Genomic DNA, 63105 nt, shown 5'->3' on the forward strand with positions numbered 1-63105 from the left:
TATCTAACTGAGAGTCTCCTCATTGAAAACATCTGAAGTTCTTCAAAGGTAAATGATTTTATTTGAAGGCTTTTATGTTTTTGTTGAAATGTTGCGTGCTGGATGCTAACGCTAAATGCTAACGCTAAATGCTACGCTAGCTAGCTACTTTTACACAAATGATTGTTTTCCTATGGTTGAGAAGCATATTTTGAAAATCTGAGATGACAGTGTTGTTTACAAAAGGCTAAGCTTGAGAGATGGAATATTTATTTCATTTCATTTGCGATTTTCATGAATAGTTAACGTTGTGTTATGCTAATGAGCTTGCTGATAGATTTACACAATCCTGGATACAGGGGTTTTTTCATAGCTAAACGTGACGCAGAAAACGGAGCGATTTGTCCTAAACAAATAATCTTTCAGGAAAAACTGAACATTTGCTATCTGAGAGTCTCCTCATTGAAAACATCTGAAGTTCTTCAAAGGTAAATGATTTTATTTGAATGCTTTTCTGTTTTTTTGTGTAAATGTTGCCAGCTGAATGCTAATGCTACGCTAAATGCTACGTTAGCCATCAATACTGTTACACAAATGCTTGTTTTGCAATGGTTGAGAAGCATATTTTTAAAATCTGAGATGACAGTGTTGTTAACAAAAGGCTAAGCTTGAGAGCTAGCATATTTATTTCATTTCATTTGCGATTTTCATGAATAGTTCACGTTGCGTTATGGTAATGAGCTTGAGTCTGTATTCACGATCCCGGATCCGGGATGGGGAGATCAGAAAGGTTAAACCGTACACTCCACAGAGCTGGGCTTTACGGAAGAATGGCCAGAAAAAATAAGCAAACATGTTTGGTGTTCGCCAAATGTGGGAGACTCCCCAAACATATGGAAGACGGCACTCTGGTCAGATGAGACTAAAATTGAGATTTTTGGCCATCAAGGAAACCGCTTTGTCTGGCGCAAACCCAACACCTCTCATCACCCTGAGAATACCATCCCCACAGTGAAGCATGGTGGTGGCAGCATCATGCTGTGGGGATGTTTTTCATCGTCAGGGACTGGGAAACAGAATTGAAGGAATGATGGATGGCACTAAATACAGGGAAATACTTGAGGGTAACCTGTTCCAGTCTTCCAGAGATTTGAGACTGGGACGGAGGTTCACCTTCCAACAGGACAATGGCCCCAAGCATACTGCTAAAGCAACAGTTGAGTGGTTTAATAAGGGGAAACATTGAAATGCATTGGAATGGCCTAGTCAAAGCCCAGACCTCAATCCAATTGAGAATCTGTGGTATGACTTAAAGATTGATGTCCACCAGCAGAACCCATCCAACTTGAAAGGAGCTAGAGCAGTTATGCCTTGAAGAATGGGCAAAAATCCCAGTGGCTAGATGTGCCAAGCTTATACAGACATACCCCAAGAGACTTGGAGTTGTAAATGCTGCTAAAGGTGGCTCTACAAAGTATTGACGTTGAGGGGATGAATAGTTATGCACACTCAAGTTCAGTTTTTTGTCTTATTTCTTGTTTGTTTCACAATAAAAAGTATTTTGCATCTTCAAAGTGGTAGGCATGTTGTATAAATCAAATGACACAAACCCTCAAAAAAATAAATTTTAAGGCAACGAAATACTTTCGCAAGCCATTGTATTATATTCTTGACCTTAAAGTATTTCTGTATTTAATTGGTAATATATTTGGAAAAACTTCTAAAAACATATTTCCACTTTGTCATAATGGGATATTGTGTGTTGATGGGGGACAAAAAGTATGTGGACACTTGCTTGTCGAGCATCTCAATACAAAATCATGGGCATTAACCTTTTCACGTGTGAGTTCCAAATATCTCTAACCGTTGCCCCTCCATGAGTTTTTTTCATGCGTGTTATGTCAGAATGCTCTCACTGTTCCAAAAAGTGATTGTTACGCAACAGGACAGTTACCCGCACTGCCCTCAAACCAAGGCACACTGCCTGCTAATTAAGTCAATTACAAATTATTTTATAACAAGTTTAGTTTTCTAACAACAGTTTGAGTTGAGGTGTGTTCCACCTCCTTGTTAATTGACATAAGAAGTAGCCCATTTCACTGTTGCGAACAATTTATATTTGAGGCTTTACTGAGAGCCCAAGCACTTCCCTAGTGTTTCCCCAGATCAAGTATGAAGACATTGTGCATTTCGCGTCAGAACAGGCCTTGCACAAACGTTTTCTGACAGCACATTTTCTGGCTGGCGCCCGCATTGCCTTCGTGGTTGTTTTCCTTACAAATTGGACTTTGGACATGTGTGCATTTCTATCAAATTAAGTGGCTTATTTTCTGTATATCGTGTTGTCGTTTCTGCAGTAGCACACCGCATGTATGTATGGATCTTAATGTATTTACTGTTTTATTTACTTTTTCAAGTACTGGTGACAAAATCATGCATTCCAATTCTTGCATAGATACAGTGCCTTGCGAAAGTATTCGGCCCCCTTGAACTTTGCGACCTTTTGCCACATTTCAGGCTTCAAACATAAAGATATAAAACTGTATTTTTTTGTGAAGAATCAACAACAAGTGGGACACAATCATGAAGTGGAACGACATTTATTGGATATTTCAAACTTTTTTAACAAATCACAAACTGAAAAATTGGGCGTGCAAAATTATTCAGCCCCTTTACTTTCAGTGCAGCAAACTCTCTCCAGAAGTTCATTGAGGATCTCTGAACGATCCAATGTTGACCTAAATGACCAATGATGATAAATACAATCCACCTGTGTGTAATCAAGTCTCTGTATAAATGCACCTGCACTGTGATAGTCTCAGAGGTCCGTTAAAAGCGCAGAGAGCATCACGAAGAACAAGGAATACACCAGGCAGGTCTGAGATACTGTTGTGAAGAAGTTTAAAGCCGGATTTGGATACAAAAAGATTTCCCAAGCTTTAAACATCCCAAGGAGCACTGTGCAAGCGATAATATTGAAATGGAAGGAGTATCAGACCACTGCAACTCTACCAAGACCTGGCCATCCCTCTAAACTTTCAGCTCATACAAGGAGAAGACTGATCAGAGATGCAGCCAAGAGCCCCATGATCACTCTGGATGAACTGCAGAGATCTACAGGTGGGAGACTCTGTCCATAGGACAACAATCAGTCGTATATTGCACAAATCTGGCCTTTATGGAAGAGTGGCAAGAAGAAAGCCATTTCTTAAAGATATCCATAAAAAGTGTTGTTTAAAGTTTGCCACAAGCCACCTGGGAGACACACCAAACATGTGGAAGAAGGTGCTCTGGTCAGATGAAACCAAAATTGAACTTTTTGGCAACAATGCAAAACGTTATGTTTGGCGTAAAAGCAGCACAGCTCATCACCCTGAACACACCATCCCCACTGTCAAACATGGTGGTGGTAGCATCATGGTTTGGGCCTGCTTTTCTTCAGCAGGGACAGGGAAGATGGTTGAAATTGATGGGAAGATGGATGGAGCCAAATACAGGACCATTCTGGAAGAAAACCTGATGGAGTCTGCAAAAGACCTGAGACTGGGACGGAGATTTGTCTTCCAACAAGACAATGATCCAAAACATAAAGCAAAATCTACAATGGAATGGTTCAAAAATAAACATATCCAGGTGTTAGAATGGCCAAGTCAAAGTCCAGACCTGAATCCAATCGAGAATCTGTGGAAAAAACTGAAAACTGCTGTTCACAAATGCTCTCCATCCAACCTCACTGAGCTCGAGCTGTTTTGCAAGGAGGAATGGGAAAAAATGTCAGTCTCTCGATGTGCAAAACTGATAGAGACATACCCCAAGCGACTTACAGCTGTAATCGCAGCAAAAGGTGGCGCTACAAAGTATTAACTTAAGGGGGCTGAATAATTTTGCACGCCCAATTGTTCAGTTTTTGATTTGTTAAAAAAGTTTGAAATATCCAATAAATGTTGTTCCACTTCATGATTGTGTCCCACTTGTTGTTGATTCTTCACAAAAAAATACAGTTTTATATCTTTATGTTTGAAGCCTGAAATGTGGCAAAAGGTCGCAAAGTTCAAGGGGGCCGAATACTTTCGCAAGGCACTGTATATTGACAGCAGGGGCTTTCACACAGGTGCGGTTCCTGAGTTAATTACGCAATTAACATCCCATCCCTATTTTGGCCATTTTGGCTACCATGGCTGTGCCCCAATAGGATGACAATGCCCCCAACCACAAGGCACGAGTGAACACTGAATGGTTTGATGAGCATGAAAATGAAAAAATATGAAAAAAAAAAAAATTATGGGAGATTCTGGAGCGGAGCCTGGTACAGCGTTTTCCATCATCGTCAAAAAAAAAAAAATTATGGGAGATTCTGGAGCGGAGCCTGGTACAGCGTTTTCCATCATCGTCAACAAAACACAGATTTATGGAATTTCTCGTGGAAGAAGTGTCACAGCCCTCCAATTGAGTTCCAGACACTTGTAGACTATATGCCATTGTGCATTGAAGCTGTTCTGTCTCGTGGTGGATGGCCCAATGCCCCAAGACACTTTATGTTGGTGTTTCCTTTATTTTGGCAGTTACCTGTATGTGTATACTGTACCAAACTGCATACACGGTTGACTGGAGTCGTCTTTACAGCTTTGAGACAGTAGGTGGCGCCTTATGCCATCTCGACATAGCCTCACCGTACAGCTGTGAAATGTCAAACGGCCGATTGTCAGCAGTGCATCTAACCACAACAGTGGGTGAAACTGTGAGTTTAGATAAGAGAGAGAATGCTCTTTCTCTAAGGTTTAATCACCAAAAGAAATTTGCCCTGTTCCAAGCAGTCCGTATTTCCCCACTGAACTAATAAGTATGTGAAAGTTAACAAGGCTATCGTTATTTAAACAACCACTTCATCTTTCTCTCTCTCGACAATGCAACTGGATTGGCCCATGGTGAGCCACTGTATTCATTCAGAAAAACGGTGAGAACCTGCTTCTTGATTATTCAAATAATAAGTTACCCCTCTCTGTAACTCAAGTTACTTGATATACGCGCCTCTTCACAACCACACCAGCACAGGAAACATCATACAATGGTAGTCTTAGCATTGAAAGTAAAGGTACATTTGCTATTGCACTAAATTATAGTGTAATGAAAGGCTAGTTTGTGCAGGTACCACAGCACTAGAAGTCCCGATCCAGGACTGGTGCCTAAAGATCTTGGGTTTCAACAACTGGCTGTATGACATGAATGAGTTGGATGCACTTCATTGATTCCCAGTGTTAGGCAGTGCTCCAACAGAGATATTTAGCAGCACACAATGAACACTCCAACAGACCAATAGCAGGTTTGGTTGGCTGAGCACAGTATGTTATATTATTCACTTATACTGCCCTTATACTGTATTACAATATAAATATATTGACATGGGGTTGTTTCAGAATAGATACAATTATAAGATTTTTTTTTGTGAAAGAAATAAGTAAATGTATTTTGCAACATTACAAATATACAAATAGAAGCAATCTTAATATACATACAATAATCATATTTTAAAAATAAACACATTATAAGAAAATACTTAGAGGACATTTTTGATAGGGGTTGTTTCAGGAAGGGACCTAAGACACATTCAAACAGCACATATTCAACATTTCCAACTTAGTCGCAGATCTTGCTCTTCCAGACCACTAGGAAAACCAAGACGGGGATGAGACTGACTGGAATGAGGGTAAGGGTAAGCACAACACCGGAGGGGGCATCGGGAAATAACTGCTCCTCCTCCGGACATGCCTGGAAGAAGCTGGAATGGATCTGGATAAAGAAGTCTTGCACCACTTGGTTCGGGAAGTAACATCCTAAGTTGGTGGTCAAGCTCTCGATACATCTGGTCAGCTCATTGTATGGTCTGCCGTGGAGAGATCAAGTCAGGTTTTTACAGTAAATGCAAAGTAACTCTGTTAGCTAATACATTTTACAGTAATGATCGTTTTTTTTACTCAATGAAGACTATTGGAGACTTGAGTTATTCTTCATTTTTTTTTAAGGGCAAGATTAAATTGGTTATGTATTATCAGATATTTATACTATCGTGGTAATTGTCGTAATATTTGAGAGTTGAAGAATGACAGAGTGTGCATGCACACCTGCCTGTGTGCCTGCCTGTGTGCGAGCCCGTGTGTGTTGCAGAGTGTGTACAGCCTCTATACACCCTCCCCTCTACCCTCATGCTCTCTACTGTCAACTAATGATCACTTGCCGACAACGAGTGACTGGATGTGTTTCCTCTGCCCATGCTTTAGAGGTACTTGCTTCAACTATTCTGTTTCAAGTAACTCCCATGTGCTGTTACTGTTTACGTTGAAAGTGGAAGAGGTCTAACGAGAGAGGTCCAAGTATAGAGATAAAACTATTTGTTCTATGAGTCCAAGTATGAAACTAATTCAGTACCAATGGAACCGAAGAGAGCGATGTAAGTAGTAAAGTCTGTGCAGGTTGTTTTAACCAGTTATAACTCATGTAAGGAGATTGAACCAATAGTCTAACAGTTTGATGTGATTCAACCAATACTGGTGATGTAGATTACATCTAAAACAGGAAGTCAAACAATGAATTTGCGATGGAACTATATATGTAATGTAAAAATGAACCAGATCTGATCACATTTGGTGTTAAGATGCATTTGAGTTATTTGGTTCTGTTTTCTGGATGTAGATCACATTTTAATACTAAGTGTAAATAGGGTCAAAGAGTAGTAAGCATATAATGTCTGAAAGCAACATTTAGTCAGAAAGCAACATTTAGGTATACCTGATGACTTGGTCCCATTCACACCAGAGTTCCTTGTTGATGTCTGTCATTTCAGAGTGAAACGGATTCCAGCAGATAGTGTAGCTGAAGTGTTCTAGGAGGTTCTCATTGCAGTGGCGAAAAACAGCGGAATACTCCTGATCCTGAAAACTTTCTAGGGGTACAACCAGAGAGAATATATATCTTACACCATCATGACACATTTTACCCCATTTATAATCCACCCATCCAATGTATTGCCTACGCATAGATGAAATCAGGTATCTTATACAGTATTGTTGCAATGTTGGGCTGGCACTATCTGGCCAGGGTAAAAGGATAGAAGTGTGTCACATTATTACACCTAGTACCTTGTCAAATAATCTATTTAAAAATATATATAAATATATATATATAAATATATATGTATATATATTTGAACTGTTGATTTGGGGAAAAAATCCAACCACAAGGTACAATATAATACAAATTGATTAGGAAGATACATCATGCATTTGAATTAGGTACTATTATTTTGCCAAAGGTAAGTCAAATGCATTAAAGATCATTTGAGCACTTACCGTTATCTTCAAATGTTACATTGGATGAGACGTTGCTTTGTAATTGAATTTGACCTGGAAATTAAGAGGTGTTTAACATTATTGTGTTAAAAGAATGTGGTAGTGCATTGTCACGTGTGGTCAAATATGCCTTCAAATATGTCTTCTTACTCCCACTAACATACAGAGTTTGGCTTAGTTACACCTTTGATTACACCACCGTGACAAGGCAGCTACGCAACAAGAAAAAGCAGCAACAAGGAACCACCAATACTATTGTATCAGAAGTCTTGTCTTATCACTCACACACCGCCCAGACAGCAGACACTTAATAGCAAAAGGATAAAAAACATTATAATACATCAATGATGTATTGTAAGACTTGTCATAAGCATGCTTGACCCCTTTATATTGTCTTATGATCTTCTTATAATGATTTTGACTAAATAACAGCTCCCCATGCAGTATATTAGCCACATAGAAATACATCACACATTATAAGGTTCTTGAACATGCCTGTTAACTTTCAGTAAAGTGTTACCATAGGATACATACCTAAGACGAGGACAGGGAAAAGCAGTAGGAAGATCATGGTGGAGAGAGGACACTGGAGAGCCCCGGAGCCAAATTAAACTCAAGGACCAGTGAGTAGCAGCCAAGAGTGTCAATACGTTGTCCTCCTCCGAAAGTGAACAGGAGTGGGTTAAAGAGCGAGACCTAAGCCCACCCATGTTTTTCCAGCCATTGTTCACAGAAAAGTGCTGACGAAACATCCTACTGTTCTGTTGATGTTGATTTCATGGCTCGATGGACACCGACTTTGGGGTGGCATTTCCCCTAGGTACAGATCCATGATAAGCTTCCCCTTCCTCAATCCCAACCTTAACCATTAGCAGGGGAAATGCAAAGCTGACCCAAGACCAGCGTATAGGGGCCACTTCAACCTACACCAAGAAGTTTGCCCAAAAAGTTTGCCCACCCTTGCTCTAAAGGCACGTAGCAATCTCTGTCTTTAACCCTTCCCACATCCACTCGCCTCTGACTCCTTACTGGCAGCTTCATTAAATAGTACCCTCAAAACCCCAGTCTCAACGTCAACCGTGAAGAGGCAACTCTGGGATGCTGGCCTTCTAGGCAAAATTCCTCTGTCCAGTGTCTGTGTTCTTTTGCCCATTTTAATATTTTCTTTTTATTTCCAATCTGAGATATTGCTTTTTCTTTGCAACTCTGCCTAGAAGGTCAACATCCCGGAGTCGCCTCTTCACTGTTGACGTTGAGACTGTGGTTTTGTGGGTACTATTTAATTAAACTGCAAGTTGAGGACTTGTGAGGCGTCTGTTTCTCAAACTAGACATTCTAATGTACTTGTCCTCTTGCTCAGTTGTGCACAGGGGCCTCCCACTCCTCTTTCTATTCTGGTTAGAGCCAGTTTGCGCTGTTCTGTGACGGGAGTAGTACACAGCATTGTACGAGATCTTCTGTTTCTTGGCAATTTCTCACATGGAAATAGCCTTCATTTCTCAGAACAAGAATAGACTGATGAGTTTCAGAAAAGTTATTTGTTTCTAGCCATTTTGAGCCTGTAATCGAACCCACAAATGGCGATGCTCTAGATACTCAATTAGTCTAAAGAAGGCATGTTTTATTGCTTCTTTAATCAGAACAACAGTTTTCAGCTGTGCTAACATAATTTCAAAAGGGTTTTCTCATGATCAATTAGCCTTTTAAAATGATAAACTTGGATTAGCTAACACAACGTGCCATTGGAACACAGGAGTGATGGTTGCTGATAATGGGCCTCTGTACGCCTATGTAGATATTCCATGAAGAATCTGTCGTTTCCAGCTACAATAGTAATTTACAACATTAACAATGTCACTGTATTTCTGATCAATTTGAGGTTATTTTAATGGACAAAAAATGTGCTTTTCTTTCAGAAACAAGGGCATTGCTAAGTGACTCCAAACTTTTGAACGGTAGTGTATATTATTATAATATTTTTTAATTTAATGTCTCGTGATCCGGATTGATGGCCCGGCGGGCCGGATACTGCCCACGGCCCATACTTTGCTCCCCTTGCTTTAGAGAGACAGGCCTCTCTTGAATCAGATAATCCACAGGGAATTAACGATTTGTATACATTTGTGGGAACAAATATAGCAATTTTGCAAGCTGTTACTCTACGGTGCTCTATACTGGGTCAAAAAAATGTATCGGAGTCACAGTACAAAGTAAGGAAAATAAATAATTGCAGTTTTAGGGATATAATTTCAAAAGGCAAAAATATGTGTGTGTCTGTGTGTGTGTGTCAGCCTTTGCGAGTGCGGGTGTGTGTCCACATGTGCGTGCGTGGGAGTGCGTGTCTGCATCATTCTGCTAGTGCACCAGTATGTGTGTGTCCTCATGTTCCTGCGAGTATACAAGTGAGTGTGTGTGACGAGAGTCAAGGGTCCATTTGGGCGTAGGGTCCATTTGGGCGTAGGAGCCACTCGGGCTAGTTTCCTGCCGTCTGATTGCCAGGGCTCTTGAGAGATTTCCCCTACGCTCAACGGCTCAGAAGACGACTCGCCCAATGGAAACAGGAAGTTGGATGGACATGAAAGATAGCCGTGCTTGTTAAAACAAACACAAATAAAACATACAAGAACCACACAACTGGGGCAAACATGCATGCAATGCTGGGGCGTACACTCACTCACATGCAAATAGTTGCACGTATAGTATGCTTGCACACGCACACACACACACACACACAAAATCAGGAGTAAGAATTTGCTTAACAAGTCACATAATAAGTTGCATTGACTCACTCTGTGTGCAATTTCTCAGTACTACCTCATCTTTGTAACCCACACATACAGTACAATTACCTGTAAGGTTCCCCTCAGGCGAGCAGTGAATTTCAAACACAGTTTTAACCACAAAGACCGGGGAGGTTTTCCAATGCCTCGCAAAGTGGGGCACCTATTGGTAGATGGGTAAAAAAGGAAACATTGAAATATCCCTTTGATCATGATGAAGTTATTAGTTACACTTTAGATGGTGCATCAATACACCCAGTCATTACAATGATACAGGCGTCCTTCCTAACTCAGTTGCCGGAAAAGAAGGGCGCCGCTGTGACTTTAAAACAGCTACAGAGTTTAATGGCTGTGATAGGAGAAAACTGAGGATGGATCAACAACATTGTAGTTACTCCACAATACTAACCTAATTTACAGAGTGAAAAGGAGGAAGTCTGTACAGAATAAAAATATTCCAAAACATGCATCCTGTTTGCAACAAGGCACTAGAGTAATACTGCAAAAGATTTGGACAAGCAATTTACTTTTTGTCCTGAATACAAAGTGTATGTTTCGGCCAAATCCAATACAATACATTACTGACTATTTTCTCTATATTTTCATGCTATGGCTATACTGGTAATCTTGGGCAGAAACTTTGGTTTTAGAAGTGTGGGGGACATTTATATATACAGTATATATATTATATTTTTAAATCCAGTCAAATAAACACTGCAAACAGCCTACCCGGCCACTCGGAGGTGTCCGCATGGTCCTAAAGCACACCGCTGCCTCGTTTTGTATCACATTCCTATGATAAAACTGGGGGGAGACAAAAATGCATGTCACCAGTGAAAGTTGCTCCCCTGCTGGTAATCGTTAAGGACTGGGGAGTTTTTCAGGATTAACAATTAAAGGAATGGAGCTAAGCACAGGCAAAATCCTAGAAGAAAACCTGGTCAGTCTGCTTTCCACCAGACACTGGGAGATTAATTCACCTTTCAGCAGGACAATAACATAAAACATAAGGGCAAATCTACACTGGAGTTGCTTAGCAAGACAGTGAATGTTCCTGAGCGGCCGAGTTACAGTTTTGACTAAAATCTATGGCAAGGCTTGAAAATGATTGTCTAATAATGATTAGCAACCAATTCAACAGAGGTTGAAGAATTTTGAAATGAATAATGGACAAATATTGTACAATCCAGGTGTGAAAAACTGTTAGAGACGTACCCAGAAAGACTCAGGGCTGTAATCACTGCCAAAGATGATTCTACCATGTATTTACTCAGTGGTGTGAATAGTTATGTAAATTAGATATTTTTTGTATTTCATTGTCAATAAATTTGCAAACATTTAAAAAAAAAACATGTTTTCACTTTGTCATTATGGGGTACTGTGTGTAGAATAAGTCAAGGGGTTTGAATACTTTCTGAAGGCACTGTAAGTTACTGTGAATATTCACAGTAACTTACTTTCCACACTATAACAAGTAACTGCCTAAGGCATTAAAGAAATTGAGTAGTGGCTACTCAGACATCTCCAATGGGCGGTTGAACTCAAATCATAAAAGTGGTACTAACTCATATCAATAAGATTTCTTATCACTTAATATTTTTGAGTACTGTTAACAAATATTAAGTTATTGAGGAAATATAACTTTGTGGTGTGCTAATCTAAAGGGATTGAGTTTTTACAGTTTATGATAATTATATATTTTAAAGTCAATATAACTATTATTAAATAAGTTGTTCTTACTTACTTCTTACTTGTTTTAAGTATTTACTTAAAATAATAAAGTAGTAGTCAGACACATTGATATTGGAGTAAAAAACACTTTATTTATCTGTATTGTGCTGATAATTATTACATTTGTGCAAGTTATAAATTCCTAATAGTGCCACCTGGCTCTGTTTTTAGAGGATTGTGTGTAATTCAACATTTTCAGATTTGTATTATACTTTTGCACAATGTTGTAAGCTGGTTTGAAGAGAGAAAAGTATGTTTCTAAAATAGTACTAAGCAGTTTGATGTGCTATGAGGTGCAATTGATCATGATGAATGGATATCAAAATAATGAGACAAGCTATTCCCACCATCAACAAGGTCATGTGCACCACTCTGAATGACAGAGGCTAATGCAGCGTCATGTAATAATTACAGCTCGACCTCCAGTTACTGCAAGAGAATGAGCACTGTGCTCAACAATGCCTGCTAAGGTGGGCCAAAATGACAAATTGTTTAATACATAAAACAATCTTAAACATTAATACACAACCACTGAAAATTAATAAGCAGAACGACTTCGTAGTTACACCTGAAAAACGTGGAAGGAAGGTAAATACTTTAAGCAGAAGGGACCCTACATTTTTTGTTCGAAACTAACATATGGACTTTTTTTTAAGCTAGTCATACCAAAGATTATTTTGCAATTTGATTATGAATTTTAAGACCCCTTAAGTTATCATTTATCTTTTTTTTAATTTTTTTTATGTATTGGATGAAACATGGAATTTGCCATTACTGCTATTAGCCAATAGAAACACATTAAATAAAAGATTCACTACATGGACAACAGATAGACCCACAAAGAATCTAAAGGAAGTTTGTTCTGAAGTGTCTGTCCTATAGCTGAGCGATATTAGACAGGAAACTGTTTGTTTTTTAAAATTCTACATGTATATATTCCCTTATTTTAGGCACTAAACTATCTCCATATATACATCCATTAAATGTTTAACTGGTACCGGGGACCTAAGACGAGTCTTGTGAGGCTTGTTGGCATCCTAGAGCAAAACGGAGAACATTGTGTTTGTGAGTCTCATCTTTCAGTAGGATGGTCATGATAGTTTGTAGGCCAAACCGTTCGGACGCTACATACGTTTATGTGAGAAGACATCTCATGGTCTGACAAACACTACTCTATCTCTGCCACCTTTCACCGCAGATGAGGAAGGGCGAATGTTGGCGCATGAGGTGGATTGAGACGCAGCCCTTGCAAAAAAAACAGATATCTCTAGCTTAAACAGACAAATTATTATGTTAACTAGATTTCCGCGAGGCGCAGAAATTGTAGGCCAATGGACCTTAACTTGCAAGATGTCAGGAGAACAGCACTCTGGCACTCAGGAGCAGGTTGTGGCAGCCAACGTTGAAAGACATTGTTTAGGAACCCCTCTCGAAAAGGAGGGCCTGGAATGTTAAGGGTGTATAGCAAGTGGCTTCATTGTGTCTACTTCCTGCATAGGAGAACTCATAAGGGTGTGACGACTGATGTGGTATGTTGCTCTACATTGAGGTAGTTAACATCGAACATAGTGTATTGGGGTGGAATAAATTCTAGGTCTGAGTGCGACCAATGGGTAAGTTTGACCATCTCCCCATCAAGAGTTTAAGAATGCAGGTGCAATACTCCTGAGACCCTAAATAAATAGTAAATTCATAGCAGTAAAGTTTCCAAAACAGAGCACTTTCAGTACAAACCAAAAAGTGTGATGATGATGCAAAACGCATCACAAATTTAGATTTTGAATGGAAGTGCTCTATCTTGAAACCTTACTGCTGACGTGCACCATGTTTTGGTACCATAACAACATTGCACTGATTAACAAAATACTCAACAATGTTTTTAATGTCTTTAAGTCATTCAGAGACATTGACATTTGGAGTAAACAATAGATGTAGGTAAGATTGGCATTCAAAACAGCTTGTAGACCAAATGAAGGTCGTTCGTTGGTTCCCATCAACTAGACAACCACAGAGTACAGAAAAAAAACAAGGGAGGTAGAGAAAACAAATCAGTGGGGCCAGAGCCTAACGAGAAACCACATCTCACACTTCGGTGAACTTGAAAAACATTTCCCATTTGCAAAAAAAAAAAAAAAAGAGACAGAAACACAACACTTTGGTGTCTAACCCTATCAGCAAATGGCAAGCTGCAGTAGTGAAACATTAGCTTGCTGTTCTATGCCTCCGCAGTAAAGTAGCGGGCATGGTAATTATGTATTTCAGTGCAGTGGTGAATTTGATGCACAGCTCCCGTGGGAAATTTGGAGGTACACAAATCATCTTCTATCCATTTTATAGGGCAAAAACATCAGATAACATTTTCTGCTGTTGACATTTGACTAAGCTGTCAAAAAAAACTTTAATTCATCTTGAAATAAAACAAGCTTTGAAACCCTGTTGTTGATTTGTGGTTAAAACAGGGTTAAAATGTGACAAAAACAGTACAAACTGATTAACTAAGTTCTGCATGTTTTTTTCAACAGGGAATTGACCATTGGGGACAGATCAAAGTTATAAAATGAAAGTTCAGATAAAGGTAATTAAGGTAAAGCATAAATCAAGACAGTTTATTTGTGGGTTTAATACCTTACTAAAAAAATGGCTGCAAACCAGGCAAATATTTAGTCAATCTGGCCCGATGTTGACTCAACCAATTTCTGTCCATAGAGTTGCTTACTGTATATTTTATCACTTGCATAGTTCAGTGTAAGATTTGCCCTTAGGGTGCTCCCTTAGTGGAACACTGTTTATAGGGGTCAGGCAGATTAGTGAAAGGTTGTGAACTGTCATGATCACAACTACCAGGTAACACCCATGTCCTAAACCTCCCATGCACTCTAAACCCTCAGCCACAGTGCACCAAGTTAAACCAGTATGACCTAAACATGACCTTAAACACCATACAACAAACAATAAAAACACATGTTGTTGTGAGCCACTTACCTTACCTTATAACACATATTTCTACAGGCACTTATAAGGAACCAATTAGCTTTAATGAATTTTTTCTTCATGCTTATCTTTGACATTTCTGCTGGATATAAAAATGATAAACATGATAGAGTTTCTGAATTGAGTTCACAATAGTACTATTTTGTGAAATGATGTCTAAAATAGATAGTAAAATCATAAAGATTAATCTCCGTATTACATTATGTGACTGTATGAAACGTTTACATAGGTTGCTACTGTAGGAAATAACCTTTGCCAAGCAACTTTTGACCCGCCCAAAAAACAAATTTGAATGACAAACATCCTTTTTGTTGACACTATGGTGCATGTCTTCAGTGTCATGAAAAGTTTGAGGGGCATGGGGTCAACAACAACTTCTTTGATAGGCTATAGACAAACATATGGTAAAGGTGTGTGTCCCAGAGATTGACATCTCCCAAACAAGTCACTGCTACAGAGGAGGGCTTCAGGACATGTCTGTCACTGTTGACAGCAGAAGTAAGTTTTTGAAATGAATGGAAACTAAGAAATGGGTATTACATTGTTCAAATATAGTTGATTATCTTTATGGGTAATTAAATCTTTAAATACATGTATCATTCTGCAGAAATGAGTAAGTATATTAGGAAAAAGTTACGTGATGTAATAAGATAAATGTGCCAAGTGTTCCATGGGATATTTGTGTGACAAAATAATATCACATTACTCTTACTTTGAAAAGCACTTGTTATTAGTATTATCATTAATATCGTAAATATATTTGTTGATGAATCTTGCTGCTATTCGAGTGCATGCAAAAGTAGTGATGATTATGGTCACACCTTCACAACTATGAAAGAAGGTAGTGTGGTTGACTCTCCAGTGCGCTTCATTGTCTGACTAATCCATAGACTTTTCGGAGGGTTTATTGTTTTAGTACCAAATTCACTCAGCTGCCAACGTAATAGCTATGAATTGTTAAAGTTAGAATGAATTTGATTTGATTTGATTTGATAATTGAATTAGTTAAATTCTTCTTTTTAAGTCTGACTTTTCACAACAATTTTAATCTGTACTATCTAAATTGATATTATAACAGTTAGTAGAGTAGTATAAGGTTGCATCTGTTGCAAAATAGGTGGACATAATATCGACGCATTGCGTAATACATAGGCTAAATTGAAGTAGGCTATTTCTTAATTGAAGTTCAATCATGCACACTTGGGGGAGATTCTGAAAAATCTTCCACTTAAATCGAGTTTTCCCTTAGCCATGCATTGACGTGAATGTGGGACTGCCGTACATGAGAGTTTCACCAAAGAGGAAGTTAGGATTTGCCCCTTAGGCCCTTGACTCAGAGTTTATTTGACAGCAGTGAACATCTAGCATAATGTTCAAGGGTGCAATAATAAATCTTCTTCGTCTGTTTAATAACACACTTTGTAAGCATCCTAATTGTAAGTTTAAAAAAGTAAAGTATCTATCAGGTGGAGCGAATGCATGCTTATTGATTTAATGTTAGGATATAGATAATCTTATCCTCTTGAGTCCATCTCAATGTCTCATAAAATAATTCACAAACAAAACAATTCTACAACAACAAACCAGCCCTTAGTTTTTCAACAAAAAAAGTTGATTATTCTTAATTCATAATTTGCTCTCTCAGTTTCCTCTTACCTTTCTTTGAAGTCGACTATACCTGTTTCCACCAGAAGCTAAAGTCACGAATGCAATAAATAAGAAATATTATCTACAACTAAAACACAGCTAATTATCAGTTATCAGGTACATGTGGCAGAGGTGTCATGGAACATGGAGGTGGCAGAAAGCTAATTTAAAGGCTTGTAGCACGCGACAGTGACTGATTTCTATACATTTAGTCAACCCACGGTTTCCCTTTCACCAACGAACTGCAGCTGGTGGCACGCAACCTATTCTCTTATGACTGAAATATAAGGCTGCTTACTCAAACCACACAAAATTATCAGGGTGTTCGTGACAATGTTTCAGCTCTAGGTTATTGAAATAGGAATATTTACACTATATTTGTGGGGCTGTGTACACAATACAGTGTCCCTATGGAGTTGTGTCGCTGCGGCCTATGGACAAGTGTGTGAGAATGGCAACTTACCTAAGTTGTCAACGGTATGGATAGAAAACAGCACTCAACCCTTTGGGACAAATTTGTATTGGTATATGTGCATAATGACTAATTTGTTTATTTGCTTCATTTGATTATGTAAACACACATTTGTAAGATGTAGAATAAATATGTACTCGAAAGGACTTGTAGTTGGAATAAGTTGTCACATCTTTAAATGGGTTACACGGCATAACCCATTTGAAGATGAATCCTAACTTTTTTTTTTTTAATTTGTTGAAAGTTAGACCTGAATACCAAGGTGTAAATCCTATCTCTCACAAGCCTCAACTTGACATTATCTTACAAAAATCAATAGCCTACGAAGCTTGTGGATAGGCTAACTCTCTGTGCTGCTGTGACTGATTTGTCATTATGTTACCCAGATATGGATCTCACAAGCTTTTTTGGCATGGATTACGATCACAGCCTGGTGACAGGGGACTACTTTGACTACAACGACACTTCCACCAGAGGCTACGAGCTGATTGAGCGTTGCGAAGCCATCGAGCAACAGCGGACCATCAAGGTCTTCCAGACCTGTGTCTTCCTCCTGGTTTTTCTCCTGGGCCTGCTCGGCAACTCCCTGGTCATCGCCACCTTTGTTCTCTACCGCCGCCTGCGTCTCCGCTCCATGACTGACATCTTCCTCTTCCAGCTGGCCCTAGCCGACCTCCTCCTACTCCTTACCCTGCCCATCCAGGCTGGGGACACCCTCCTGGGCCACTGGGCCTTCGGCAATGCCCTGTGCAAGGCAACGCATGCTAGCTACGCTGTCAACACCTACAGCGGGCTGCTGCTGTTGGCCTGCATTAGTGTAGACCGCTACATGGTGGTGGCTCGGACCCAGGAGGTGCTGAGGCTACGTAGCCGCATGCTGACGGGTGGCAAGCTGGCCTCGTTGGGCGTCTGGCTAACTGCCCTGCTCCTTAGCCTGCCCGAGATCCTCTTCTCCGGGGTGGAAAGAGAACAGGAGGGGGAGGCACACTGTGGCATGAACGTGTGGGTGGAAGAGAGCTGGCGGGTCAAGACGGCCACCCGCTGCGCCCAGATTGCCGGCTTCTGCCTGCCCTTCCTTGTCATGGTAGCCTGCTACTCGCTGATTGGCCGAGTGCTGTGTGAGGGGCGGGGGCGGGGGGGCTGGCGGCGCCAGCGAACCCTGAGGCTGATGGTGGTGCTGGTGGCCGTCTTCCTGCTCTTCCAGCTGCCCTACACCGTGGTGCTCTCCCTCAAGGTGGCAGGGCCAGGGGCTGCCAAGCAGACTTGCGATCAGTGGGCTGCCACACTGCTGAGGGAGTATGTGACTTGCACCCTGGCATATACCCGCTGCTGTCTCAACCCCCTCCTCTATGCCCTGGTGGGTGTCCGCTTCAGGGGCGACGTTCTGAAGCTGCTCCACGGCGTTGGCTGCCTGTGCTGGGCCGTGTCTGGGCCTCACCTGGAGAGCTGTACCTCGGGGTCACCCTCCTCCCTGGGCTTAACCACGCTCTCCCCCCTGCCGCCCAACTCACCTCTGCTCCTACCCCCCGACACCCTGGCACACAGCGTCAAATATCAGCCTCCAACAGCAAGCCATCCCTCTGGCCCGACCAAGGTGTTTCTCTTCCCTAGTAGGCCTACCCTGCCCTCAGATGGCCTGCTTCAGTTCACTGTCTCCAAAACCAAACCAGTCTAAACCAATCTTTGTATAGCTTGTGCGATCCTTATCAGGACTCACTTTTATATTAATCGTTAATTGATTCTATTCAATTGTATTTCACTATAGTGTCCACTTTTATAATATATCTTATGTGCATTAATTGTGTATTACTGTAATCAAGCAGTGCTTGTGGGACTGTGACTGTATGTTTCCACTTGTGACAGCTCTACCTGAATTTATGCTATAAAAAAAATAAAAATATGAATATGCTTCATGTGATATTTTGCCCCGAATTTCTATTTAATATTAATATATTAGATAGAAATATATAAATATAATATTTGCCTCACTTATCTTTGTAACAGAAACATATATTTTTGAAAATAGTACATACACTAATACTAAAAATACTAAATATAGTATGCATGTATGTACTACAATTTTACAACATAAGGTTGTAAATTATTATTATTAATGCCAATTTAATATTCAATGGTTGATGGAACATGTCTGAAATAAGTATTATGTGAAGATATGTTCAAACAAGTGCAATATAGACAGATATGTAATGTACGTCTGTCCTCATATATTATAGAATCATGTAGTTATGGTGTGTCTTTAAGGCCAAATGTTTAAACAAAATGTGTAGCATGGCATTGTTGAATACTGGTTTCTGATTGGCTTCAAGGGCATTCTATTTCGCTATAACACAGCACGGTAGAATTCAATGGCTATAGTTGATTCTTACATGTTCTATGTTTGAGCTGCTTTTGAAAGCAAAATTAGAGTTGAAAACATTATTGGCATTGTTGAATTACATTTTCATAACAGCAATCTAGGACTGATTGGTTTTGTTTGATGAACCAGCAAGTCTGTTTGTTTAGTTACCAAGGCAACTACTGTAAACGTGCCGGCTGCTTCATTACGGAACACCGTTTAGGTCTTTGCGTGTCAAAAAATATACCCGTAAAATAACACTATTTGACACGTTAAATAAGTTTTTAATTTGACACGTCAAATAACACAGTTTAATTGTAGAATGTTGTGTTGGACCGCAACTTCTGAGGTAGCTAGCTAGCACCAATACAACCTGCCTGTCATCATCTAAAATAACCCTAATTTATAAGACAGTTCTTATTTGATTAATGTTCGGACCCATCGATGTGAAGCTAGCCACAATAAGGATTAGCCACAATAGTGGACTTTGCCTTCAAAATAAAAGTATGTAATTGACAGCGATGCAAATGAATACAAATAGTAGAATTATGCCATAATTGAATAGATCATGCTAAACGAGGATGGAATGTTATATAAAATCAACAAAAGACAATAATTTGTTAATTCGACAAAAATCTGTTGAAATCACACTGTATGTATTAGACTTTAGAATTGCATTGGTGGCCTGCTACGATTTATCTGCCAGGTCAGGTCGCAGTTGCAAATGAGAACTTGTTCTCAACTAGCCTACCTGGTTAAATAAAGGTGAAATAAAAAATAAAATAAATAAATGCTTATTTCACTGTACAGCCTTACCTATGGATTGTGGATCAATGACATGGGTTATTAGACTACTCAGTGACACCCAGAGAACATTAGCGTCATAACTCTTATTGTGGGACTCTGAAACAACTGTGAATTGAGCCAAATGTATTGTCAACGTATGTGTATTGAACACTATTCCAGAGGAAAAACAATACAACCTGGATGTTTTGGAGTCTGATAACTCTGAGAAGGACGTTGAGAAAAAAATATATTGGGTACTGACTAGACTGATACTCCATGTCATTGAGCCCGAATCCTTAGGTAAAGCATGTACAGTGCAATATGAATGTCAATGCACACAATAGGCTGACTGGGAAGGTGATTTCACACAGTCACAGTCCGGCGATGAGCTACAACGCTAATGTTTGCGTAAACTCTTCACAGTTGTGTTTTGTGGGTTTCACCTAGTAGACTGATACCCCATTTCATTGCTTCACATTATCTAGTCAAAATATGGCATGATTCCACCAATTGTAACCTTCTGCATTACTTTCAAAGAGGTGCTTTTATTTGGAAGGCAAACCGCAAATTCAAAAAAATATTGTGCCTAATCTTTATTGTGGCTAGCTTCACAACACATAACCTGGTCCGGTCTAGCCTCATGAAGGTAGCTGACTGCTTATAACGTTAGCTTTGGGTAACACGTTTTAGTAGCTGGCTAGCTATTTAATTTCATGAACTGAAGTTCAATTTCAATAGGCGAACAACAAGTGGCTACCTAGCTAATACTTACTGACAAGGATTCCTAAAACACTGCTAAGAATTATGAACATGACTGCAGCTTCTACAGTTCATTGTTTTCAGGCTGGTTGTATTGGTGCTAGCTAGCTACCCCAGATGTTTCGGTCCAACACATTCTACAATTAAACTGTGTTATTTGACATGTCAAATTAAAAGCTTATTTGACAAAGTATTAGTATGGAAGTCCAAGATTTTCAAATCGTTTTACCCGGAACAAGTCTTAACACTTGCAATTATTTTTCACTTGCTTGTTTCAAGTGTCACTTGATTTTGTACACGTGATTTATTAACCTGTCCAGTGTGTGTTGACAGGTGATTTGTTATGGGCATTTTTACACGCGTTCATTACACCTGTTCAGCCTATTGGGCAAGGACTGGCGTTTTTGTAGTTGTTTTTGGATAATTTGCCAGAAACAACTTATTTGGTAGCTAACGTCACATTTTGAGATTTTTTCAAGCATTTATGTATTGAAAAAAAGCCCCAAAAGGCTTCATAATTCAGAAAGGTATTTTTTATTTTCAATTAGCTATCCATAATTTTCCTTTGAAGTATCAAGCTAAGTATCAAGTATATATATATTTAAAAAATGACTCTTTCCATCCACCAAATCTAATTTTATTAGTCACACGCGCAGAATACAACAGGTGGACCTTACAGAGAAATGCTTACTTACGAGCCCCTAACTAACAATGCAGTTTCAAAGAAATACAGATAAGAATAAGAGAAAAGTAACAAGAAATTAAAGAACAGCAGTAAAATAACAATAGCGAGACTATATACAGGGGGGAACCAATACAGAGTCAATGTGCGGGGGCACCGGTTAGTTGAGGTAGTATGTACATGTAGGTAGAGTTATTAAAGTGACTATGCATAGATGACAACAGAGAGTAGCAGTGGTGTAAAGAGGGTGTGAGGGGCACTGCAAATAGTCTGGGTAGCCATTTGACTAGATGTTCAGGAGTCTTATGGCTTGGGGGTAGAAGCTGTCTTGGACCTAGACTTGGCGCTCCGGTACCGCTTGCCGTGTGGGTAGCAGAGAGAACAGTCTATGACTAGGGTGGCTGGAGTCTTTGAAAATTTTTAGGGCTTTCCTCTGACACCGCCTGGTATAGAGGTCCTAGATGGCAGGAAGCTTGGCCCCAGTGATATACTGGGCTGTTCGCACTGCCCTTTGTAGTGCGTTGCGGTCAGAGGCCGAGCAGTTGCCATACCAGGTAGTGATGCAACCAGTCAGCATGCTCTCGATGGTGCAGCTGTAGAACCTTTTGAGGATCCATACCAAATCTTTTCAATCTCATGAGGGGGAATAGGTTTTGTCGTGCCTTCTTCACGACTGTCTTGGTGTGCTTGGACCATGTTAGTTTGTTGGTGATGTGGACACCAAGGTACTTGAAGCCGTCATCCTGCTCCACTTCACCCCCCGTCGATGAGAATGGGGGCGTGCTCGGTTCTCTTTTTCCTGTAGTCCACAATCATCTTTGTCTTAAAAAAAAAAAAGTTGCTACTTTTCCAAAACACCATTTGTTTGATGAATAAATTAAAGCAATAGTAGTCACTATACTTACCAAACCACAAAGGCTGAATTAAAATGTTTTCTAAAGAGGAATTTATAAACTGTTACAGAGGCAGCGGGGGAAGGACAAGGTTGCACAACATTTTAGATAAATAAGCTTCTTGTGCATATGGAAAATGTCTGGGATCTTTTATTTCAGCTCACGAAACATGAGACCAGCACTTTACATGTTGCATTTTTATTTTTGTTCAGTGTATATACGTCCATCTGAAAATGTGCAAACTGAGACATCACCGCTTAAGTTGGTAATCCAATGTTTTGAAAATAGCTGGCTAGCAGTCTGTCTAGTACTGTTATGGTGAGTGAATGAGGACCCAAAAGCGAACTAACTTAAACAGAGCTTCTTTAATTACCAAACATAGGTAGGCTCAGATAGACCGGCAGATTCCGACAGGACAGGACAAGGTTACAGCAAACATGACGATAGTCTGGCTCAGGCATGAAACACAACAAACAAGAATCCGACAAGGACAGGAACAGAAACAGAGAGAGATATAGGGACCTAATCAGAGGCAAAAAGGGAACAGGTGGGAAACGGGGTGAATGGGTAGTTAGAGGAGACAAGGAACAGCTGGGGGAAAGCGGGGGAGAAAAGGTAACCTAACAACGACCAGCAGAGGGAGACAGGGTGAAGGGAAAGGACAGAGACAAGACACAACATGACAGTACCCCCCCACTCACCGAGCGCCTCCTGGCGCACTCGAGGAGGAAACCTGGCGGCAACGGAGGAAATCCTCGATCAGCGCACGGTCCAGCACGTCCCGAGAGGGAACCCAACTCCTCTCCTCAGGACCGTACCCCTCCCAATCTACGAGGTACTGGTGACCACGGCCCCGAGGACGCATGTCCAAAATTCTACAGACCCTGTAGATGGGTGCGCCCTCGACAAGGATGGGGGGGGGGGGGGGGGGAGACGAGCGGGGGCGCGAAGGACGGGCTTGATGCAGGAGACATGGAAGACCGGGTGGACGCGACGAAGGTATCGCGGAAGAAGAAGTCGAACTGCGACAGGATTAATGACCCGAGAAATACGGAACGGACCAATGAACCGCGGGGTCAACTTGCGAGAAGCCGTCTTAAGGGGAAGGTTCTGAGTGGAGAGCCAAACTCTCTGACCGCGACAATATCTAGGACTCTGAGTTCTACGCTTATTAGCAGCCCTCACAGTCTGCATCCTATAACGGCAAAGTGCAGACCTGACCCTCTTCCAGGTGCGCTCGCAACGTTGGACAAAAGCCTGAGCGGAGGGGACGCTGGACTCGGCGAACTGAGATGAGAACAGCGGAGGCTGGTACCCGAGGCTACTCTGAAAAGGAGATAGCCCGGTCGCAGACGAAGGAAGCGAGTTGTGGGCGTATTCTGCCCAGGGGAGCTGTTCTGACCAAGACGCAGGGTTACGAAAAGAAAGACTGCGTAAGATGCGACCAATAGTCTGATTGGCCCGTTCTGCTTGACCGTTAGACTGGGGGTGAAAGCCGGAAGAGAGACTGACGGAAGCCCCAATCAAACGGCAAAACTCCCTCCAAAATTGAGACGTGAATTGCGGACCTCTGTCCGAAACGACGTCTGACGGAAGGCCATGAATTCTGAAAACATTCTCGATGATGATTTGTGCCGTCTCTTTAGCAGAAGGAAGCTTAGCAAGGGGAATGAAATGAGCCGCCTTAGAGAACCTATCGACAACCGTAAGAATAACAGTCTTCCCCGCTGACGAAGGCAGTCCGGTGACAAAATCTAAGGCGATGTGAGACCACGGTCGAGAGGGAATAGGAAGCGGCCTGAGACGGCCGGCAGGAGGAGAGTTACCGGACTTAGTCTGCGCGCAGACCGAACAAGCAGCCACGAAACGACGCGTGTCATGCTCCCGGGTGGGCCACCAAAAACGCTGGCGAATGGAAGCAAGCGTACCCCGAACGCCAGGGTGGCCGGCTAACTTGGCAGAGTGAGCCCACTGAAGAACGGCCAGACGAGTAGGAACGGGAACGAAAAGAAGGTTCCTAGGACAAGCGCGCGGCGACGGAGTGTGAGTGAGCGCTTGTTTTACCTGCCTCTCAATTCCCCAGACAGTCAACCCGACAACACGCCCCTCAGGGAGAATCCCCTCGGGGTCAGTGGAGGCTACTGAAGAACTGAAGAGACGAGACAAAGCATCAGGCTTGGTGTTCTTAGAGCCCGGACGATAAGAAATCACGAACTCGAAACGAGCGAAAAACAGCGCCCAACGCGCCTGACGCGCATTAAGTCGTTTGGCAGAACGGATGTACTCAAGGTTCCTATGGTCAGTCCAAACGACAAAAGGAACGGTCGCCCCCTCCAACCACTGTCGCCATTCGCCTAGGGCTAACCGGATGGCGAGCAGTTCGCGGTTACCCACATCATAGTTACGTTCCGACGGCGACAGGCGATGAGAAAAATACGCGCATGGGTGGACCTTGTCGTCAGAGAGGGAGCGCTGAGAAAGGATGGCTCCCACGCCCACCTCTGACGCGTCAACCTCGACAACGAACTGTCTAGAGACGTCAGGTGTAACAAGGATAGGAGCGGATGTAAAACGATTCTTGAGGAGATCAAAAGCTCCCTGGGCGGAAACGGACCACTTAAAGCACGTCTTGACAGAAGTAAGGGCTGTGAGAGGAGCTGCCACCTGACCGAAATTACGGATGAAACGACGATAGAAGTTTGCGAAGCCGAGAAAGCGCTGCAGCTCGACGCGTGACTTAGGGACGGGCCAATCAATGACAGCTTGGACCTTAGCGGGATCCATCTTAATGCCTTCAGCGGAAATAACAGAACCGAGAAATGTGACGGAGGAGGCATGAAAAGTGCACTTCTCAGCCTTCACAAAAAGACAATTCTCTAAAAGGCGCTGGAGGACACGTCGAACGTGCTGGACATGAATCTGGAGTGACGGTGAAAAAATCAGGATATCGTCAAGGTAAACGAAAACAAAGATGTTCAGCATGTCTCTCAGGACATCATTGACTAATGCCTGAAAGACAGCTGGAGCGTTAGCGAGGCCGAAAGGAAGAACCCGGTATTCAAAGTGCCCTAACGGAGTGTTAAACGCCGTCTTCCACTCGTCCCCCTCCCTGATGCGCACGAGATGGTAAGCGTTACGAAGGTCCAACTTAGTGAAAAACCTGGCTCCCTGCAGGATCTCGAAGGCTGAAGACATAAGAGGAAGCGGATAACGATTCTTCACTGTTATGTCATTCAGCCCTCGATAATCTATGCAGGGGCGCAGAGACCCGTCCTTCTTCTTGACAAAAAAAAACCCCGCTCCGGCGGGAGAGGAGGAGGGGACTATGGTACCGGCGTCAAGAGCTACAGACAAATAATCTTCGAGAGCCTTACGTTCGGGAGCCGACAGAGAGTATAGTCTACCCCGGGGGGGGGGTGGTTCCCGGAAGGAGATCAATACTACAATCATACGACCGGTGTGGAGGAAGAGAGGTGGCCCTGGACCGACTGAACACCGTGCGCAGATCGTGATATTCCTCCGGCACCCCTGTCAAATCACCAGGCTCCTCCTGTGAAGAAGAGACAGAGGAAACAGGAGGGATAGCAGACATTAAACATTTCACATGACAAGAGACGTTCCAGGAGAGGATAGAATTACTAGACCAATTAATGGAAGGATTATGACAAACTAGCCAGGGATGGCCCAAAACAACAGGTGTAAAAGGTGAACGAAAAATTAAAAAAGAAATGGTTTCACTATGATTACCAGAAACAGTGAGGGTTAAAGGTAGCGTCTCACGCTGAATCCTGGGGAGAGGACTACCATCCAGGGCGAACAAGGCCGTGGGCTCCTTTAACTGTCTGAGAGGAATGTCATGTTCCCGAGCCCAGGTCTCGTCCATAAAACAGCCCTCCGCCCCAGAGTCTATTAAGGCACTGCAGGAAGCTGACGAACCGGTCCAGCGTAGATGGACCGACAAGGTAGTGCAGGATCTTGAAGGAGAGACAGGAGTAGTAGCGCTCACCAGTAGCCCTCCGCTTACTGACGAGCTCTGGCCTTTTACTGGACATGAAGTGACAAAATGACCAGCGGAACCGCAATAGAGACAGAGGCGGTTGGTGATTCTCCGTTCCCTCTCCTTAGTCGAGATGCGGATACCTCCCAGCTGCATGGGCTCAGCACCCGAGCCGGCAGAGGAAGATGGTAGTGATGCGGAGAGGGAGGCGACGGAGAGCGCGAGCTCCTTTCCACGAGCTCGGTGACGAAGATCAACCCGTCGCTCAATGCGAATAGCGAGTTCAATCAAGGAATCCACGCTGGAAGGAACCTCCCGGGAGAGAATCTCATCCTTTACCTCTGCGCGGAAACCCTCCAGAAGACGAGCGAGCAAGGCCGGCTCGTTCCAGCCACTGGAGACAGCAAGAGTGCGAAACTCAATAGAGTAGTCTGTTATGGATCGATTGCCTTGACATAGGGAAGACAGGGCCCTGGAAGCCTCCTCCCCAAAAACAGATCGATCAAAAACCCGTATCATCTCCTCCTTAAAGTCCTGATACTGGTTAGTACACTCAGCCCTTGCCTCCCAGATTGCCGTGCCCCACTCACGAGCCCGTCCAATAAGGAGAGATATGACGTAGGCGACACGAGCAGTGCTCCTGGAGTAAGTGTTGGGCTGGAGAGAAAACACAATATCACACTGGGTGAGGAACGAGCGGCATTCAGTGGGCTCCCCAGAGTAACACGGCGGGTTATTGATTCTGGGCTCCGGAGATTCGAAAGCCCTGGAAGTGGCCGGTGGATCGAGGCGGAGATGGTGAACCTGTTCTGTGAGGTTGGAGACTTGGGTGGCCAGGGTCTCAACGGCATGTCGAGCAGCAGACACTTCCTGCTCGTGTCTGCCTAGCATCGCTCCCTGGATCCCGACGGCTGAGTGGAGAGGATCCGAAGTCGCTGGGTCCATTCTTGGTCGGATTCTTCTGTTATGGTGAGTGAATGAGGACCCAAAAGCGAACTAACTTAAACAGAGCTTCTTTAATTACCAAACATAGGTAGGCTCAGATAGACCGGCAGATTCCGACAGGACAGGACAAGGTTACAGCAAACATGACGATAGTCTGGCTCAGGCATGAAACACAACAAACAAGAATCCGACAAGGACAGGAACAGAAACAGAGAGAGATATAGGGACCTAATCAGAGGGAAAAAGGGAACAGGTGGGAAACGGGGTGAATGGGTAGTTAGAGGAGACAAGGAACAGCTGGGGGAAAGCGGGGGAGAAAAGGTAACCTAACAACGACCAGCAGAGGGAGACAGGGTGAAGGGAAAGGACAGAGACAAGACACAACATGACAAGTACATAACATGCGCATACCTAATGTTATCTTAAGGCTACCTCTGCACTGTTTCTTTTGTCATTGATAGGTTGTACATTTATCTACTTATTCCCTGACATTGTCCATAGTTCTGATTTCTCATTAATTCTCCGTTCCTCCTCCAATGTATTCCATATTGCCCACTTCCTCAACAGACAGTAGCAAGAAACTATTAAAAACGGTGCTAATTTCATTCATCAACAACATTTACCCTATCATATTCTAGCTCAAAACTAATGAGACTGTTTCAGCATGTAAAAAGTAACAGTACAAAATAAGTGAGTTTTGACTGAATGGATATTTAATAAACATTTCAAAACAATCCATTATACTATAAACCTGCTAAATTACTCACATCCAGCATAAAAAACATTAGAAACAGAATAAACTAAAAATAATTCTGTATTTATTTCAGATGTAACAATTGTTCATGAAGCAAACAATGTATGACTTTGTGAAGGTGTGGTAGAAAGAAGCTGTTTTCCTCTCCCATCCGTGATACTCATTCAACATATGTGAACATCAACAGTCATAAACATGTCATTCTGAACAGCAACATCTTCCTAACAAGAATTTAGACCCGTTGACAATTCAACGAAATTCAGTATTGTTCATATTGATGATCGGTACAACAGACAGATTGCAAGCCATGGTATATATCAGACCGTATATCACGGGTATGAGTCAATATTACTGGTTTACTGTTGTAATTACATTGGCAACCCGTTTTTAATAGCAAGAAGGCACCTCGGGGGTTTGTGGTATATTGTCAATATACCACGGCTATTCTACGTTGCGTCGTGCAGAAGAACAGCCCTAAGCCGTGGTATATTGTCCATATACCACAAACCCCTGAGGTGCCTTATTGCTTAATTATAACACCGATAGACGCGCATGTGAGGATTCAAATAATAATGTTACTACTACCAGTTTCCTCTCTCACTGCTTTTCCTGAACATGTTTATCTGATAAAGCTAGTTGTTATTGTTCTTCCTTGTTTATCCAAAGCAGGCATTTCTCCTCCTCGCTCGTCTTCATATGCTTGACTACATGATCATCATGTTGTGGCTGTAACATGGACATTGCATTAGAACAACTAGATACACTCTTAGAAAAAAGGGTTCTTCAGCTGTCCCTGTAGTATAACCCTTTTTGGTTCCATGTAGAACCCCCTTTCCACAGAGGGTTCTTTATGGAACCCAAAATGGTTCTATTTGGAAATAAAAGGGTTCTACCTGGAACCAACAAGGGTTCTTCAAAAAGTTATCCTATGGGGACAGCTGAATAACTTTTCAAGTTCTAGATAGAAAAAAAGGTGCTAAGAGTGTAGCTTTATCAGATAGACATTTTCAGGAAAAGCAGCTTATTTAGCAAGCAAAAAAGCAGCTCATTTAGCAAGCCAATAAAATGTCTATCTGATATAACTAGCTAGTAATTCTTGTTCCATAGGCTTTCCTCCTCCTCCTCCTCCTCCTCCTCCTCCTCCTCGCTGGTCTGCAGATGCTTTACTTGACATTTCCTGGACATTGCATAAGAAGAACAATAACTAGAACTAACAACTTTATCAGGTAACCGAGGTAACGACAGTTTCAGGTTGGATATTCAACGGATATTCGGCTTTCAAACCTCAATAGCTTTCAAACCACTTGAGCCAGACTCCAAATACGATTTGGACATTAGTTCGCTTTGCAAAACGAATAAACATGGAAATGTGAATAGCATTTTGTATTAGTTAGGGAGTGTAAACAAAGCACAAACTTTTTTTTACATTCAATAGCTCCTTAGTCATGTGACCTACTGACTTCAAACAAGGTTCAGAATGTACACTCTGTGGGCCTACACATTGCACACCCTTTAGTTTGTCCATTTTCATCTCACACGATTTTACATGCCTTCCTGAGCTCCAGGCAGGCCCCCATTGACCTGGTGACCTCTGACTCCTGGCCTCTAGGACTCCCTGCCCTCTCCCTGGGTCTGAGAGTGTATAGTTTACTCCCTGGAACTACAGACCTCCACACCTACTCTCCCTACCCGGTCAACACCCCTCTCCCTTGGCCTTAGAGTATAGCTCACACCCCTCTCCCTGGAATTACTAAAACGTCTATAGTCCCGCTGTCAGCAACCACATGCACCTAAACCTGGTAACCCGAAACAGGCTCTGTGCACCTTTCTGCTTACAGACTAAGTCCCCAACCCAACTTCCACAGCCTGAGTGCTGCCCCCAGTCCGAGTCCGGCCGCCCCTGCTCGAACTGAGTGCCCCCTGTCTTGGGGGAGGTCTCCTCGTGAACCTGGTGACCTTCTGACTTCCACAGCGAGTCCCAACCTGACTCACAGTCCCACCAGAGGACGGGCCCAGACAGATGTGCGACCACCACCTAGACCCCTACCTATCCAGAGCCCAATGTCAATGTCTTATGCCTTCTACCCGCCTGCCTGGGCTCTCTCACACTCTGTGTCTGGCCTCTGGCCCTTCTGCGTGCACCTGGTAACCCATAAGTAAAGAAGGAGGATGGAGGAAGACGCCTTCGTCCCCGACTAAAGCTTGGATCAGGTGCTGACTTTCAATAGATCACAGCGAGTGAGCTGCTCTGCTACGTACGAAACCCTGACCCAGAATCAGGTTGTCTACGTTCCCCACAAACATGCGGTGCGCATCAGGAGAGGGGTGGCAACTCATCCGGCCGCACCCCAACTCTGTCATGAATGGCTCTACTCACCTGCCAAAAGAAGCAGGCTATCCTGGGCAAAACGAAGATCCGCGACGCTACGGTAACGTTACGTTTAGGGGGGATTCTGACTTATATGCGTTCAGTCATAATCCCACATATGGTAGCTTCGCACCATTGACTCCTCAGCCAATCAAATACATCAAATGTCTGAACCTGCGGTTCCTCTCGAACTGAGCAGGATTACTATTGCAACAACACATAATCAGTAGGGTAAAACTAACCTGTCTCACGATGGTCTAAACCCAGCTCACGTTCCCTATTAGTAGGTGAACAATCCAACGCTTGGTGAATTTTGCTTCACAATGATAGGAAGAGCTGACATCGAAGGATCAAAAAGCGACGTCGCTATGAACGCTTGGCCGCCACAAGCCAGTTATCCCTGTGGTAACTTTTCTGACACCTGCTTAAAAGCCCAAAATTCTGAAGGATCGTGATGCCCCGCTTTCACGGTCTGCATTCCCGCCAGCTTCTCCGGGGTCGGTTGCAAAACCGCACTGGATGCCTCGCTGCGCCCATCTCCGCCAGTCCGTGGACATTCTGAAAGTAGTTTGAGGTCAGTAGGTAACATAACCAAAGGGATATTGAAATTATAAAGTTAGAAAAATGTATGTTCAGCCGTGTGAGATGAAAAATGACAAACTAAAGGGTGTGCAATATACAAGGGTAGTCAGTGGACATTTTGAACCTTGTTTGAGTCCAGTAGTTCACATGACCAAAGAGCTATTGAAATTAGAAACATTGAAAATTCATGTCAAATCATGTGAGATGAAAATGGACAAACTAAAGGGTGTGCAATATACAAGAGAAGTCAGTGGACATTCTGAACCTTGTTTGAGTCCAGTAGGTCATATGACCAAGGAGCTATTGAAATTAGAAACATTGAAAATTCATGTCAAATTGTGTGAGATGAAAATGGACAAACTAAAGGGTGTGCAATGTGTAGGCTCACTGAATGTACATTCTGAACATTGTTTGAAGTCAGTAGGTCACATGACCAAGGAGCTATTGAAATTCAAAAATTCAAATAAAGAATTTAAAATAATGAGATGTAAAGCAAAAAAAAAAATGTGTGTGCGATGTGTGTCTATGCCATCGGGTTAGCTAGAACCAGTTTTGAATGTTTTAGGAGTAATTGTTAAAGAGCTATTGAAATGTAAAAATGGCCACATCATATCTGTCACCGAGCCTACAGACTGGATAAGTAATATGGTTGTCGACAAGAAACCAGACAAGCTACGGATATGCATTGATCCTAAACACCTCAACCGGGCTCTGCGACGTTCACATTACATTATGCCCACGTTGGAGGATGTTCTTTACAAGCTCCCAAAGGCCAGAGTCTTCACGCTCGTGGATGCCAGAGATGCCTTCCTGCAGTGCAAGCTCGACGAGCCCAGCAGCTACATGACCACCTTTTGGACACCCTGGGGCAGGAAGAGGTGGTTGAAGCTTCCGTTCGGTGTCTCCGTGGCTCCGGAGGTGTATCAGCGGAAACAGCATGAGCTGTTGATGGGACTCAGTGGCGTGGAACCCATAGCAGATGACATCCTCATAGTGGGCTGTGGGGACAGTGATGAGGAGGCAGAATGACACCAAGCTGCTGGCCCTGATGGTCAGATGCAGACAGGTCAAGCTATGGCTAAGCATAAAAAAGCTTCAGTTTAAAGTGCCAGAGGTCCGCTTTCATGGGCACATCTTGTCCTCCACCGGATTGAAGGCGGATCCTGAAAAAGTGAAGGCTGTCTTGGAAATGCCCCACCCATCTGACGTGAAGGGAGTGCAGTGCTTCGTTGGATTCGTCACCTACCTGGCCAAATTCCTACCGCGGCTCTCTGAACTGTGTGAGCCACTGAGGAGGCTCATGGACAAGGACACCATCTGACATTGGCTCCCAAAACATGACGCAGCGGTGAGGGAAATAAAACAACTGGTCACCCAGACACCTATATTGCGATACTACAATGTGTCAAAACCTGTCACGGTTCAGAGTGACTCAAGCCAGTATGGACTTGGCTGTTGCCTCATGCAGGAGGGCCAGCCTGTGGCATTCGCCTCTAGGGCACTCACCCCAACAGAGCAGAACTATGCCCAGATAGAGAAGGAGTGCCTCAGCATTGTGTTTGCATGCCAACGCTTCCACCACTACCTGTACGGGCGTGACAATATTACCGCAGAGACAGATCACAAGCCCCTTATTGCTATATTCAGCAAGCCTCTCCTGAATGCACCAAAACGACTGCAGAGCATGCTACTGGCCCTACAAAACTACAACCTCAAGGTGGTGTATAAGCCAGGGCCAGAGATGTATGTGAGTGACACGCTCAGCAGGGCTACTGCATCAGGCACTCACACACGCTCCATGCATGAACAGAGCAGCTTACAAACAGAGCAAGTGGATGTTGAACACATCAACCAGGCTGACTACCTCAATGTTACGGACCAGCGCCTTATACAAATCAGACAGCACATAGACAGGGACGGGCAACTCCAGGCATTGAGGTCTGTGATTCTGATGGGCTGGCCCGACTGCAGGGAAGAAACTGCTTTAGCCGTCAGAGAATATTGGCCAGTCAAAGAGGAGCTCAGTGTTCAAAACGGAGTAATAGTCAAGAGTCAGAGAGTCGTTATTCCCCGGTCTCTGCGCCCTGAGATGTTGGGACGCATGCACTCAAGTCACATAGGAGGTGAGGCCTGTTACAGACAAGCACGTGACACACTGTATTGGCCAGGAATGCAGAGTGAAATCAAAGACTATGTCAGTAAATGCACAATCTGCAATGAACATGCCATTGAGCAACAGAGAGAGACGATGATGTCCCACGAGCTACCGATACGCCCCTGGCAGATAGTAAGTCTAGATCTCTTCCAGCACAGTGGCAGAGACTTTCTGCTGGTAGTCGATCATTACTCAGACTTTTGGGAGATCGACCTCCTCCCCGACCTCTCAGCAGTGACAACGATCAAATGCTGCAAGGCTCAGTTTGCCCGCTATGGCCAGCCAGATAGGGTAATTTCAGACAATGGACCCCAATTCTCCGAAGTTGAGTTCCGAAAATTTGCTGCAGGATGGGAATTCCAGCACGTCACTTCATCACCAGGACACCCAAAAGCTAATGGGAAGGCGGAGTCCGCAGTAAAAATCGCACAGTGCCTCATGGCACGGCGCTGAAAAGCAGCTCTGCCAGTAGCCAGCACTCTCCTGGAGCCATGCTCTGTTTGTAAGCTGCACACTGCGTGTTGTTCATGCATGGAGCGTGTGTGAGTGCCTGATGCAGTAGCCCTGCTGAGCGTGTCACTCACATACATCTCTGACAGACGTGCTGGTGAAGCTACGACCTGTCGTTCATCTACGACAAATCAGCAAAAGACTTACCTGAGCTCGGGGTGGGTGAAACGGTGCGAATGAAGCCACTACCAGGGGACCGGACAGGCCTCTGGAGACTCAGATCCTGTGTACAGAAGGTGGCACCACGCTCCTACTTGGTCGAAGTGAATGGATCACTGTACCGTTGTAACAGGGTTGACCTTCGGATTGCTGATTGCTGAGCACCTACTCAGAACCCTGATGGCCAAAGGAGTCGCATGACAAAAGACAGAACCCCAGCAAGTCACATGGGGCCTGAGGCACTGGGCGAAGAGCCAGGGGATCACAGGTCGGCCGCTGCCTCGCCCATCAATTCTCCCCTTAGACATTCAGGTGACACGCCTGTGCGGGAACCCGCAGTCCTCGCAGACAAGCCCCCTGTCTTTTCACGCTGCGGGCATCTGTCCCAGCCACCAAAAATAATTAATCTGTAGGTTTCCCATCAGGGATTGTTGACAGAGAGATAAAAGTGAAGAGAATATCAAAATGTGTTGTTGTTACCTGAGAAAAAAAAGGGACAAAAATAAACTGTTCATGTTGGAAATTGTTACTAGGTTTGTTTTGTTAGTGAATTGACACCTCCTGTCCTATTTTATTAAATGGAAGATGTTATGGGTGTAAGATGGCACAGTGATGCCATCTGTTGGTAAATGTTCATTACTGCAACTCTTGTGTTTTACCGGGGTGCTTGAGATACCCGGATGGGTTTTGATGTACTGAACAAGACTGGTTACTCGCATCAATGCCTCTGTCTCGTCATTTAACATTCAAACACACAGCGTGTGGGTCCCGGAATGGTCTTCAAGAAAACTGCAGGAATAAAATGGAGAAAACCGCGAAGCACACGGCATCTCCCTCTCCCGCAGCTGCCAAACTGAGCAGAGAGCGCACTTGCACAAATCAATTCCAGTAATGAAATAATTATACATTTACGTCGCGACCCATACTTTAAGAAACGCTGCTCTATTGTCTAGATTCTGCCGGGATCTAGCCCGTTCTCCTAAAACATTAGCTAATGGCCAACATGAGCAAATAGATCTCAGCTTGCTAACTAGCATAGCCAACCAATTACACAACAAATATTTTTATTTATTTCACCTTTATTTAACCAGGTAGGCAAGTTGAGAATAAGTTCTCATTTACAATTGCGACCTGGCCAAGATAAAGCAAAGCAGTTCGACACATACAACGACACAGAGTTACACATGGAGTAAAACAAACATACAGTCAATAATACAGTATAAACAAGTCTAAATACGATGTGAGCAAATGAGGTGAGATAAGGGAGGTATATATATATATATATATATATATATATATATATATATATAAATATACACAAAGTAAACAATTATTTTCTAAACTAATGTTAGTCTCAACCAAATGACAAGTACAAATAACTATTGCTCTGTTCCACAACGTAACAGCCATTAATTACAGGCTAGACATAAGACTATTGCTAGCTATCTAACTAGCCATGCTATTTCAATGAAAATAAGATAGCTGGCCAGCGTCAGCTTTGTAGTTGTAACGCTATGTGGGAAAAGTCGTTTTTAATTTCTTCCTCACCAACGCCTGGCTGTGGCGTTTACATTCTGTAAATGTAACTGACTAATCTTAACAATTTTATCCATTTTTAGAAACTTACTCCCTCCCTGAGTAAGCGATTAATCGCAACAGGCGGACATTGAGATGGGAGGGGCTACAATGTGGTACTTTCAGACGCATGAAAAGTACCTGTTTCTGTGCAGTGGCACCAATTCATGCGTCTGAAAGTACAATATTCTAATCACCTGTAAATGTAATGAACGCGTGTAAAAATGCCCATAACAAGCGTTCAAACCAAGACGACTTCAAACTCGTGGACTTCTGCTAGCGCGTCATGGAACACACCATATACCCTTGTTGATTATCCCTTACGTAATATGAAGCAAAACATGGAGATTGCTGTGCATGCGGGTCACTGCCGCTTGTACACAAAACAGTTATAACAAACAATTTATGTGGCTGTTGTAACAGTAGGCTATTGCAAACATAAACTCGACAAAAACAGCTTATTTTGCAATTTCATGTTCTTTTTTCAGGAGGGGAGTTACAGTACTTTTTCCACATTTTGTTGCGTTGTAGCCTGAATTTAAAATGTATTAAATATATTTTTGAATGGTATTGGCCTACACACAATACCCCCATAATGTCAAAGTGGAATTATGTTCTTTGTAATTTTTACAATTTAAATAAAAAAGGAAAAGTTGAAATGTCTTGAGTTAATAAGTATTCAACCACTTTGTTATGGCAAGCCTAAATAAGTTCAAGAGTAAAAATTCGTATGGTACTCACTTTGTGCAATAATAGTGTACACCATGATTTTTTAATGACTACCTTATCTCTCTGTACCCCACATATACAATTATCTGTAAGGTCCCTCAGTTGAGCAGTGAATTTCAAACACCCACAAAGACCAGGGACGTTTTCCAAGCCTGAAAAAGAAAAGCACCTATTGGTAGATGGGTAAAAAAAAAAAAAGCAGACATTGACTATCCCTTTGAGCATGGTGAAATTATGAATTCAACTTTGGATGGTGTATCAATACACCTTGTCATGGGGTTGTGCCGAATAGTCAGACAAAACGAGTACGGTAAACCAGCCAACATCTGAGCCCCACCTGAGTTTGTCCCTGAATATTTTTTTTAATGGGCTGTAAGTGTGAAATCTGGTGTTATTTTTTTCAAGAATTATGATTGGGACCCAATCAGGTTAGTCACACACAAGCGAACCCATGTTGGCTACAATGGGCCCTGAATACATGTGTTGTAAGTGGGCTATCTGGTGTGAATCTGGTCAGGGACTGTCTATGTGAACCAGTACTATACTGAAATTGATTACTGCATTGTTGGGGAAAGAGCTGGCAAGAAAGGTATTTCACTGTACTTGTGCAAGTTACATAAAAATGTGAAACTTGAAACTTGAGTTGGTCATACCAACTGGGTAACAAACGGGAAAACCCATGTGTGCTATAACATGGATCCCAAATAGGTTCTGACATGTTTTTTCATGGGCTGTAAGTGGGCAATGTGTATTTTTTCAGTGATTCGACCGGTAAGTGGAACTGCCTAAATGTAATGTTTTTCATGTTGTTAGCTAGTTAGCTAATCCCTTTTGGTATTTTCTGCTGTAGCCTGGCTGCGGACTCGGTATAGCTAACGTTAGCTAGCTAGCTAATGTTTGGCATCATTGCTAGTAAGCAAGAATATGCATATTTATTTATTATTATTAATTTTTTAAACCTTTATTTAACTAGGCAAGTCAGTTAACACCTCTCTAGGGTACGTGGGACGCTACCGTACCACCTGACCAACATCCAGTGAAAGTGCAGGGCGCCAAATTCAAACAACAGAAATCTCATAATTAAAATTCCTCAAACATACAAGTATTATACACCATTTTAAAGATAAACGTTTTGTTAATCCAGCCACCGTGTCTGATTTCAAAAAGGCTTTACGGCAAAAGCACACCATGCAATTATGTTAGGTCAGCGCCTAGCCACCGAAAACCATACAGCCATTTTCCAAAGAAGGAGAGGTGTCACAAAAGACAGAAATAGTGTTAAAATTAATCACTAACCTTTAATTATCTTCACCAGATGGCAATCCCAGGTCTCCATGTTAGACAATAAATGTTTGTTTTGTTCGATAAAGTTCATCTTTATGTCCAAATACCTACTTTTTGTTCACGCGTTTAGTCCAGTAATCCAAATGCACAAGGCGCGGGCACTAAGTCCAGACGAAAAGTCAAAAAAGTTATATTACAGTTTGTAGAAACATGTAAAACGATGTATGGAATCAATCTTTAGCATGTTTTTACCATAAATCTTCAATAATATTCCAACCGGACAATTCCTTTGTCATTAGAAATGAAATGGAACTCGCGCTCACGGCCGCACGCGATGAACAACTCAAGGCTTTCAGCCAGACCCCTGGTTGAAACAGCTCTTATTCGCTCCCCTTTCACAATAGAAGCCTAAAACAACGTTCTAAAGACGGTTGACATCTAGTGGAAGCCTTAGGAAGTCCATTTACACTGTATATTGGATAGGCAATCACTTGAAAAACTACAAACCTCAGATCTCCCACTTCCTGGTTGGATTTTTCTCAGGTTTTCGCCTGCCATATGAGTTCTGTTATACTCACAGACATCATTCAAACAGTTTTAGGAACTTCCGAGTGTTTTCTATCCAATAATAATAATATGCATATATTAGCAACTGGGACTGAGGAGCAGGCCGTTTACTTTGTTTTGTTTTTTCCTTGGTTTGTGTGACCAACTTGCACCAAATTTCCTGAAGATGTTCATTGTTACTTGGTCCTGTCCGGACCAACCAAATGTGGGGCTGTAGCTCAAGAAGAGTCACATTGTAGTTTTATCATTGTCAAATAAAATTGTATTAGTCACATGTGCCGAATAAAACAGCTGTAGACCTTACTGCAGGGGTGGGCAACTCCAGTCCTCGAGGGCCTGATTGGTGTCACACTTTTTCTCAATCCCTAGCAAACAGATGATTAATCAAATTGCATTCTAAACTGAAGATCATGATTAGGTGATTATTGAAGTCTGGTGTGTTAGCTGGTGCAAAACTGTGACACCAATCAAGCCCTCGAGGACTGGAATTGCCCACCCCTGCCTTACAGTGAAATGCTTACTTATGAGCCCCTAACCAACAGTGCAGTTTAAAAAAAAAAATAACACTGTTTATTTGCCTCGAAGCGAGCATAGAAGTAGTTTAGCTCGTCTGGTAGGCTCGTCACTGGGCAGCTCTTGGCTGTACATCCCTTTGTAGTCTGTAATGGTTTGCAAGTCCTGCCACATCCGACAAGCGTCAGAGCAGGTGTAGTACGACTCTATTTTAGTCCTGTATTGACGCTTTGCCTGTTTGATGGTTTGTCGGAGGGCATAGCGTGGTTTCTTATAAGCTTCCGGGTTAGAGTCCCACTCCTTGAAAGCGGCAGCTCTAGCCTTTAGCTCAGTGCGGATGTTGCCTGTAATCCATGGCTTCTGGTTGGGGTATATATGCACGGTCACTGTAGGGACGATGTCATCGATGCACTTATTGATGAAGCCAATGACAGATGTGGTGTACTCCTCAATGCCCTTGGAGGAATCCCGGAACATATTCCAGTCTCTGCTAGCAAAACAGTCCTGTAGATTAGCAACTTTTTTATTGATCTAGTCACTGGTGCTTCCTGCTTTAATGTAAGGAGGAATCAGGAGGATAGAACTATGGTCAGATTTGCCAAATGGAGGGTGAGGGAGAGCTTTGTTTGTGTCTGTGTGTTGAGTAAAGGTGGTCCAGAGTTTTTTTCCCCCCTCTAGTTACACATTTAACATGCCATTAGAAATTTGGTAAAACCGATTTAAGTTTCCCTGCATTAAAGTCCCCGGCTACTAGGAGCGGTGTTTTCTTGTTTGCTTATCACGGAATACAGCTCATTCCATGCTGTCAATAGTTCCAGCCTCTGACTATGGTGGTATGTAAACCGCTACGAAGAATACAGATGAAAATTCTCAAGGTAGTGTTGCGGATGAATCAGAATTAGTTAGGTAACATAGATAAATAAGATGTTTTATTTATTTACGTAATATGCTTATGTGAGATACTTGTCATTAGACTGTCTCCTTTTGGACTATATTGTTGGCAGTTGCACTTTTCCCTTCTCAGCTATGGAAAAGTCCCTTGGGGCTCAGAGAGGGGAGAGGTCAGGTTTGAACATTGTCTTCATATGTGAATGTATCTGTTAAACCATGTGAAGGGCTCCACAATGTCTGTACGCCAGTCACCCCCTCCTTTTCCCATTGGGGGGAGGTGTCTGGAACCATTGTATTACCCATCTGATGTTGCACTTATCTTTCATAGTATATTACCTAGAGGCTCACTCCCCTCAGTGAGCTTGCCCAGGATGGATTGTACTTGAGATGGGAGTATCTAGAGTTGACAATTGATATATGCCATTGGATGAGGTAATGTTTTGGTACTATGAAGTACCAAAACGAGATTAGAACCTCGTCTTAGAGACCAAACTGAACGAAAATGTATAGCTAATGCTATCTGGCTATGGGATACTCCTCTCTCAAGTAAATGGCTATAAAAGATCTTGTTATTCTCTTATAGGCGCACTCAGAATTAATTTATAGACACTGAATTCATCTGAGAGTCAAAGGGCTATGGTGAAGCTCATATAATTAAAGATGAAGTTTAAGTATAACTCTGACTGGTGTGTGGTTTGTAAACTCTCCTCATTTAGTAATACAGGAAATTACCACGACAGTAGGTAGTGTGGTCTAAAGTTTATCATGAAATACAGTGGCTTGCGAAAGTATTCACCCTTTTGGCATTTTTCCTATTTTGTTGCCTCACAACCTGGAATGAAAATTGATTTTTGGGGGGTTTGTTTAATTTGATTTACATAACATGCCTATCACTTTCAAGATGCAAAATATTTTTTGGTGTGAAACAAATTAGAAATAAGACACACAAATTGAAAACTTGAGACTGCATAACTATTCAACCCCCCAAAATCAATAATTTGGGGGGTTATAATAATAATAACTTTCTCAGCAATTGTAGCTGCAAGTCTCTTGGGGTATGTCTCTATAAGCTTGGCACATCTAGCTACTGGGATTTTTGCCCATTCTTCAAGGCAAAACTGCACCAGCTCCTTCAAGTTTGGTTCTTCTGGTGTACCAAACTCTTTAGGTCATACCACAGATTCTCAATTGGATTGACATCTGGACTTTGACTAGGTCAATCCAAGACATTTAAATGTTTCCCCTTAAACCACTCAACTGTTGCTTTCAGCAGTATGCTTAGGGTCATTGTCCTGCTGGAAGGTGAACCTCCATCCCAGTCGCAAATCTCTGGAAGACTGAAACGGGTTTCCCTCAAGGATTTCCCTGTATATAGCACCATCCATAATTTCTTCAATTTTGACCGGTTTCCCAGTCCCTGCCGATGAAAACATCCCCTCAGAATGATGCTGCCACCACCATGCTTCACTGTGGGGATGGTGTTCTCGGGGTGATAAGAGGTGTTGGGTTTGTGCCAGACATAGCATTTTCCTTGATGGCCAGAAAGCTCAATTTTAGTCTCATCTGACCAGAGTACCACCTTCCATGTGTTTGGGGAGTCTCCCACATGCCTTTTGGCGAACACCAAACATGTTTGCTTATTTTTTTTCTATAAGCAATAGCTTTTTTTCTGGCCACTCTTCCATAAAACCCAACTCTGTGGAGTGTACGGCTTAAAGTGGTCCTATGGACAGATATTCCAATTTCCACTGTGGAGCTTTGCAGCTCCTTCAGGGTTATGTTTGGTCTCTTTGTTGCCTCTGGTGAATGGCCTCCTTTCCTGGTCTGTGAGTTTTGGTGCCATATTCTTTCAATTTTTTAAATAATTGATTTAATGGTGCTCCGTGGGATGTTCAAAGTTGTGGATCTTTTTTTATAACCCAACCCTGATCTGTACTTCTCCACAACTTTGTTCTTGGCCTGTTTGGAGAGCTCCTTGTTCTTCATGGTGCCGCTTGCTTAATGGTGTTGCAGACTCTGGGGCCTTTCAGAACATGTATATATGTATACTGAGATCATGTGACACTTAGATTGCACACAGGTGGACTTTGTTTAACTAATTATGTGACTTCTGAAGGTAATTGGTTGCACCAGATCTTATTTAGGGGCTTCATAGCAAAGGGGGTGAATACATATACACGCACCACTTTTCCGTTTTAATTTTATATAATTTTTTGAAACAAGTTTTTTCTTTTATTTAATTTCACCAATTTGGACTATTCTGTGTATGTCCATTACATGAAATCCAAATGAAAATCAATTTAAATTACAGGTTGCAATGCAACAAAATAGGAAAAATGCCAGGGGGTGAATACTTTTGCAATGCACTGTACTCTACCTCAGAGTACAGTGCATTGCAATAGCTAGAGACTTCCTTAGATATCGTGCACGAGCTGTTATTTACAAAAATACATAGTCCGCCGCCCCTTTTCTTACCAGAGGCCACTGTTCTATCCTGCCGGTGCAGCATTTCACCAGTCAGCTGTATGTTGATAGTGTCATCGTTCAGCCACGTCTCCGTGAAGCATAAGATATTACAGTTTAGAATGTCCTGTTGGTAAATGTAATCTTCCGCGTAGGTCATCTATTTTATTGTCCAAAGATTGCACGTTTGCTAGCAGAATGGAAGTAAGTGGGGGTTTATTTGATCACCTACCAATTCTCAAAAGGCAGCCCGCCCTCCGGCCCCTTTTTCTCCACCTCCTCTTCACTCAAACCACGGGGATCTGGGCCTGTTCCCGAGAAAGCAGTATATTGTTCGCGTTGGCCTCCTCAGACTCATTAAAGGGGAAAAAACGATTCTGCCAGTCCGTGGAGAGTAATCGCAGTCCTGATGTCCAGAAGTTATTTTGGGCCATAAGAGATGGTAGCAGCAGCAGCAACATTATGTACAAAATAAGTTTAAAAAATAAGATATGAACAAAAAAAAACACAATCAGGTACATCTTGCCAAGTGTATGTTCTCTACAGAAGGTGTAAACGGTACAGCCAAATTGTTACTTGCATAGTAGCAATATAATAAATAGTGTCAATATAAATAAAATAATACACAGTATGTACAAGAACAATATCATTGATAGATGAGGTAATATGCATACAATCAGGGGTAAAGTGACTGAACAGCAGGATAAAAGAAAATTGCACATTAGCAGCAACGTATTGGTGTGTGTGTGTTAGGAGAGAGTCATTTGAATAGAGGCGGTGCAGGTGACTGGTCCAGACCACGCATGAACAAGGGAATCTATATTCGGAGAGCATGTTTCTGTCCTGCCCTTGACTTTGGTGCAGGGCATGTGATGTCCATAGCCTCTTCGTCGCAAAACTCCCTGATCTTCTCAAAAACATAAGTTTGTCTAGCTGTGTCCAGTCCAGGTGGTGCTTGTACAGGCAGACCATCTATGGGAGGAAGGATGTCAGCGTTGTGCAGCAGCTGAAACCTGGTCCCGACTGAGTCCAAACGTTCCTATGCGACAACAACACCAGGCTCCAGAGGATCGAAGCTGTAAAACAGGAAAATACCCCCAAAATTGACAAGACATTATAACCTTGCACAACATCAATTCACCTCCCAAGTTTATAATAATAAACTCATACAATAAAGTCCTGGAACTGCCTGAACTGTGGCAGCAGCCTGAAATAAGTTAGGTGTTGTTGCCAGCCATAGCTTTCCACCAGCACAGTACCATCCTCCAGTCCAACCAGCTGTGGGATGTTGACCCTTGTTGTCCTGCACAACACCAGCAATCTCAGACAAGGTGTTTACTCTGGTCTTTCTGAAGCGCTGCTTGATGAGGCCGAAGCACCAGTCGGGGGCAAACTTGGTTTGGCCTGTGATCAAAAAGTGAAGGTCCAGACTCTGGTGGAGCTTGTGCATAGTCCGCCAGGCACAATACCAGAGAACAAACTTGTTCTTCTTTTGGCCACTGCAGTTATCACAATTCAGGTCCACACGTGTTTCCCAAACTCCGTAGTTGAAGAAATGATGCATGTAGCTGGTGACTGTGCTCCTGCCTTTGCTGGATGACATGCCTTCATCAATCAAGTAGTTGACTTGTTGTGATATTCCTTCACAGCAGACACCAAACAAGGCACACTTGCGAGGAGTTTAAAAGTAGATGGGACCTGGCTGCATGGGGTCAGAAGGATAGTGCACCTGCAAACAACAAAAGAACAGTAAGATAAGTTAATGAAACTAAAATGTAACGCAAATTGTGATATTTTTAATGCATCATTATCAGGTAAGTTTCACTTACCTACAAATGTGCAGAGTAGCAGCACTGCATACAGAAACATCATCTTGGAAACTGGAAGTTAAAACGATAACACACAGCCCGATGACACGTACCTCTGGAAAATATAGAAATAATGTGTGCTCAAGAAAAGTAGTGCCAATCATGTTTGAGGTCAATTAAATAATCAAAATGTGTTGTTTATGGTTCAAATACCAAGTGCTGTCATCGATTCCTTGTAGAGAGGCCACACTGCTGCTTTTGTCACATGGGATGGCAGCAGCTTTCCCCCAAAGTGTTTGTGTCCTGGGTGGCGTCCTGGTATACTATTGCATTATCCTCTGCGTAGTTGTTGAAGTTCACCACCCACTGCAAGTTCTCATGCTTCAGGTGTAACATGTGCTTACTTGGGACAGCTCTCTTTTTGATGGGAGGCATTAGACCATTCTCCTTGTATAACTGTTACAGGAGAGTCAGGCGTGTTCTACTGACGCTGAAAGACAAATTCCAGATAAAAAATATTTTGCCATTATTATACAATACCGTCAGACACACCTGACTAACTTGATGGGTTATGTAATCATCTGGCAAAGTTTAGTCTTTTGTTTAGACATGCTAGCTAAACAATTAACCATAATCCTAATCCATAGAGTACTAGCAATACAAACTGATTGTCATAGCTAGCTGAAGTTAACCAAAAAGGTTCAATGTTAGCTAGTTATCTATCTAACATTAGGCTATAACTCACAATGCGAAATCGCATTCTGAGAACATACTACACTCAGATCATATGTAATGTTAGCTAGCGAGCCAGCCATCTAATGTCAGCTAGCTAGCTAACAGTAAACTTGCAATGAAAACAACTTTCTGACAAAATTAGAAACATATAATATCTGAAACTAGCTAGATTCTTATCCATATACATGGATGAATGCTTCATGGCAGACTGCAGCCCCTTTCATTAAATAAGACGTCCTGCGTTTCCGTTTAGTTTGAACAGCTTGCTTGGCCCGTTGTTGTGTCAAGTCACTCTGGTTCACACTGACCGTGTGCAATGCCAATAGGATCATCTTAAACTTTAGCCCCCACTCAAACTCTGACTATTTTACTCACCCTATTAGAGCTGTTTAGGCTGTTTTCATGTTATCCAGAGTGTTGGTAGTGTCAACTGTGCTCCTATAACAATTGAATTATGCTTTTTTTGCTGACGTTTACTGACACCAGCCATATTCAACCGGTGTTAGTAAATTCATCCGTTATTCTGCGCTCTGGCACACTCAGACGAGACTGCTCTGAAACTGCTGTTGCAGTGACGTTCTATTGCAATGGATACTTGCATAGTGGAGTCTTTTGTTAAGTTTTACTACGCAATACACAAAAAAACTGCGTTAGACAGGATTGCCTACACAAACTGACCAGCTCAAATAGACAGAAGCGTGCTATATGGCAGACCAATCCAAACTCATCTCTCAAACACATTATGAAGGAAAGAAATTCCACAACAGGCACACCTGTTCATTGAAATGCATTCCAGGTGACTGACTACCTCATGAAGCTGGTTGACAGAATGCTTGAGTATGCAAAGCTGTCATCAAGGCAAAGGGTGGCTACTTTGAAGAATAAAAAATATATTTATTATTTGTTTAACACTTTTTTGGTTACTACATGATTCCATATGTGTTATTTCATCGTTTTGATGTCTTCACTAAAATTCTACAATGTAGAAAATAGTAAAAATAAAGACAAACCCTTGAATGAGTAGGTGTGTCCAAACTTTTGACTGGTACTATATTTATAGATATTTTTTAATTGCCTGTTTTTGGCATTAGTCCATGTCACATATCAATTTGCCAACAATGTAAATCAGGTTTAGTGAGTTAATAAAGCCACATACAAACATTTCTCGATTAAGGCAGCTCCAAAATGTTTCAGTCTAACTCAGTGTTTTCTGTGGTGGAAGGGCAGCTGCGGAATACAGAGAGTGTAGGTGTTGGTAATCTTCTTTAGTTGCGCCGTGATTGGCTCAGTGTTCGGTCACTCATGGGGACACTACGTCACCGCAGAATCTACAGGGAGAGTTAGGCAGTTTAAGCCCCATTGGGTGTTGACATAGATTTACATTAGAAGTCCCCATCCAAGAAAGCACAAGGTCATTGGCCACAGGTAAAATGATGTAAAATCATGTTATGTCTACCGTAGCTTTGATTGGACTGATGAATGCACTAACTGTAAGTCGCTCTGGATAAGAGCATCTGCTAAATGACTCAAATGAAAATGTAAATGTAGGACAGAGTTCCTGCCTTGTGGTCCAGATACACCCCTATTCTGGAGGACTAATGGCCAGACACTACAGTCTTTATATTGCTGTGTCTGAACCAGTAACTCTGCTTATTGCACTCTAAACTCGAGGACTTGTCATTGTTTCCCAATCCAGAGTCTTTACTTGACCTGCTGATGTCTTGAGACTGATGGAAGAACATCTTTCCCACTCCACTCAACCTCCCAGTAAAGTCCAGACAGAGTCTCTCACACAGCACCTGCCGGGCCAAAACAAATCTCTCTGGTTGATTAGCTGTTCTTGCTGTTCAGCAGTCACTTTGTTCAGCCCTCACTGAGAGGTTTTTGAATACTGTGTTTGAGTCCAAAGTGAGCTGGCAGAAATCAGGAAGAAGAGAAGGTCAAAGTTCTAAAGTTGTAAAGGGCAAAGTTGCAGATACCCTGTCTTTGAATCAGTGGAGAGAAATTGCAGTCAGCTGGAAACTGTCTTTCCAAATAAAACCACATTTGCAAATAAAACCACATTTGCAACCAAAAAATGGTTTTGTATGACCTGAAAGGGTTCTGGGACATTTCAGTGGGCCTTATAGATGATTCCAAAGAAACACATTCCAGCCCTCTTTCATTAACCAAAGGCATTTCCAGTTCAATAATAGGGTAGTAGTCTGTCACCTTGATATAATATTCAGACAACAATGAAAAAATATGACGTATTTCTTCTGAATCCCGCGGTGAAGCACTGGGGTTTCGTTTCGATTTAGGCCACTCCCACTCATCACATGTGTCGAAAGTCAGCAGGCTACACAGTATTTCATAATCAGGGCTCTCTCTTATCATGTTATTACAACGTCAGCAAACATATTTTCGATGCAAAGTCCACGTGTAGCCTACAGTAAGACTACAATAACATTTCATCATCGGTTATGTTGTCATGCATTTTCGATCTGCTTCAAATGATATTCATGATGTCACACAGCCTGAGGCTCAAATCAACGTATATTTGTCATGTGCGCCGAATTCAACAGGTAAAAAAGGTATTAGGTGAACAATAGGTAAGTAAAGAAATAAAACAACAGTAAAAAGACAGTGAAAAATAAACACACAATGCAAATAGTCTGGGTAGCCATTTGATTGCCTGTTTGGTTACCTGTTCAGGAGTCTTATGGCTTGGGGGTAAACACTATCGAGAAGCCTTTTTGCCCTAGACTTGGCACTCCGGTACTGCTTGCCTTGCGGTAGTAGAGAGAACAGTCTGACTGGTGTAGCTGGTTCTATTAAGTCAAAAAGAAAAATAGGCCTACGTTTTTTTAAATTATGGGCTTAATATAAATAAGATATTTTTGTTCAATGGCAAACATTAAATTAGACCCATTTCGATTGCTACTAAATTAAATAAAACAAATAGGCTAGTTAAAATCATATTGAATAGCCTACATTAATATTTACAGAAAATGACTGAAAAATACATGGAGACGAAGCCTACAGAAAATGCAAACAATTGCAATTTATAGCCTCAGCTCAAGCCATGCAAATCGGAAAAAGTGTCTCAAACATGTTTAGATGCGTCCTATTCAACGCTGGCTTGGTATGACATTTACAGTAGCCTATTCGATGTGTGTGAATATTGCTAAAAACAATACATTGACTTTCCAAACACCTGTAAAACATAAACGAATATAAATGTCGTGGTAAATATGTGATCTTAATTGTTTTCCAACCGTCGCAGGTACGGAAAGTGAAACAGGTATTGGCTTCACCCTATTCGTTTTGAGAAACTATAAAGGTCGCATTCCTACAGGTAAGCTGGTATACCTAAACATTAGTAACAAGACAGTGACATTTGACATAGCTAAGCCTGTTTTGTATTACAAATATATACTTTTTTTGCTCCACGTCTCGTTTTCATTACCAACATGCATAGGCCTACGAAGTCTTTGCTTATTTGTTTGTTTCTAACCCTGTGCAATGGTTTATCGGTGGGCTGCAGATGGATGGACGATCACAAATTCCTACAACACAGTGAGACCTTAATGAACGTACTCAATATTATGGTGAGTAGATTCTTATATTTTTGTTATTCTAAACCATTGCTGTAATTGTATCGTGCCAACAGAAATTGAAGCTGAATTCTATGATTTTGAATATTGTACATTAATTATTGAATGTATACATTGAATTTGTATTTATCATGTTTTTTTTTCTCTCTTAAACATAGGGTGGGGAGTTTACTACAGACAGTGTGGACGTACCTTTCCCAGAGGACCTGTACGAGCAAGCTGAATATTTACCAGTAAGTTAGGCAGTCTTGTGAGATAGTCGACCTTAAGCATGGGATGTAGTGGTGCACAGAGGATGTATGCATTAGCATTGTACTGACATTCCAGAAAAATGAACACCCCGACGTTATTGTATGTCCATCATGAACTATTTTGATTGGCAAATATGAATTAATTTAGTACGGATCAGGTTAAAGTCATTTCCTCATGTCTTTCATTTTACAGACTGATGACACAATTTGGTTCATCCTCCAAACCCTTGACAAGATCGCTGAGCTGTTTGATGGAGAACTAAACTCTGTCTGGGATGAGAAGAAAGTGGAGATCTTCCTCAATGTTCTCACCAGTCAGTCTGATGGCCTTCAGTCATGTGTAAGTATAACATCTTCATATTCTACAGCTGGAATAGGACTTCTCTAGCCTGGTCCAAGATATGTTTGTGCTCTCTTACCAACTCAGTTGGACATTGACAACGATCAAGTTGTCAAAACAGATCTAGGACCATGCATGCTAGACATTTTAATATGAGCACATGTTAATTTGAATGAATGGACTGGAGTCTCAGAGAGTTGGAGGAATGCAATATCTATATTAAGAACGTTACTTTTATTCCACAAACAGACTGTAACTATAGTGCAATTCTTTCTCCTCAAATTATTTAAACTACTCACAATTGTGTTATACTTTAATGGGCCTTTTGTTTAAATTGGTAATGTATTTGTAGGGAAACACAATGCATTGAAAATAACTTATAGGAGATACAAACATTCAGTCATGCTTTTATCATCTATCCAGGTTAGGGCCCAGAAAAAAAATAGCAAGAATCTGCAAATGTACTTCAAGAGGCTGAACAACCACGTCCTTAAAAGAATGGTGAGTTTTTATTGAAATAATGTTTCATATGTGGCCATAATGAGATGAATCATCATGGTCACAGTGAGCCATTGGATCCTGTTTTACAATAATCTTTGACATACAGTACCAGTAAAACGTTTGGACACACCTACTCATTCAAGGGTTTTATTTTATTTTTTAGAATAATAGTGAAGACATCAAAGCTATGGAATAACACATATGGAATCATGTAGTAACCAAAAAAGTGTTAAACAAATCTAAATATATGCCAAGAGTGCAAAGCTGTCATCAAGGCAAAGGTTGGCTATTTTGAAGAATCTCAAATCTCAAATATATGTTGATATGTTTAACACTTTTTTGGTTACTGCATGATTCCATATGTGTTGCTTTAATGTCTTCACTATTATTATACAATGTAGAAAATAGTAAAAAAAATAAAGAAAAACCTTTGAATGAGTAGGGGTGTCTAAACTTTTGACTGGTACTGCATGTGTCCATAACAATATACTGTACATACATTGAAAATGGTAGTTACACTGGAAAGTACAGTGTAAGTACATTGTATTTGTAAATACAAAAATAAATACATGATTCAATTTGGCTAAACCTTCCATCATCCAATAATTGTTGTTTATTTGACAAATACTTGAAACTGTTCATGGTGTAAACAGATTTAACAATGTGTACCTATCAACACTGCAGTAACATGTACTTGTTTAATTTAGGGCTCAATTTAATCCTTAATGCTAAAGAGCTGCGCTACAGTGCGCTAGAAATTTAAAGGCAATGTTCCCTTCTGTATGATGAGGGTAATCTGATTTTCAACTGCTAATATGTTTGTGGCTTTGTCATCAATCTGCAGGCATACAGTGCTCATGCATGGGAGCTGGTCAGGAAAGAGGTTAGGACACATCTGAGGAGGCTGGTTCTTCTGGGTTCAGCTACAGAAAACAGAATCTAAACTCAGCAACGCAATAATTATCGTCACGTATGAGTGACGTCATGTATTTCGCCTGTTTCTTTGTATTTTTTTATGATATGTTTATTGATTCCACATGGAAATGTTTTTTAATTTTTTTTGTCTGGTTTTAAATCTATTTATTTATTGGGTTATTTATTAACTTTTATTTATTATGTTGATGATTGCTGGATACATTTTTATACACAAAATTACTGTAGATGTATGCTTTTACCTGCTACTTCATTAAATGCATTTTTGACTACATATGGATTTGGCAATCACTGTTTAACAGTATATGGTATAGTAATAGTTTTCATAACAACAATAGAGCTTAGGCATTGTGATGTTTTTGAAAGAAATGACAGCTCTAGACAAAAACAACTTTCTCTCGGGACAAATTGTTTTTTTTTGTCTTTGGACATTTAAGGCAAAGTCCACTTTACAATGCTGCCATATCATAGTACAGGCAAGAGTATAACATTATTAGAAATCAGCAATGGATGGCCTACATATTTATCCAGGCCACATGTCCACTTAACAAAACACCCACATTGATACAATTTGAAGGGGCGCGATCAGGTTGAGTATTTACAATTGAAACAGGAGAAGCTGAAAAGAGAAAGCCTTTCTATGGACAAGCCTCGTTAAACAAGCATTGCAATAACTAACTGTGTCGCATTCACCCTATTATATAACAATCAAAATAATAGCACCAACTCAAAACTCCTTTTATAGAGACACCAAATCAAGCACAACTGAAAAGAATACATGAACACATTTGAGAGAGGTGAAAAGAGAAAAACATGCGATTAGAAAAACCTGAATCAACAATCTGTTCCTCTACGTGCATCTTATATAGGAGGTATCGAAAAGAACACGCGCACATGTATTCTAAAAAAACATTACCCATATGGATGGATCTATAACATGAAGAAATAGTGGTCATCTGAACAAATCACTAAACATAAGATACATCCTGTAACACCATGGATGAGACATTGGCCTTTGAGTCCAGGGCCGTATTCATATTGGATCTCAGAGTAGGGGTGCAGATCTTTGATCAGATCCCCCTTGTCTATTCATTTTCATCGGAGGCAAAAACTGATCATAGATCAGCAGTCCTACTCTGAACGCTTAACGAATACGGGGCGGATAGGCATTGAGATGCAGCGGATGACAGGAGAGCTCAATCCCCATCTCCGCGCCGATGCAGCTCACTCCTGCTTCCAAGCTGCAGCAGCCTCTGCTGGCCCAGGCTGAGCATACACTGAGATGTCCTCATACAGATCACCACAATGCTCGATCTCCAAGCCCTGCATGCGTCAAATACAGAAAAATGGCGTGGGGATGGGGGGGGGGGGAGGTGGTAAAATGTACTATTTACTACATTACAACTAAACGTATTGTGCAATGAATACACTCGTACAAATAAATACAAAAGTAGGCTACAGTTTATGTACAATGTGCTGCTTTTGCATGAATTCCATTTGTTAATGACAATTGGATGGTTATGCTATTGGTATGTCTTTACTGGTATATCAACAAGTTGATTGTGTAAAGCAAGTTAGAGCAAAAGTAGTACCTAAATATTTCCGTACTATTTTAATTAGAAGCAGTGCTTAAGGAAGATGAAGCCCCACCATTAATAGAAAAAAATGGGGGGGGGGGGGGGGGGGGCTGTGGTTAAAGAGTCACTGAAGCAGAGAGAGAGAGAGAGAGAGAGAGAGAAAGAAGCATGCAGCTGTGAGGGAAAACACAATTTCCTGTTTGTCACTGATAGCCGATCACGTCTAAAGTTAGGCTGATTCCACTATTGTTGCTAACGTTAACAAAAATATTAGTGTCACAGCTTTTAATGTGGGACTTTGACTGTGGAAAATCACCTCCACTTAGTCTATTGCGCATATTGAACATTCATGATACTCTGTACAGCCTAACCTATGGATTGTACACCCATGAAATGCTGTGCACAAATCAACCTACTCAGTGACACCCACAGAAGACAACTTTGTAGAGTTTACACAAATATTAGCATCATAGCTCTTATAGCAGGACATTGACTGGGGGAAATCACCTCCTCATGAATATTCAACATACATACTAGACTAAGTGGGGAGGGGACTTGTCAAAATCCCGCAATAAGAGCTACAGAATGACAACAACAACAAACAAAAAACTCTACAGAGTTCTCTTCTGTGGGTGTCACTGAGTAGGTTGATTACGCCATTTCATGGGTGCACAATCCATAGATAAGTCTGTACAGTGTACACGTATACCCACAATGCAATTTTGAAGTTTAATACATTTAGATTGCGATTTCAACTGGTTTCATTTTATTTAGAACTAACAGGGCTGGAATTAATCTACCGGTAGCCTATGTGCCGTGTATCTTATGTTGAATCTATTTTAAGACATAACATACGGAAATCTTTGTTGGTTATATGCTGACTGTAATTACCTACCAATTGATGTAACCTACAGGTGTCGGATCTTAATTTGATCACCCTGTTGATGCAGGAAACTTGTAGTGTATTGAAGGCTTCTAAAGTTTTTTTTTAAATGTCAAACTTGATTTTCCCTAACATAAAATGTATCAACCCCTCCAAAAAAAATGTACATTAATAACAATCCACACAGTAACTAACACTTCCCTGCGGAAATGAAATTAGCATAATAAAAAACATCCCCATAAAAAATCTGTCTGTTAAAACTCGAGATATCAGTTGTTTTGCATGGGCTGCATTTCAATCCCTATTTTTTCCCCCGTAAAGTAACATGCGCAGAACGTAAGGTTGTTTGGTGCGCACGAATAGGTGTCCTGAACACAGGTTGCACAGCCACTCCAGAATGAGAAATTGTGCGGTAACAGTGGATACTTTCTGGTATTATACGGTAGTTAATAATGGTAATGATACCAAATGGCTCTGAGTGGTACACGTTTTAATGGTTCCCAAAGGAACTCAAATAATTTGCAGTGTTACCTTCGCATCGTAAAATAGGTGCAACCTGATTTTCAATAGGCCTACATTCCCTAAACAGACATGAATTCAAACGGAATTGACCCAAACTCTGACGTCTTGTCCTTTTAATATGAACCAAATTGTTACACTGCAGCCTATTGCAGCATACAAGATAGTAGGGAGAACAAATAGAGAATTGAGGTGGTTTTAGCTCCATTTTCATCAAAAACCACAGAAGACCCTGTCATCATCATTAGCATACTGTACCTCATAGATGTGATCATGTTCAGGTTCCTCATAAATGGCATCTTCCTTCTTCAACTGAAAGAAAATTAGAGACAACTGACAACAATTCTGCATAATAAAAACCAAGTATAAAATTGTACATATTACACCATATATTTTACACATACTGTATCATACATACACTGTACCCTCTCACCTTTGTGTCAAAATAATGAAACTTTTGAAAATCTCGAAGATCAGAATGTAAGTAGTCAATGTGAATAAATTATTTCATCTGTTTTGTTGTGTCAGGTACATTCAAACATATTGAAATCACACCAGATAATGCATAAAAATGCATCATTTTGTTTTGCTGAGGTTTTCAGGGAGGTATATTTATTGTGTCAAGCGACTCACCAGGGATTGGTGGCGTAGCAGTGGGGCAAGAGCAAACAGCGTTAAGAGTAACGCCTGGAGAAATATCAAAGCATCCTTCAGCTTGCTTCTCCTTTCTGCATTTTCACTGTTAGAGGGTCCTTCATACACACACACGCACACACGCACGCACGCACACACACACACACACACACACACACACACACACACACACACGCACACACACACAGACAGAGAGAGAGATAATTACAAGTTTGTACATTTTGACAATCTATGACCATCTTTAAATCCGAGGATGACAATGATGCGGATTATATATATATATATTTTAAAATCATAGTAGTTAATAAAGCAATACATATCCTTAAACAGATGCCATCCCATTGACAAAAACGATTCCAAATAGTTTTCAACTAATCATTCTTAACATTTTATGTCACCATCCGAGATTGCATTGGGCTATACTGTAGTCTACTTACTGAGCACTTGTAGCTCTGTCCCTGGCCCCCAGGTGATGTTGTTAATCAGACAAAAGTAAAATCCGGTGTCCTCCGTCTCTACATGTCTGAGTTCGATCGAGGAATTTCGTAACACGCTCTTCTGCCTCACAGTGACCCGGTCCCCAACTATCTTCTTCCTAGTGGTGTTGTATTCTGAGGCCTTGTACCATTCCACCGTGGCAGGCTGGTTTCGGTCCGACACCACACAGAATATGGCCACAGTGCGATTGGTCTTCACCCCATAGAAACGAGGCTTCTGGGTGACCTGTAGGGGGCTGTTTAAAGCCACTGGAGAGACGTATGGGATGAGAGACACAAGGTTTGGTCAGTGAGACAGGTGATGGAAGCGTTGAACTATTTTATAAAACCTACTACTGTTAAATTAACATGATTCATCAGCAAATGTTGTCAGATATTTGTTATGAGGAAATGGCAATTATCACATAGATAATCAAACACTAATCTTTCATATAATTCCTGTAATCTTTCGTATCTGATGAATTATATAATATATAAATGTGTAAGCGTGTTAGACATCAGTATATGAAATAATGTATAAAGCCTACCCAAGCTATTTCAAATGACCGTATGCCTGTTTTACAGTAACAGCCTAATAAATATTCTGCTTATTTTACAATGACACAAAACGACGAAGTAAATGTAAAAAAAAAATAAACATAAATTAATGGCTAATACCAATAATACAATGGATTAAACAATCTTGGATGTAACAAATTGTACATGGATCATAACTAAATGTTTATTACAGATATATTGTGAGGTTAGTTTGACTTCCTCTTTTACACAGATGGGCAGGAAACAATGCTGGAGACGTGGTCCAATGCAACAACAACACAAAATACTTGCAAAACAAACGTTTATAAATATCCAACATGTAAAATATTTGTAAATATCGATACAAAGATAACTTCAAGAGCAGCTTAAATGTAATGCTTGGGGTAAAGTGATGACTAGTGTTTTATGTCTCATTTTGTCAGCACACATGCTAGGACTCACTCTTAAAACAAGTCAGTGTACCTATCTCTTACCTGAGAGGTTCACAAAGGCGAGCCCACAACATCCAACCAGTAGCCAGCACATGGCGGTCAACATTACTACTGTAGATTGCAAAAGCACAAGTTGTACTAGCCCCAAAATAATCTATGCAGAATAGCACCTTGACTGTAGCGTGGAGAGAGACACCAGCATCAGTGGGTGTGACCACTGTTTGGTTGCGCATGCCCCATTCAAGATATCAAACAAATAAGAGACAGGATATGATTAAAGGGATAGTTCACCCACATTTCAAAATTGCAATCTTGCTTGACTTACATGTTAGTTTTGAAAATGCCAAAGATAGCGGATGGTAGCAGTGGCGACATAAACAACCCCAAAGAGTGAATTGTATTCATGAAGTGAATTGCACTGAATTGTCTTTGTCTCCAGACTGCTTACAAGGTAAGGAAACAAAATGTGAATTTGTCATTTGGTTGAGCTATCCCTTTAAGTTGCAAACTACCAAACACAAACTGAAGTCACACACTAACAGGTATGACCCAAGTTCATTAAACTGCCTTTAGAAAACAATTAGTCGACAAACAGTTAACATTTTCCAACAAACATCTTTCCTCTGCAACTTGTGTCCACATAGGGTCTATTCAAATAAAGTGTACTCGTGTGATATTTGACATAATCCGCTCAAACATGCTTATCAGAGCCCCCTATTTTAAAATGGATACCCCTCCCTTCCATACCTCATGTGACATACCTTATGATAAAGCAATGTGGTGCTGTGTGTTTAGAATGATCTGCTGCAACATGTTGGGCTGGTAACATGTAGGCCAGTGGTTCTCAAACTGGAGGACCTGACCCCCTGAGCCAGTGGTCACAAAAAGGTTATGGGGGATCGAGAGCGTGAAACATCTGCCTCTGATTCCAAAGGGCCAAAGGTAGCAAGTTTTTGACAATTGTTTTTGTTTGTTTGTGCCTCTGATTCCAAAGGTTGCAAGTTTGAATCCAGCAATAGAAAGTGTTTTTTATTTATTTTTGTTTTAAGCCTATCCCAAACCTTAATCCTTACCTTAACCCAGGTAACCACCCCATTTTGAAATCTGCTTCTTGTGACCCTCAACTGTGAGTATGTCATTATAAGCCAATGTTTAAAAAAATCATTTGGGGCTATAGCAGTCAATTGCATAACATTCTGTCAGTATTTCTGATTGTCCTCTCAACTTCGATAACATACAGTACTTTTAATGTAGGGCTATGACAGTCAACTGCAAAATAGTCTGACATAATGTCTCTAATGCGTGTACAAAACAGTTGGGAACTCGGAAATCTCTGACTTCCGACTTCAGTGGTTCAAGACAACTGGAAACTCAGAAGGAAAATTGCACCGACTGGGAAAAATAGTTTTGAACGGTCATCCAACTCACCCTGATGTCTGCAGAGTCTGCATCTCAGTAAATGCTGTATGGCCACTTCAGAGGTTGGATTGACCATGCAGAGCCTTTACGGCTGAGCCGACAGGTAGGCAGTATGATCCTGCTTGCTCTGGTCTCCAGAGAAGTGACATGATATCCCTAGTTGATATTGGCTGCTAATACGAATGACTTCCAGCCCAAAATGCAGGTGTACAACTCAATGTATTTTTGTATCTTTCGTTTTGAAATACGTCACCCTTTATGGCTGTAATGACAGGCTACACTTGTGCAGCGATTGTGCGCACATGCATGAACCACTGATGTAGACCAAGCTGAGTGATGCTGGAGATAGATTGCTGTAAAATGTGTTGTAAATTAATGAGTAATTATCCATACCGTGATTTATATTTGAAAGTTGCATTTAAATATTTTCACAGCACATCATTTGTTTGTGAATCATTACTCATTTATCTACAATACAATATCTCCATAATGATTCCTTTGCTCGTGTTAGTCACTACCACAATTCTCAGGCGAAATTCAGGATCATTTTTGCTTTTTTGGGGAGAAAGTGTATTGAGGCTTTTATGAAATCCACTTTAAAAAAAGTGCTTTGATGCACCAATAGTCCTTTGGGGCGGGGGTGATGCAGTCGCTGAAGTGTCTTACATGGTTCCCTGTTTTTTACTTTAAAAAATGTATGTCAGCACTCAGATAAGAACCAGGCTGATGCCTGCAAAATGCTACATCAATGAATCATGCTCCATGGTATGTACCAGATTTATGCACAGTAAGAATGCACAAAGCACCAGAAACAGTGACGAAACATAACCATGTGTCTCAGACGCAGATTTATTTTTTTAAAGTACGTAAATGTGTCGTGGCCTAGGTCTATGCCTCCAAAACACAAATACTGCTGCATCATGGGTTTGAATACGGCCCACTTCTATTTCAGCACACTTTTTCTATCTACAAAAGTATGTGGATTGGCTATTTCAGCCACACCCGTTGCTAACGGGTGTATAAAATCGAGCACGCAGCCATGAAATCTTCATAGACACACATTACCAGAAGAATGGCCTTACTGAAGAGATCAGTGACTTTCAATGTGGCACGGTCATAGGATGCTACCTTTCAAACAAGTCAGTTTGTAAAATGTCTGCCCTGCTTGAGCTTCCCCGGTTAACTGTCAGTGCTGTTAATGTGAAGTGGAAACTTTTAGGAGCAACAACGGCTCAGCTGGGAAGTGGTATGCCACACAAGCGTACAGAATTGGACCGCCGAGGGCTGAATCGAGTAGTGAGTAAAAATCGCCTGTCCTCGGTTGCAACACTCACTACCTAGTTCCAAACAGCCTCTGGAAGCAACATCAACACAAAAACTGCCAGCCAGGCCTAATCACCCAACATCAGTGCCCAACCTCACTAATACTCTTCTATCTGAATGGAAGCAAGTCCCCGCAGGAATGTTCCAGCATCTGGTTGAAATCCTTCCAAGGAGAGTGGAGGATGTTATAGCAGCAAAGGGGGGGACCAACTCCATATTAATGTCCATGATTTTCGCATGAAATGTTCGACGAGCAGGTGTCCACACACTTTTGGTCATGTAGTGTGTATATCGTGCATTTAGAAAGTATTCAGACCCCTTCACTTTTTCCAAATAGTTTACATTACAGAGGTAAAAAACAAGTTAATCAATTTTAGGATAAGGCTGTAACAAAATGTGGAAAAAGTCAAGGGGTCTGAATACTTTCTGAATGCACTGTGTATATACAGTGCCTTGCGAAAGTATTCGGCCCCCTTGAACTTTGCGACCTTTTGCCACATTTCAGGCTTCAAACATAAAGATATAAAACTGTATTTTTTTGTGAAGAATCAACAACAAGTGGGACACAATCATAAAGTGGAACGACATTTATTGGATATTTCAAACTTTTTTAACAATTCAAAAACTGAAAAATTGGGCGTGCAAAATTATTCAGCCCCCTTAAGTTAATACTTTGTAGCGCCACCTTTTGCTGCGATTACAGCTGTAAGTTGCTTGGGGTATGTCTCTATCAGTTTTGCACATAGAGAGACTGAATTTTTTTCCCATTCTTCCTTGCAAAACAGCTCGAGCTCAGTGAGGTTGGATGGAGAGCATTTGTGAACAGCAGTTTTCAGTTCTTTCCACAGATTCTCGATTGGATTCAGGTCTGGACTTTGACTTGGCCATTCTAACACCTGGATATGTTTATTTTTTAACCATTCCATTGTAGATTTTGCTTTATGTTTTGGATCATTGTCTTGTTGGAAAACAAATCTCCGTCCCAGTCTCAGGTCTTTTGCAGACTCCATCAGGTTTTCTTCCAGAATGGTTCTGTATTTGGCTCCTTCCATCTTCCCATCAATTTTAACCATCTTCCCTGTCCCTGCTGAAGAAAAGCAGGCCCAAACCATGATGCTGCCACCACCATGTTTGACAGTGGGGATGGTGTGTTCAGCTGTGTTGCTTTTACGCCAAACATAACGTTTTGCATTGTTGCCAAAAAGTTAAATTTTGGTTTCATCTGACCAGAGCACCTTCTTCCACATGTTTGGTGTGTCTCCCAGGTGGCTTGTGGCAAACTTTAAACAACACTTTTTATGGATATCTTTAAGAAATGGCTTTCTTCTTGCCACTCTTCCATAAAGGCCAGATTTGTGCAATATACGACTGATTGTTGTCCTATGGACAGAGTCTCCCACCTCAGCTGTAGATCTCCGCAGTTCATCCAGAGTGATCATGGGCCTCTTGGCTGCATCTCTGATCAGTCTTCTCCTTGTATGAGCTGAAAGTTTAGAGGGACGGCCAGGTCTTGGTAGATTTGCAGTGGTCTGATACTCCTTCCATTTCAATATTATCGCTTGCACAGTGCTCCTTGGGATGTTTAAAGCTTGGGAAATCTTTTTGTATCCAAATCCAGCTTTAAACTTCTTCACAACAGTATCTCGGACCTGCCTGGTGTGTTCCTTGTTCTTCATGATGCTCTCTGCGCTTTTAACAGACCTCTGAGACTATCACAGTGCAGGTGCATTTATACAGAGACTTGATTACACACAGGTGGATTGTATTTATCATCATTAGTCATTTAGGTCAACATTGGATCATTCAGAGATCCTCACTGAACTTCTGGAGAGAGTTTGCTGCACTGAAAGTAAAGGGGCTGAATAATTTTGCACGCCCAATTTTTCAGTTTTTGATTTGTTAAAAAAGTTTGAAATATCCAATAAATGTCGTTCCACTTCATGATTGTGTCCCACTTGTTGTTGATTCTTCACAAAAAAATACAGTTTTATATCTTTATGTTTGAAGCCTGAAATGTGGCAAAAGGTCGCAAAGTTCAAGGGGGCCGAATACTTTCGCAAGGCACTGTATACAGTGCCAGTGAAACGTTTGGACACAACTACTCATTCAAGGGTTTTTCTTTATTTTTACTATTTTCTACATTGTAGAATAATAGTGAAGACTTTAAAACTATGAAATAACACATATGTAGTAACAAAAAAGGGTTAAACAAATCTAAATATATTTAATATTTGAGATTCTTCAAAGTAACCACCCTTTGCCTTGATGACAGCATTGCACACTCTTGGCATTCTCTCAGCCAGCTTCATGAAGTATTCCTCTGGAATGCATTTCAATTAACAGGTGTGCCTTGTTAAATGTTTATTTGTGGAATTCCCGCAAAACACCAGTCTCAACGTCAACAGTGAAGAGGCAACTCCGGGATGCTGGCCTTCTAGGCAGAGTTGAAAAGAAAACGCCATATCTCAGACTGGCCAATATAAAGAAAAGATTAAGATGGGCAAAATTACACAGACACTGGACAGAGGAACTCTGCCTAGAAGGCCAGGATCACCGAGTCGTCTCTTCACTGTTGATGTTGAGACTGGTGTTTTGAAGGTACTACAGTATTTAATGAAGCTGCCAGTTGAGGACTTGTGAGGTGTCTGTTTCTCAAACTAGACACTCTAATGTACTTGTCCTCTTGCTCAGTTGTGCACTGGGAACTCCCACTCCTCTTTCTATTCTGGTTAGAGCCAGTTTGCGCTGTTCTGTGAAGGGAGTAGTACACAGCATTGTATGAGATCTTCAGTTTCTTGGCAATCACAAAACCCTTGAATAAGTAGTTGTGTCCAAACTTTTGACTGGTACTAATATATAGATATATATATATATATATATATATATATATCCATTTATTCAATACATTTTAGAATAAGGCTGTAATGCAACAAAATGTGGAAAAAGTAAAGGGGTCTGAATACTTTCCGAATGCACTGTGTGTGTGTGTGTGTGTGTGTGTATATATATATATATATATATATATATATATATATATATACAGTCGTGGCCAAAGGTTTTGAGAATGACACAAATATTAATTTTCACAAAGTTTGCTGCTTCAGTGTCTTTACATATTTTTGTCAGATGTTACTATGGAATACTGAAGTATAATTACAAGCATTTCATGATAATGACAAAGTGAAAACAGGTTTTTAGAAATGTTTGCAAATTTATTAAAACTAAAACAGAAATACCATATACACATAAATATTCAGACCCTTTGCTATGAGACTAGACATTGAGCTCAGTTGCATCCTGTTTCCATTGATCATCCTTGAGATGTTTCTACATCTTGATTGGAGTCCACGTTTGGTAAATTCAATTGATTGGGCATGATATGAAAAGGCACACATCTGTCTATATAAGGTCCCACAGTAGACAGTGCAAGTCAGAGCAAAAACATAGCCATGAGGTCAGAGTCTCTCTGTGGTGATGGGAGAACCTTCCAGAAGGATAACGATCTCTGCGGCTCTCCACCAATTAGGCCTTTATGCTAGAGTGGCCAGACGGAAGCCACTTCTCAGTAAAAGGCACTGGACAGCCCGCTTGGATTTTGCCAAAAGGCACCTAAAGACTCTCAGATACTGAGAAACAAGATTGGGCTGAAACCAAGATTGAACTCTTTGGCCTGAATACCAAGCGTCATGTCTAGAGGAAACCTGGTGAAGCATGGTGGTGGCAGAAACATGCTGTGTGGATGTTTTTCAGTGGCAGGGACTGAGAGACTAGTCAGGATCGAGGCAAATATGAACGGAGCAAAGTGCAGAGATGAAAACCTGCTCCAGACCTTAGACTAGGGCAAATGTTCATTTTCCAACAGGACAACGACCCTAAGCACACAGCCAAGACAACGCAGGAGTCTCTAAATGTCCTTGAGTGGCCCAGCCAGAGCCTGGACTTGAACCCAACCTGACAGAGCATGAGAGGATCTGCAGAGAAGAATGGGAGAAACTCCCCAATACAGGTGTGCTAAGCTTGTAGCATCATACCCAAGAACACTTGAGGCTGTAATCGCCGTCAAAGATGATTCAACAAAGTACAGAGTAAAGCGTCTGAATACTTATGTAAATGTGATATTTCTTATATTTTTACTAAACTAGCAAACTTTTTTTTAAACACTTTTGCTTTGTCATTATGGGATATTGTGTGTAGATTGATGATACAGTGCCTTGTGAAAGTATTCGGCCCCCTTGAACTTTGCGACCTTTTGCCACATTTCAGGCTTCAAACATAAAGATATAAAACTGTATTTTTTTGTGAAGAATCAACAACAAGTGGGACACAATCATGAAGTGGAACGACATTTATTGGATATTTAAAACTTTTTTAACAAATCAAAAACTGAAAAATTGGGCGTGCAAAATTATTCAGCCCCTTTACTTTCAGTGCAGCAAACTCTCTCCAGAAGTTCAGTGAGGATCTCTGAATGATCCAATGTTGACCTAAATGACTAATGATGATAAATACAATCCACCTGTGTGTAATCAAGTCTCCGTATAAATGCACCTGCACTGTGATAGTCTCAGAGGTCCGTCAAAAGCACAGAGAGCATCATGAAGAACAAGGAACACACCAGGCAGGTCCGAGATACTGTTGTGAAGAAGTTTAAAGCCGGATTTGGATACAAAAAGATTTCCCAAGCTTTAAACATCCCAAGGAGCACTGTGCAAGCGATAATATTGAAATGGAAGGAGTATCAGACCACTGCAAATCTACCAAGACCTGGCCGTCCCTCTAAACTTTCAACTCATACAAGGAGAAGACTGATCAGAGATGCAGCCAAGAGGCACATGATCACTCTGGATGAACTCCAGAGGTCTACACCTGAGGTGGGAGACTCTGTCCATAGGACAACAATCAGTCGTATATTGCACAAATCTGGCCTTTATGGAAGAGTGGCAAGAAGAAAGCCATTTCTTAAAGATATCCATAAAAAGTGTAGTTTAAAGTTTGCCACAAGCCACCTGGGAGACACACCAAACATGTGGAAGAAGGTGCTCTGGTCAGATGAAACCAAAATTTAACTTTTTGGCAACAATGCAAAACGTTATGTTTGGCTTAAAAGCAACACAGCTGAACACACCATCTCCACTGTCAAACATGGTGGTGGCAGCATCATGGTTTGGGCCTGCTTTTCTTCAGCAGGGA

The 63105-nt window shown here is 41.5% G+C and overlaps 4 protein-coding genes and 1 long non-coding RNA gene across 7 annotated transcripts; 2 read left to right on the forward strand and 3 right to left on the reverse strand.

Annotated features, from left to right (window-relative positions):
• Positions 1–4743: 4743 nt before the first annotated feature.
• Positions 4744–8279, reverse strand: LOC110491706 (receptor activity-modifying protein 1). Its single transcript, XM_021565349.2, has 4 exons — positions 7857–8279; positions 7323–7376; positions 6763–6916; positions 4744–5860 (listed from the first exon to the last, which is right to left on the reverse strand). Exons 1-4 carry the CDS (start codon positions 7891–7893, stop codon positions 5614–5616), a joined length of 492 nt encoding a protein of 163 aa, XP_021421024.1. The 5' UTR covers positions 7894–8279; the 3' UTR covers positions 4744–5613.
• A 6909-nt stretch (positions 8280–15188) lies between these two features.
• On the forward strand, positions 15189–18807 carry ccr10 (chemokine (C-C motif) receptor 10). The gene is made up of 2 exons (XM_021567359.2): positions 15189–15322; positions 17330–18807. The coding sequence occupies exons 1-2, from the start codon at positions 15226–15228 to the stop codon at positions 18616–18618; spliced, it is 1386 nt and encodes a 461-aa protein (XP_021423034.2). The 5' UTR covers positions 15189–15225; the 3' UTR covers positions 18619–18807.
• A 24017-nt stretch (positions 18808–42824) lies between these two features.
• Positions 42825–46754, reverse strand: LOC110491708. Of its 2 annotated transcripts, XR_002468868.2 has the most exons (5): positions 45611–46754; positions 43933–44209; positions 43741–43834; positions 43171–43640; positions 42826–42987 (listed from the first exon to the last, which is right to left on the reverse strand). It is a non-coding gene; the product is annotated as an uncharacterized LOC110491708 (long non-coding RNA). The 2 variants fall into 2 exon arrangements; XR_005036485.1 differs by having other exon boundaries at positions 42825–43640.
• A 23-nt stretch (positions 46755–46777) lies between these two features.
• Positions 46778–50348, forward strand: ifn5 (type I interferon 5). 2 transcript variants are annotated; one of them, XM_021564390.2, is made up of 7 exons: positions 46778–47045; positions 47720–47791; positions 47981–48044; positions 48209–48283; positions 48495–48641; positions 49065–49142; positions 49987–50348. In XM_021564390.2, exons 3-7 carry the CDS (start codon positions 47985–47987, stop codon positions 50083–50085), a joined length of 459 nt encoding a protein of 152 aa, XP_021420065.1. In that variant the 5' UTR covers positions 46778–47045; positions 47720–47791; positions 47981–47984; the 3' UTR covers positions 50086–50348.
• Positions 49746–55387, reverse strand: cd79b (CD79b molecule, immunoglobulin-associated beta). Its single transcript, XM_021565350.2, has 5 exons — positions 55216–55387; positions 54146–54454; positions 53688–53806; positions 53313–53366; positions 49746–51398 (listed from the first exon to the last, which is right to left on the reverse strand). The coding sequence occupies exons 1-5, from the start codon at positions 55277–55279 to the stop codon at positions 51300–51302; spliced, it is 645 nt and encodes a 214-aa protein (XP_021421025.1). The 5' UTR covers positions 55280–55387; the 3' UTR covers positions 49746–51299.
• Between the last annotated feature and the right edge of the window lie 7718 nt (positions 55388–63105).

The sequence above is a fragment of the Oncorhynchus mykiss genome, chromosome 16 (genome assembly GCF_013265735.2).
Source record: "Oncorhynchus mykiss isolate Arlee chromosome 16, USDA_OmykA_1.1, whole genome shotgun sequence".
Classification (NCBI taxonomy): Eukaryota; Metazoa; Chordata; class Actinopteri; order Salmoniformes; family Salmonidae; genus Oncorhynchus; species Oncorhynchus mykiss.

Excerpts from the sequence above, each read along its gene's own strand:
- ccr10 (XM_021567359.2), top strand. The coding sequence starts at position 15,226 with ATGGTAAAGGTGTGTGTCCCAGAGATTGACATCTCCCAAACAAGTCAC. Across the intron at positions 15,323-17,329 it reads TGTCACTGTTGACAGCAGAA|ATATGGATCTCACAAGCTTT; the intron begins GTAAGTTTTTGA and ends TATGTTACCCAG.
- ifn5 (XM_021564390.2), top strand. The coding sequence starts at position 47,985 with ATGGACGATCACAAATTCCTACAACACAGTGAGACCTTAATGAACGTA. Across the intron at positions 48,045-48,208 it reads TGAACGTACTCAATATTATG|GGTGGGGAGTTTACTACAGA; the intron begins GTGAGTAGATTC and ends TCTTAAACATAG. Across the intron at positions 48,642-49,064 it reads CTGATGGCCTTCAGTCATGT|GTTAGGGCCCAGAAAAAAAA; the intron begins GTAAGTATAACA and ends TCATCTATCCAG.
- LOC110491706 (XM_021565349.2), bottom strand. The coding sequence starts at position 7,893 with ATGATCTTCCTACTGCTTTTCCCTGTCCTCGTCTTAG. Across the intron at positions 7,377-7,856 it reads TTTCCCTGTCCTCGTCTTAG|GTCAAATTCAATTACAAAGC; the intron begins GTATGTATCCTA and ends CTTAATTTCCAG. Across the intron at positions 6,917-7,322 it reads TGTAACATTTGAAGATAACG|AAAGTTTTCAGGATCAGGAG; the intron begins GTAAGTGCTCAA and ends TTGTACCCCTAG.
- cd79b (XM_021565350.2), bottom strand. The coding sequence starts at position 55,279 with ATGTTGACCGCCATGTGCTGGCTACTGGTTGGATGTTGTGGGCTCGCC. Across the intron at positions 53,807-54,145 it reads GACAGAGCTACAAGTGCTCA|GACCCTCTAACAGTGAAAAT; the intron begins GTAAGTAGACTA and ends GTGTGTATGAAG. Across the intron at positions 51,399-53,312 it reads AACATGATCACATCTATGAG|GGCTTGGAGATCGAGCATTG; the intron begins GTACAGTATGCT and ends TGACGCATGCAG.